A 72,089-nucleotide genomic window follows, 5' to 3' on the forward strand; every position below is an offset into this window, starting at 1 on the left:
TTTAAATTCAGAAGGGATGTTTACGAAAAAAAACCATTGACACCTTTCTGTTTTCTCAATGAAGTTCAATTCAGCATTGAAAAAAGGCGCAAGTTTAAGTTTGTTCTACCTGAGCGAGTTCATCTCTGGTCCCGGCCCCCTGGCCGCATCCTCAGAGTGTGTGAAGACCAGCTGGCGGGTGTCTTCTCTGACATCTTAAACCTATCCCTGTCCCAGGCTGCCCAGCTGCATTAATAAGGAGACCACCATCGTCCCAGTGCCCAAGAAAAACAAGGTGACATGCCCAAATGACTATCGCTCGTTGCGCTGACATCGGTCATCATGAAGTGCTTCAAGAGTCTGGTCATGGCCCACATCAAGGCCAGCATGCCAGGAACACTGGACCCACTCCAATTTGCCTACCGCTCCAACAGATCCACTTAAGATACCATTTCCATTGCTATTCACACAGCCACAAAAAATTTGGACAAGAAGAACACCTATGTGAGAATGCTGTTAATTGACTACAGTTAAGCATTCAACACTATTGTTCCTTCCAAGCTTGAAACCAAGAGCCGTGGGTCTGGACACCACTCTCTGCAACTGGATCCGAGACTTCCTGATGGGCAGACTACAGACTGTGAGGGTTGGCAACAACACCTCCTCCACACTGACTCTTAACACAGGGGACCCCTAGGAAGGAGGTCTGTGAACTGGCATTGTCGTGTCATGACAACAACCTCTCCCTCATTGTCAACAAAACAAAGGAGTTTGTCACACCCTGATCTGTTTCACCTGTCTTTGTGCTTGTCTCCACCCCCCTCCATCTTCCTCATTATCCCCTGTGTATTTATACCTGTGTTCTCCGTTTGTCTGTTGCCAGTTCTTCTTGTCTTGTCAGGTCTTACCTGCGTGTTTTCCCGTCTCCCTGCTTTCTCAAGTTCTGTTTCCTAGTTACCCTGGTTCTGACCATTCTGCCTGCCCTGACCCCAAGCCTGCCTGCCGTTCTGTACCTGCCTGACTCTGACCCATTTACGAACCTCTGCCTGTCCTGACCCCAAGCCTGCCTGCCTGCTGTTCTGTATCTTATTAACTCTGCCCTGGATTACGTACCTCTGCCTGCCTTTGACCTGTCTTTTGCTTGCCCCCTGTTTGGGTCAATAAACATCTGTGACTCTAGCTGTCTGCATCTGGGTCTTATCCTCAGTTCTGATAGAGTTGATTTTTGACTTTGGGAAGTGGAGGAGGGAACATGTACCAATCCACATCAATGGGACTGTAGTAGAGAGAGTCACAAGTTTTACGTTCCTTGGCGTCCACATCACTGAGGGCTTGTCATGGACCAAAAACACCAACACTTTAAAAAATATTTGTAAACATATTTTCCCCTAACCCTACCACCCCTCCCCTAATTCGAGTAAACTAATGGACAACAAACTCAGGCTTCTATTCCAACGTATACATACTAAACACATTTTACAGACACAGTATATTTTACAATAGTTAACTTTTATTTGTTTTTAGTCCCATCCTTCAGCAACCTTCCACCCCTCCCATCTACCTCTGAAGACCATCCAGTTGAGATTTTTATTTGCCATATATTTTTCAACTTGTGCTGTTTCACAAAAGTTTTGAACCTATATACATTTTATGGACACAGTATATTTGACATTAGTTATCTTGAATATTTTTAGTCCCACCCTTCAGCTCCACTCAAACCCTCCCATCTATCTCTGAACACCGTCCAGTTTTGATATCATTTGCCATACTGTATTGTATATTTTTCAACTGTGCTGTGATGTTTCACAAAAATTCTGAACCTTTCTGTTCTCATAGTTTCTACAGATTGTAAATTAAAGATAAACATTCATTTGTTGCAATTCTTCAGCCATTCCTGACCTGCTACCAAAAACAAGCTACATATGGACAGCACCAAAACAAATGATCTAATGATTCTGTCTCTTTGCAGCAAAATCTGCAGAGCTGGGATGGTTGTATCCCCAATATATATAACATTGTATTGGTTGTAAGAATTTTGTGTAACAATTCAAATTGAAGAGTGTATCAGTTCATAAACCACGTGCCATGGAATCGGTACATAGAATATCTCTTCCCAACATTTTGCAATCTATATGGCACAGCTGTACTTGTTTTTGGTCATTAAATGGAACTGGTATAGTTTTTTATTTATCAACATTTTCTTTAACCAATTTGCGTCTTTAATGCAGGGCCGACAGACAAGTTCTTTACTTTCTCCCCCTTCTACTTGCCTCTTCCATTTTTGCTGTAATGCTGCAATTAGTTGGTTTTAATTTTTAGTAGAGCAGACATTTCCATATATTTTTGTTAGCTGCATGTGTGACATAACTCCACCAGTCCTATTTATGATATCATTGACAAGATTATACTGTTCTTAAGATTTTTTTTTATCTGTTAGTATATTTGAGTTTAACCATAATATTTGTTGTAATATTTATTTTGTATTTCCTAGTGGCTTAAACTGAAATTGCAACCAACTTTCTATGCTTGTAACAATAGCTATATTTTGGAGATTATTTCATTTTCAAATAACCGAAAGTGAAAGGTTGTAATCTGAATAAAGGGAAAAAGGCCATTCTTGAACATCAGGTGAGACATTCTTACTAATCTGCTAGATAACCAGTGCGTATTTTTTGTATGTTTTGCTCATATAATTTAAATAACAAGTCGCGAAGTGTAGGCAAGGCCATAAGCAAATAGGTAAACTGGGATATGACTAAAGAGCTAATCAGGGTCATTTTCACAAATAGACAGAAACCTAGGTCAGAATGCTGTTCATTGACTATAGCTCAGACTTCAACACCATAGTACCCTCCAAGCTCATCATTAAGCTTGTGGCCCTGGGTTTGAACCCTGCCCTTTGCAACTGGGTCCTGGACTTCCTGACGGGCTGCCCCCAGGTGGGGAAGGTAGGAAACAACACCTCCACTTCGCTGATCCTCAACAAAGGGGCCCCACAAGGGTGCGTGCTCAGCCCCCTCTTGTACTCCCTGTTCACAGATGACTGCGTGGCCACGCACACCTCCAACTCAATCATCAAGTTTGCAGACAACACAACAGTAGTAGGCCTGATTACCAACAATTGCGCACAGCCTACAGGAAGGAGGTGAGGGCCTGGCGGAGAGGTGCCAGGAAAATAACCTCTCCCTCAACGTCAACAAAAGGAAGGAGCTGATCGTGGACAAAATGAAGGAGCTGATCGAAGGCTGAGGGAGCACTCCCCTATCCACACTGACGGGGCTGCAGTAGAGAAGGTGGAAAGCTTCAAGGTCCTTGGTGTACACATCACTGACAATCTGAAAGTCCCCGGGGGCACACTGCCTGCCCTCCAGGACACCTACAGCACCCGATGTCATAGCAAGGCCAAAAATATCATCAAGGACATCAACCACCCAAGCCACGGCCTGTTCACCCCACTTTCATCCAGAAGGCACGGTCAGACTGTTAACCTGTTAGGGCTAGGGGGCAGTATTTACACGGCCAGATAAAAAACGTACCCAATTTAATCTGGTTACTACTCCTGCCCAGTAACTAGAATATGCATATAATTATTGGCTTTGGATAGAAAACACCCTAAAGTTTCTAAAACTGTTTGAATGGTGTCTGTGAGTATAACAGAACTCATATGGCAGGCAAAAACCTGAGAAGGTTTCATGCAGGAAGTGGCCTGTCTGACAAGGAGTCGTTCTTCTTGTCTCTGTTTATTGAAGAGTGGGGATCTTAGCTGTAACGTGACACTTCCTACGGCTTCCATAGGCTCTCAGAGCCCGGGAAAAAGCTGAACGATGACGAGGCAGCCCCAGGCTGAAACACATAATCGCCTTTGCCAAGTGGCCGATAAGAGGACAAAGGAATTAGGCGCGTGCCCGAGTCGACCCTGTGCTGTATTTTCTTTCGGCTGTTTACCTAATTGCAGATTCCCGGTCGGAATATTATCGCTTTTTTACGAGAAAAATGGCATAAAAATTGATTTTAAACAGCGGTTGACATGCTTCGAAGTACGGTAATGAAATATTTAGAAATCTTTTGTCACGAAATGCGCCGTGCGCGTGACCCTTATTTACCATTGGGATAGTGTCTTGAACGCACGAACAAAACGCCGCTGATGGAACATAACTATGGATTATTTTGGACCAAACCTACATTTGTTATTGAAGTAGAAGTCCTGGGAGTGCATTCTGACGAAGAACAGGAAAGGTAATCAAACTTTTCTAATAGTAAATCTGACTTTGGTGAGTGCTAAACTTGCTGGGTGTCTAAATAGCTAGCCCTGTGATGCCGGGCTATCTACTTAGAATATTGCAAAATGTGCTTTCACCGAAAAGCTATTTTAAAATCGGACATGTCGAGTGCATAGAGGAGTTCTGTATCTATAATTCTTAAAATAATTGTTATGCTTTTTGTGAACGTTTATCGTGAGTAATTTAGTAAATTGTTAGTAAATTCATCGGAAGTTTGCGGGGGGTATGCTAGTTCTGAACGTCACATGCTAATGTAAAAAGCTGGTTTTTGATATAAATATGAACTTGATTGAACAAAACATGCATGTATTGTATAACATAATGTCCTAGGTGTGTCATCTGATGAAGATCATCAAAGGTTAGTGCTGCATTTAGCTGTCTTCTGGGTTTTTGTGACATTATATGCTAGCTTGAAAAATGGGTGTCTGATTATTTCTGGCTGGGTACTCTGCTGACATAATCTAATGTTTTGCTTTTGTTGTAAAGCCTTTTTGAAATCGGACAGTGTGGTTAGATAAAGGAGAGTCTTGTCTTTAAATAGCTGTAAAATAGTCATATGTTTGAGAAATTGAAGTAATAGCATTTCTAAGGTATTTGAAAATCGCGCCACAGGATTCAACTGGCTGTTACGTAGGTGGGACGATTTGGTGCCACCTGCCCTAGAGAGGTTAAATAGCCATCACTAGCTGGCTACCACCCGGTTACTCAACCCTGCACCTTAGAGGCTGCTGCTCGATATACATACACATGGAATCACTGGCCACTTTAATAATGGAAACACTAGTCACTTTAATAATATTTACATACTGCTTTACTCATCACATATGTATATACTGTAATCTATTCTACTGTATTTTAATCAATGCCACTCCGACATTGCTCGTCCTAATATTTATATATTTCTTTATTACATTATTTTACTTTTAGATTTGTGTATTGTTGTGAAATGTTAGATACTACTGCACTGTTGGATCTAGGAACACAAGCATTTTGCTACACCCGCAATAACATCTGCTAAATATGTGTATGTGACCAGTAACGTCTTATTTTATTTTATTTATTTTCCTTTCCATGGTAGTAAGATCTTATCTATTTTTGCTAACTTTCTATAAAAAGTTATTGTAGTGAGATAATGTCTTTCTTTCGGTATATGAATACCTAGTATGTCCACTTCAGCGTCAAACCATTTTATTGGTAAACTACACGGTAATGTAAAAAAAAGTTTTTGGGGATCCAATACATAACAGTACACTTATCATAATTTGGTTGTATTCCAGAGATATTAAAACAATTATCTGGATCCTGTATGATGCTGGAGGGATGTAAATTGTGGATTTAAAAGAAAACATGAATCATAAGCGTAAAATGACACCTTTGATTTTAAGCCCTGGACTTCTAGACCAGTATTATCAATATTATTGTTCAATGTAATTTTAATAGCCAACCTTTCGATGGCCTTAATAAATAGATATGCTGATAATGGACAACCTTGTTTTTCTCCACATGACACTTTAATACTCTGAGATATAGCCATATTTACTATTTTACACCTAGAGTTACAATACATAACTTTAACCCATTGTTTTAGAGATTCTCCACTCTTGTCATGAAGGCGCAACAGCGTCAGTGCAGTCTTTGATATTATTGACCATAATCTGTTGTTGAGAAAACGTATGTGTTATGGCTTTTCAACATCTGCCATATAGTGGATTCAGAGCTATCTATCTAATATATTTTCCTTAATGGAAGCTTCGCTAATGTCAAACAAGTAAAGTGTGGTGTACCGCAGGCCATCTACCAATGACCTGCCACTGGCATTAAATAAAGCATGTGTGTTCATGTATGCTGATGATTCAAACCATATACACATCAGCAACCACAGCTAATGAAGTCACTTAATCTTTTGGCTAAGAGTTGAGGAAAGACTGACTTTATAAGAAACATTAATGTGTTGGAAAATCAAAATTGTTTGCATAGTCAACATACACACAGCACTGACACACACTTACCCCACCATACATGCCACCAGGGGACTTTTCACAGTCCCCATGTCCAGTACAGAGCCATGAGTTTATGGAACTCTTTTTCATCTTATATAGTGTAAATGAACAGCAAACATGGTTTCATAAAACAAATAAAGCAACACCTGACGGCACAACTCCTCTCCCCCATGTGACCTACTTGTTGCGTGTATGTACTGACATGTATGTGGAACTGATTGATGTACACACACACTGACTACATGTTAATGTTTTTAAATGTATGTACAGTGGCTTGCGAACGTATTCACCCCCCTTGGCATTTTTCCTATTTTGTTGCCTTACACCCTGGAATTAGAATTTGTATCATTTGATTTACACAACATGCCTACCACTTTGAAGATGCAAAATATTTTTTCTTGTGAAACAAACAAGAAATAAAGACAAAAAAACTGAAAACTTGAGTGTGTATAACTATTCACCCCCCAAAGTCAATACTTTGTAGAGCCATCTTTTGCAGTAATTACAGCTGCAAGTCTCTTGTGGTATGTCTCTATAAGCTTGGCACATCTAGCCACTGGGATTTTTGTCCATTCTTCAAGGCAAAACTGCTCCAGCTCCTTCAAATTGGATGGGTTCTGTTGGTGTACAACAATCTTTAAGTCACACCACAGATTCTCAATTGGTTTGATGTCTGGGCTTTGACTAGGCCATTCCAAGACATTTAAATGTTTCCCCTTAAACCACTCAAGTGTTCCTTTAGCAGTATGCTTAGCGTCATTGTCCTGCTGGAAGGTGAACCTCCGTCCCAGTCTCAAATCTCTGGAAGACTGAAACAGGTTTCTCTCAATAATTTCCCTGTATTTAGCACCATCCATCATTCATTCAATTCTGACCAGTTTCCCAATACCTGCTGATGAAAAACATCCCCACAGCATGATGCTGCCACCACCATGCTTCACTGTGGGGATGGTGTTGCACCAGACGTAGCGTTTTCCTTGATGGCCAAAAAGCTCAATTTTAGTCTAATCTGACGGGAGTACCTTCTTCCATATGTTTGGGGAGTCTCCCACATGCCTTTTTGCGAACACCAAATGTGTTTGCTTATTTTTTTCTTTAAGCAATGGCTTTTTTCTGGCCACACTTCCGTAAAACCCAGCTCTGTGGAGTGGTTCTGTAGACAGATACTCCAATCTCTGCTGTGCTTTGAAGCTCCTTCAGGGTTATCTTTGGTCTCTCTGCTGCCCCTCTGACTAATGCCCTCCTTTCCTGGTCCGTGAGTTTTGGTGGGCGGCCCTCTCTTGGCAGGTTTGTTGTGGTGCCATATTCTTTCCATTTTTTAATAATGGATTTAATGGTGCTCTGTGGGATGTTCAAAGTTTCTAATATTTTTTATAACCCAACCCTGATCTGTACTTCCCCATAACTTTGTCCCTGACCTGTTTGGAGAGCTCGTTGGTCTTCATGGTGCCGCTTGCTTGGTGGTGCCCCTTGTTTAGTGGTGTTGCAGACTCTGGGGCCTTTCAGAACAGGTGTATATATACTGAGATCATGTGACAGATCATGTGACACTTAGATTGCACACATGTGGACTTTATTTAACTAATTGTGTGACTTCTGAAGGTAATTGGTTGCACCAGATCTTATTTAGGAGTTTCATAGAAAAGGGGGTGAATACATACGCACGCACCACTTTTCAGTGGTGTACTTTTTTTCATTTCACTTCACCAATTTGGACTGTTATGTGTATGTGCATTACATGAAATCCAAATAAAAGCTATTTAAAATAAAGGTTGTAGGGCAACAAAATAGGAAAATACGCCAAGGGGGATGAATACTTTTGCAAGGCGCTGTAAAATGTAGAGTCTTCTGTCTGTAATGTCTTTTTCGTTATATGTCGGACCAGACCCCAGTAAGCCTAGCTGTCGGCTAATGGGGATCCTAATAAATCAAATCAAATCTACTTCCTAAGGAGACTGAAGAAATGTGTCATGCCGCTCCGGGTCCTCTCCAAATACCACCGCTGCACCATTCTGAGCGTCCTGACCGGTTGCATCATGGCCTGGTACGGGAATTGCTTCATCCACGACCGCAAGGCCCTCTAGCAGGTGGTGAAAATGGCCCAGCACATCACTGTGACAGTGCTTTCACCCATCCAGGACATCTACTCGAAATGGTGCCTGAGGAGGGCACGCAGCATCATCAAGGTCCCCACACAACCCAGCCACGAGCTGTTCTTTCTCTTACCATCGGGCAGGCGGTATCGGAGCATGAGTTTCTATCTACAAGCTATCAGGCTGCTGAACACTTCAAATGGACTGACCACTTGCTCTGATTCTCTGCATCTTAGCACACATCACAACTGTTGCTACCAGACTCACACTTGCCCCCATCACCCCTTCCTCAATACACGTGTAAATATTGTACTATAAATATTGTACTATATAGATATGTTGACTTTATGTTCGTATTCTTATTTTTTTACTATTTCTTAATGTTGTTGCCTTGTCGAGAATGAACCTGCTGCAAGTAAGCATTTTGTTAGACGATGTATACCATGAGTATACTGTACATATGACTAATAAAAGCAGCACAGTGCCACTTGAAAACAACAAAACTTGTGTCCTCATCCAGACCATACTCACACACTGAGTGGAACAGCTGAGGAATGTAATAAAGCAGAGGAGGATCATGCAGTTAGTGGTCGGATTGGATGAATGTTTGTGTGTCTGTTTGTCAGGGAAGCTGTGTCTCTCTCTCTCACACACACACACACACAAACACACACACACACACACACACACACACACACACACACACACACACACACACACACACACACACACACATCCATGAATTGAAGAGGGCAGTCCATAAGTACAGATAAAGGATATCAAGGATCTGGAAGGATTCTGTATGGAGGAATGGTCTAAGACACCTACCAATATGTTCTACAACTCATAAAACATTTTAGAAAAAGGCTTGTTATCCTTGCAAGGTGAGGTATTGAAAGGTATTGAAAAAAGGGGTGTCAATCATTTTGAACCCTACCTTTTTGAGAGAAAAAAGTATTACTTGCAAACAAAATCTTTCTCTGAGCGATTGTATTAGTATAAAATTATATCATTTCCCTATTTTTTTAGTATACAATATACACTGAACAAAAAACTCATTCTGATTGGCTGGGCCTGACTCCCCAGTGGCTCGGCCATCCATGGCTGCGCCACTACCCAGTCGTGAAATCCATAGATTAGGGCCTAATGAATTGATTTCAATTGACTGACTTCCTTATATGAACTGTAACTCAGCAAAATCTTTGAAATTGTTGCATGTTGCATTTATATTTTTGTTCAGTATAGCTCAGTATTTGAATTATTTACTTTAAACAGTAATTTTTCCTCATCTTTATCAAGGGTGTCAGTCATTTCGGACCCCACTGTATACACACACCAGCCAAGTTGCTCAAGATCCAAGGCAAAATTGGACGTCCGTCCAGGTACCCAGGACATCGGGAGATGATTTCAAAACCAGCCTCTAGGGGCAATGGTGAGTGAATCACAGAGGTGCTGGGGGCTGCCTTAATCGACATCAGATGTATCAGCCATAGTTATTGTGGGGGTTAACTGCCTTGCTGGCTCATGATTCAAACAATCAACCTTCAAGTTAATGTCCCAACGCTCTAACTCTTAGGCTACCTGCCGCCTGGAAGTAGATAAAGGGCTTCATTGACAAAATCCTGAAGTATCCCTTTAACCCTTACGTAACGTAACAGTTGCGTTGTTTTGGTTTAACCCTATCCCAAACCTTAACCCTTACCTTAAACATTTGGAATTAATGCTAAACTTAACCTTCTAAATTTGAAGTTTTTGGACAAACGTCAGATTCTGAAGTGAGACTGTGAGAGCTTGTTGCACTTATAGAAAGAAAGTCAGAGGCAGGGTTGTTACACAGGTGTAGGTTAGGCAACACACCTGGTGGAGATGTGGGTTGAGATGATTCTTGCAAGGATGCAACACAGCATCTCATGACAGTCATCATGGTTCTGAGACAATGAGACAGGCTCATTCACAGACGTCTCCCTCTCCTCCCTCTCGCTCTCTCCCAGATGGAGGGATCAGATCAGAGGTATAGTGAAGCTCCAGGCTGCAGATGGTCTGGTCTCCAGGCAGCTTCCTGATCCCCCAGAGAACGGAACACAGACATACATACAGACAGACAAAGCAGGTATATGTGTAATGTAGGAATATGAGCAGAGAAGAACAGAGAGAGAGAGAGAGAGAGAGAAAGAGAGGGAGGGAAAGAGCGCTAGAGAGAGAGACAGAGGGAGAGAAGAGAGAGAGAGAGAGAGAGTGCAAGAGAGAGCTAGAGAGAGAGAAAGAGATGGCGGTATGTGTGTGTATAAATCACTCATAGAGCAGACACATACTGTATTTCTCTGGGTGTTTGTTAATGAGGCCCAAACACAGGTGAAGGCCTCACATTCCACCAGCCAGGCTCCTGACAGATATACAGAGGAAGAGAGGGGGAGAGATGGAGAGTGAGAGAGAGGGGTGGATTGGGGGTAGAGAGAGAGTGGGGGGATATGGGGTTGAGAGAGAGGAGGAGAGGCCGTTGAGAGAAAGAGGGCTGAGAAAGGAGGAGAGAGGGGGACTAGAGAGGGAGGGAAAGAGACTGGGTTTGGGGGAGAAAGAGAGTTCTAAATACAGATGTAGTATCTTAATTTGATCACTCTTTTGTTGATGATAATTTCCTGCAAAGGCTTCTAAAGTTTGTAATTCACTCTTTGAAATTTTAGACTTGATTTGCCCTAATGAAAAATGTATCATCCCCTACAAAACGTCCATTATTTATAATCCACTTAACAATTCCTATTTCCTGTTGCTGCAGGACTATATTCCAACTGTAACAAACTGGCTCAAATTAAGATCCTACATCTGTAGGATCATGCTAACCCTTCCCTCCTTTTTCCAGCTGTTAAAAACAGATGAAGGGAGCCCCTCTCTTCTCCCTCTCCTCCTCTGCCCCCCTATGGGATAGAAAGCTCTGAGTGGCAGATGGGTGGAATGTATAATGCAGAGACTTAACAGGGGGGGGTGTATGTGAGTGTGTGTGTGTGTGTGTGTGTGTGTGTGTGTGTGTGTGTGTGTGTGTGTGTGGGTATGTGTGTGTAGTTCCATAGGGAGTAGGCAGGAGAGTCATTATAGATCTAATAGTTGTGTTTTAGACTCAGTGCCGTGCAGCTTTTTTGAAGAGCAGAAGCCAAACGAGCTGTGAAGCATTTCATTACCCACAGCGTGTGTGTGTGTGCGTGTGTGTGTGTGGGTCTTCACAATAGGCAACAGATCAAAGTACTGTATGCCAGTCTCCAACCAATAGCACTACAGTCTGCAGACACAAAGATAGACAGCTTCTATTGCTAGAATATCACTAATGAATATTACACATTGGATTACGTACATTTTATATCTCATGTGGATGTTAAATCTTTTAAAATCAGTGTAATTACGTGTCATTATGCGTTATAATTGGAATCTGAGCTATGATGTGTGTATGTTTAACAAAGCATATCTAATAGAAAACAAACAGACAGACTGGATCTAGCTCAGACAGAACTCCATAGTACAGATAGACAGAATGGGTGTACACACTCATATTCTTAGCTATGAGATGGGGACATAGACAACACACAGAGAGGGGGATAGTAGCAGTCCACACATCCCATCTGAATGAGAAATCAATCATGAGAAGGGAAGCATTGAGAGGAGAGGAGAAAGTCGAGTCCCAGGGGAATTCATTAACATACACTGAGTGTACAAAACATTCCATGACATAGATTGATCTGGGGAATCCAGGTGAAAGCTATGATTCCTTATTGATGTCACTTGTTAACTCCACTTCAATCAGTGTAGATGAAGGGGAGGAGATTTTTTGTTGTTGTTGCCATGAGACAATTGAGACATGGATTGTGTATGTGTGCCATTCAGAGGGTGAATGGGCAAGACAAAATATTTAAGTGCCTTTGAACGGGGTATGGTAGTAGGTGTCAGACACGCCGGTTTGTGTCTGGGGGGGGGGGGTGCATGCCAGCAAAGAAAATACACAACACAACACTAAACAATACATTCATTGCACTATAACGTGACAAACGGTGCCCACAAACTGTTAGGGCCTACATAAAGCTGTCCCCACAGCAGTCCCAACATCTTACCACTGCTACACCTGGCTATCAGCGGAGCCTTGTCTGGCAGCGAAACAGTTCATTCAGCCTCATTTGTTATTTATAACCTGCCTTTAAAAAAACATAGCTGATATGGCTGACTTGCTTAAACAAATGTGGTTTCTAATGACAAATGAGATGTACAAACTATGGCATAAGGGGATGTCAAGCAGATAAGAGGCAATCCGTAATTTCCATTAAGACATTAATGAGCGAGCTTGGATGGATGTAGTCATTATAACTATTTGTTTAGTACTTTTGAAATGTACAGCAACAGAATTCAGAACATGGGCCATTCTTACAGTATTCTCCCTGTACATCAAGTCAGAACCGTAGGATAAATAAAGGGGGAATATAAGCAGACATTGAAAGCTCTTACAATATTCGATGATTACATTTCTCGAAAACAGGTTACAGGCTACATGTGCACCACCAAGTCAGAACAATAGGCGAAATTAAGAGGGGTAAATATAGCAAATTATTAGGGTGAGACAAATGGACTACTAACATCTTACTACACAACATACACGTAGTATTACTTTCTTAGCTACAGTATACATATCTCCCTGGCATATTGCATCATTTATGTAGCACCATACAATACATTTTTTGAAGGTGGCGCGGCGGGCCTTCATGGGAAAATTTTGTCATCAAAGTCTGGCATTCTCTGGATTTATGGTGCTTTCAAAACAACTAGGAACTCTGAAAAAAATAAGGTCAAATCATGATGATGTCATTGCTCTTCAGGTCGTAGCTCTAGAAAGAGGCCGGATTTAGAATTCCGAGTTGGATGACCGTTCAAAACATATTTTCCCAGTCCGAGCTCATTTATTCCCGACTTCCCTGTTGTCTTGAACTCACTGAAGTCAAATTTTCACAGTTCTGAGTTAACAGTTGTTTTGAGCGTGGCACAAATCATGCTTCATTGACAGCATGGCCAATGTTGAATGTTTATAATTTTAAACTTGGAAATTAGCCACTTCATCCCAGATTTGGGACCATACAGCCACTCCACTGAATAGCAGGCTAGTGATTGCTTTGCGATGCTTGTAGTTAGCCACTGTCACTGATTCATTCCAAACCACTCATTGTTGAATTTGCGATTACCAACTTGTTGTGTAATGTTTATGGCCGATGAGCACCGACTTGATTCATGATGATGACTGCTAGCTAAAAATTGAAAGTATGATGTTGACATGATCAGTCCAATCAAAGCTACTGTACATATAACGTGATTTGACGTCCTTCCTAATGTAACTCTACGGCAGCACCCAAGGGGCTAGAATTTTCTAGCTCTACCCTTAGACTTGGTGGTGACATGGTGTCCAAATGAGTGACAGAACACTCAGCCAATCATGGCGCAACACTCCGTATTTCCTGCTGGCTTGCCCCACCACAATAGAAAGCACTGAGCTAGGCTGAAACCCCTGCATTTTGGAGCCTTACTCAAGGAAACAATAAAGAGACCATGTTTGTATGCGGCTTTATTAACTCAATGTTATATTTTTTTTACCCTGTTTGCAAACTGACATGTGACATGTATTAATGTCAAAATAACATGCAAAATAGGCAAGTCCCTCCAAAAATATATTTGCTCCACCTGCCCTGAATGACGGGTCGCCACTGATAGTTTCCCATGTGTATCAAGAATGGTCCACAACCCAAAGGACATCCAGCCAACTTGACACAACTGTGGGAAGCATTGGAGTCAACATGGGCCAGCATCCCTGTGGGAGTCTTTGGACACCTTGTGGAGTCCACGCCTGAGGAACTGAAGGGGTGTAAACTAATAATTAGGAAGTGTTTAGGGCAAGATGATGAAAACAGTGTAAATCAGCACACAGCATACTGTAGCTCCAGTGTGTGTGTGTCCCCCACAGAAGAGCAGTGTGTTATAGCATGCCGCAAGTGTACTATGTCTTTCATCTTCTGACAGGTGAGACAGACTGAGGCATCGTGGGTGTTGGAGTCCCACTGGGATCCAAACAGCTTTGTTATGGAGACTAGTTCCGAGGAGAATATTACACCACAACTCTTATTGTTAGACCCCTTGTCACACACCTTCACAGCATCACAGTTCCATTGTTGATGTCTGATCCTGATCCTGCATATGAAACATGTTTTGCAAAAAATCGAATTCCCCCCAACTCTATTGTCTCTTTAATGAGTCCCCCCCACTCTCTCTCTCTCTCTCTCTCTCTTTCGCTGAGAAGCAAATTTTCTTTGTGTCGCATTAGTGAAGAAAACATCCTCAGCACTGCTGCTGATGAAATAATGTGAAATACACACTAAAGTGTGTGTGTGTGTGTGTGTGTGTGTGTGTGTGTGTGTGTGTGTGTGTGTGTGTGTGTGTGTGTGTGTGTGTGTGTGTGTGTGTGTGTGTGTGTGTGTGTGTGTGTGTGTGTGTGTGTGTGTGGAAAAACCATGTCTCAGTTCCCAGATCTCCCCACAGCTGTTCTTCCTGACTCTACTGTACTGCTCCCTGGACACCAAACACATACACAAACAGCCTGGTCTCAGTGAGATGCTTTAGTCAGACATGGAAAGTTGTGTTTCCCATCGGCTACAGACAGACAGACAGTCAGGTTGAGCTACTCATTAAAAGACATGCATTACAGTATACGTTATCATCGCTCCAATGTGAATGTTTCTGTGTGTATCTCACTCCCCCCCTCTCTAACTCCCTCTATCTCTCTGCCTCTCTGTTTCTCCCGTTCTCTCCCTCAGAGGGACTCAGCTGTGGAGTCATTATTATTCAAGCAGATTTCTGTGACAACCAGACTTCAGTGAATCCCTTGACCTCCAAATACACACGTACACACACCCACACACACCTAAACACACACTCACTCACGCACGCACATACACACACACGCGCATGCACACACATGCTGACACTAAAATAACATGCTGAATAATTCAGACAGATATATTTTTAATCAATGTGTCAATTCACATCAATGCTGCCACACTGAGACACAGACACACAGCGAGGGAATCATGTGGAAATAGGGTCATAGGACTAATAGCCTTTCTATTCATTTCTATCTATCAATCATAAAAAACGTTAAACAATACCAGTCATACAATCTCAGTCAACAAGATCACCACATGTCCCTGATAGTCTGTTTGTAATAACTGTAATGTTGTCTATCTCTGCAGCGGACCAAAGAGTCAAACCAACATCAAAGGCCTGCCAGTTTAGGAATATAGGGTGGAAACTCCTCTGCCCACACTTATACCACTCAAAAGCCTTCAAATAAGTACACAAATGTACTCTTCAGGAGAAAGACCAGAGAATTGATACTGGAGGAAAAAAGCTCAGAGAGAAAGCGAGACAGAGAGTGTAGAATGATCATCTCATTAAATCATGTCACAAATTAAATGCTCGTTTGGCCTGAAACCTTAACGAACTCTCAGTGGAACTGTGCTAATGAGAACATTCATATTTCACAGCTTCACTCTCCCTCTTAATCACATAACACCCTGTAGCCATATACAGTCCCTTCAGAAAGTATTCAGATCCCTAGACTTTTTCAAGTTAGGTTACAGCCTTATTTTAAAATGTATTAAATTAGCTTTTTTTTCCTCATCAATCTAAACACAATATCCCATAATCACAAAGCAAAAACAGTTTTTTAGATTTTTTTGCTAATTTAATAAACATAAAAACTGAAATATCACAATTACATAAGTATTCAGACCCTTTACCCTTTGGCAGCGATTACAGCCTTGAGTCTTCTTGGGTATGACGCTACAAGCTTGGCACACCTGTATTTGGGGAGTTTCTCCCATTCTTCTCTGCAGATCCTCTCAAGCTCTGTCAGGTTGGATAGGGAGCGTTGCTGCACAACTATTTTCCAGTCTCTCCAGAGATGTTCAATCAGGTTCAAGTCCGGGCTCTGGCTGGGCCACTCAAGGACATTCAGAGACTTGTCCTGAAGCCACTCCTGCATTGTCTTGGCTGTGTGCTTAGGGTCGTTGTCCTGAGGTCTTGAGCGCTCTGGAGCAGGTTTCCATCAAGGAGCTCTCTGTACTTTGCTCCTCGATCCTGACTAGTCTCCCAGTCCCTCTCGCTGAAAAGCATCACCACAGCATGATGCTGCCACCACCATGCTTCACCATAGGGATGGTGCCAGGTTTCCTCCAGACGTGCCGCTTGGCATTCAGGCCAAAGAGTTCAATCTTGGTTTCATCAGACCAGAGAATCTTGTTTCTCATGGTCTAAGAGTCTTTCGGTGCCTTTTGGCAAACTCCAAGCGTGCTGTCATGTGGCTTTTACTGAGGAGTGGCTTCTGTCTGGCCACTCTACCATAAAGGCCTGATTGGTGAAGTGCTGGTTGTCCTTCTAGAAGGTTCTCCCATCTCTACAGAGGAACTCTAGAGCTTTGTCAAAGTGACCATCGGGTTCTTGGTTACCTCCCTGACCAAGACCCTTTCCCCCGATTTCTCAGTTTGGCCGGGCGGCCAGCTCTAAGAATGATGGTATGATGGTACCTTTCCCCAGGGCTCCTGAGTGGTGCAGTGGTCTAAGATACTGCATCTCAGCACAAGAGGCGTCACTGCAGTACCTCGCTTGAATCCAGGCTGCATCACATCCGGCCTTTATTGGGAGTCCCATAGGGCGGCGCACAATTGGCCCAGCGTCGTTCGGGTTTGGCCGGGGTAGGCCGTCATTGTAAATAAGAATTTGTTCTTAACTGACTTTCATAGTTAAATAAAGGTTAAATAAAAAATGTAAATCCTTTGACCTCATGGCTTGGTTTTTGCACTGTCAACTGTGGGACCTTATATAGAAAGGTGTGTGCCTTTCCAACTCATGTCCAATCATTTGTATTTACCACATGTGGACTGCAATCAAGTTGTAGAACATCTCAAGGATGATTAATTGAAACAGGATGCACCTGAGCTAAATTTCGAGCCTCATAGCAAAGGGTCTGAATACCTGTAAATAAGTTATTTCTGTTTTTTATTTTTAATACATTTGCAAAAAAAATGTAAATCTGTTTTTGCTCTGTCATTATGGGGTATTGTCTACCGAGGATTTTTTTAGTTGTTTAATCCTGTAACATAGATGCTGGGAGTCGCTGGGAGGAGACGCTGGGAGGTGTGCGTAATGATGATTCCCAGGACCAGTGGCTAATAAACCGGCGACGTCGAACGCCGGAGGGGAGGGGCGGGAGTAGACGTGGCAGTACCCCCCCCCCACCCCCACCCCCCGACGCGCGGCTCCAGCCGCAAGACGACGCCGGCCAGAGGGATGGCCCCAAGGACGAGGATCGGGGATATGACGGCATAGGCGGGACCTCCCTCGACGTCCAGGGGGGGTGGAGGGGTGTCGTGATGGACAGCATCAGCCAGGAGACCAGGAACCACCGGCCTGAGAAGGGAGACATGAAAAGAAGGTGAGATACGGTAATCACTGGGAAGCTGTAACCTATAAGTCACCTCATTGACACTTTGGAGAATCTTGAACAGCCCCACAAACCAGGGGCTCAGCTTCTTGCAGGGCAGGCGGAGTGGGAGGTTCCTGGTAGATAGCCAGATGCAATCCCCAGGATGGAACACTGGAGTCTCACTGTGGTGGCGGTCTGCCTGGACCTTCTGACGGTGGACTGCGCTCTGAAGTCTGACGTGAGCCTCGCTCCACACTTCTTCTGCGCACCTGAACCACTCATCAACCGCAGGAGCATCGGTCTGGCCCGAGATCCATCGAAACCCAGAACACACTGGAAGGGAGTCATCCCGGTGGAGGAGTGACGTAACGAATTCTGGGCGTACTCCGCCCATGGAAGGAATCGGGCCCATTCTCCCTGCAAGTCCTGGCATTGACTCCTCAGGAACCTCCCCAGCTCCTGGTTCATCCTCTCCACCTGCCCATTGGACTGAGGCCTATACCCGGAAGTGAGGCTGACTGTGACTACGAGCTTCTCCATAAAGGCTCTCCATACCCGTGATGTGAATTGGGGCCCATGGTCGGAGATAATGTCCTCCGGAAGGCCATAATGTCAGAAGACCTGCTGGAATAGTGCCTCAGCGACCTGGAGAGCAGTAGGGAGACCAGAGAGAAGAATAAAATGACAGGATTTAGAAAATCTATCCAAAACCACCAGAATGGTGGTGAAACCTTCAGAGGAGGGGAGATCTGTAACAAAGCCAGATGAGACCAGGGACGCTGAGGCACGGGAAGGGGAATGAGATTCCCTGCTGGAGCGTGCCAGGGGGACTTAGTTTGAGCACACACAGAACAGGAGTTGACGTAACGAGTAACATCCGGCGCCAAGGTGGGCCACCAATACTTCTCGGAGAGTGATTGTATAGTACGGGTGATCCCAGAATGTCCAACGACGACAGCTGTGTGTGCCCAGGCGCTCCCTTATCCCTGTGGGAATGTAGATGTGCTCAGGAGGACAGGTAGTGGGAGCGGGTTCCCTCTCCAGAGCCTGGCGAATGTTCACACCTACGTCCCAGACTACAGGGGCAACAGCATGAGAGGGAACAGGAAAACAGGTCCGAGGATGATCTTGTGAACTGGTGCACTGGTGATGAAGAAGGGGATATTGGCGTGAGGGTGAGTTGTGTGGTGATGTGGTGTCGAGAAGCAGGTGCAGGTGGTAAGTTTATGTAGAATTCAGTTTGTGTGTGTGTGTGTGTGTGTGTGTGTGTGTAGCTCAGCGTTCTGCTCTCTTTTACGACCCTCACACCCAAACACAAACCTAGGCCCCCAAATGGTAACCCTCCTCTCTCTCTCGCTCTCTTCCCTTTTCCTCTCCCCCATTTCTCCATTCCCCCTCCAGCCATGCACCTGGGTACAGCTCATCCTGTCTATCACACACACAACATAGTAACTGTCAGTAGGTGACCACAGCTGTGTGAGTGTACAGTGTTTAGCTTCCTAGCATACAGACACACAGAGGCATGAGCTGAGACACCCAGGAAGACCAATATATGCTGTTCAATGATACTCCACTCAGATTGCAGCTGGGACCGCGTGTGTGCATCTGTGACAGTGTGTGTGTGTGTGTGTGTGTGTGTGTGTGTGCACCCCGCATAGAGCTCTCTCAACCATTCCACTGTGAAAAACTTGCCTGACTTATTGTGTTTGTCTAAGTGTGTGCATCCACTCACACACACCCCTGATCCACACACATGCCTGATCCACACACACCCCTGATCCACAAACACCCAAACTATAACATATACGGGACAGAGAGATAGACAGGAGAGAGAGGGAGAAAGGTTTCTTGTGGAGAGATAGAAAGAGGAGCTTCCTTCCTTTTTGTTTTGGTGGTGGTGATAGATCAGATTTAATATCGCAGATAGGTTGTGGCTTCCATCAATGTAATTGTCTGCATTATTTCCAATCCTCCATATACATTTTTTGTAAATATATATATCATATATATTTTTACATGTATTTCCATGTATTATTTTCCCTTAACACTGCCACCCCTCCCCTAATTGAAGTAAAGTAATGGACAACAATACTTAGGCTTCTACTTCCAGCTTATACATAATAAACACATTTTACGGACACAGTATATACACAGTCATCCTTTGTTTTGTTTTCAGTCCCATCCTTCAGCTCCACTCGGGAGCTTCATTTGTTTGATGCTCTTTCTTCAGGGTTTCTGTGACAGTTGAAGTCACCCGTTCGAGAGAAAGAGAAACATGAAAACGACAGTTCTCTCTCTCTCTCTCTCTCTCTCTCTCTCTGTCAAATCTTCAGATCTGTGTTTAGACAGGAGAGGGTCCTGCAGGAGGAAGATAGATGTTCTGAGTTGAGCTTGATCTAAAGGAACACTGGGGCAGAGGTCACTGCCCCAGACAGCACTCATCACACACACACACAACACATACACACACACACACGCACACACACACACACACAATCACTACAGAAACAACGGGACAAAACCCATTTCCTTCATATCAGTGGGCCTTCATCATATTACTGTCTGGCTGTTTTATGTCAATGCTAAATAATACTGTGATCAAATATTGAGTGGTGTACATAAGTACAATGTCACAGGTTCCAACGAGAGTGGCGCCCCTCCTCGGTCGGGCGGCGCTCGGCGGTCGTCGTCGCCGGCCTATTAGCTGCCACCGATCATTGTTTCTGTGTCGTTTAGTTTTGTCTGTCTGTTCCGCACCTGTTTTGTGTATGTCATTAGTGGGGACTTATTTAATGTGTGTTTTTCAGTTGGGATTTTGTGCGGGATTGTTTATTGTCTACATTGTGTTACCGACAGTTTTGTCGAGCGATTTACCGGCTGCGCTCCTTGCGCATTGTAATTATAGTTTGTGTTTTATGGGCGCAGTTCAAAATACTGGAACTTTGTATAGCGCCCTGTGTTTTTCGGCGTTTGTGTGTGTCAGTTATATTAAAAGACACTCACCTCCAGCACCTCTGTCTCCTGCATTTGATTCCGCCTATCCGCCAGTCCAAATCAGTCGTGACAGAATCCCGCACCTGAAAACTGATGGAGTCAGCAGGAGCAGAAGCGCCATCCATGGCTGAGCAGGTCTCCCAGCATGCCGGCCTCCTCCACCGCCTAGGCTCGGCCATGGATCAGGTGTTGGCCCGGTTGGAGAGATGGGAGAGAAGTGCCTCCCCAGCAGGACCAGTTCCGGTCCCTCACCCTGCGCCCCTACCTACATCCACTGAAGCGGGTGCCAGCGGGATCCGGATTTCACCTCCCAGGGAGTTCGATGGGACGGCCGCTGGGTGCAAGGGGTTCCTCCTCCAACTGGAACTGTACCTGGCGACCGTCCGCCCACCTCCCTCCGACGAAGAGAGGGTGAGCGTCCTCGTCTCGTGTCTCACGGGTCGAGCCCTGGAATGGGCCAATGCGGTCTGGGATGGTCCAGACTCGGCCCGGGGTGACTACCCTGAGTTCACCCGCCGCTTCCGGGCGGTTTTCGATCATCCCCCGGAGGGCAGGGCGGCGGGTGAGCTCCTATTCCATTTGAGACAGGAGACGAGGACCGCTCAGGATTTCGCGTTGGAATTCCGGACTCTCGCCGCTGGATCGGGGTGGAACGAGCGGGCCCTAATAGACCACTATAGGTGCAGCCTTCGTGAGGACGTCCGCCGGGAGCTGGCATGTAGGGACAACACCTCCACTCTGGACCAACTGGTGGATTTGTCCATTAGATTGGACAACCTGCTGGCTGCCCGGGGACGTTCCAGTCGGGGCCTGTTCGTTCCACCTACCAGTCCTCCCGCTCCACAGCCCATGGAGATAGGGGGGGCTGCACCGAGGAGGACCGGAGGTGGGGGTCTCTCCTGCACCCGATGTGGACGCAGAGGACACACTGTGGACCGGTGCTGGAGAGGTCCCTCCGGGAGTTCGGAGGGCAGGCAGAGCACTGCTTCGGCCCCCCAGGTGAGTCCGCACCAACCACACCCAGAGCCCCCTGTCGACCACTTGTACACCTCCGTTTGTTTTCCTAATTTTTCCCCTCACTTCCAGTATAAGGCGCTAGTCGATTCAGGCGCAGCTGGGAGTTTTATGGACCATGGGTTAGCTGAGAGGTTAGGGATTCCCCGGGTTCAGCTGGACCACCCCTTCCCTGTGCACGCCCTAGATAGTCGACCGCTAGGGTCAGGCCAAGTAGGGGAGGTCACCGTGCCACTGGTTATGCAGACGTGGGGGGGTCATGTGGAGCGTATCAGCCTGTTCATCATTGACTCCCCAGCGTTCCCAGTGGTACTGGGAATCCCCTGGCTAGCCACACACAACCCCCAGATTTCGTGGAGACAGAGGGCTCTTACGGGGTGGTCGAGGGAGTGCTCAGGTAGGTGCATAGGAGTTTCCATCGGTGCGACTACGGTGGAGAGTCCAGACCAAGTCTCCACCGTGCACATTCCCTCAGAGTATGCCGATTTGGCTATCGCCTTCAGTAAGACGAAGGCGACTCTATTACCACCCCATCGACGAGGGGATTGTGCGATAAACCTCCAGGCCGACGCGACCCTTCCGAGGAGTCACGTGTATCCTCTGTCTCAGGAGGAGACAGTGGCTATGGATACATACGTCACTGAGTCCTTGAGACAGGGATACATTCGGCCCTCTAAATCCCCCGTCTCCTCGAGCTTCTTTTTCGTGAAGAAGAAGGAGGGAGGTCTGCGCCCGTGCATTGACTATAGAGGTCTAAATGCTATCACAGTGGGTTTCAGTTACCCGCTACCTCTCATTGCTACGGCAGTGGAGTCATTTCACGGGGCGCGCTTCTTCACGAAATTGGATCTCAGGAGTGCGTATAACTTGGTGCGTATCCGAGATGGAGACGAGTGGAAAACCGCATTTAGTACCACATCGGGCCATTATGAGTACCTCGTCATGCCGTATGGGTTAAAGAATGCTCCCGCTGTTTTCCAATCCTTTGTGGACGAGGTCCTTAGGGACATGCTCGGGCAGGGTGTGGTGGTGTACATCGATGACATCCTGATCTGCTCCGCCACACGCGCCGAGCATGTGTCCCTGGTGCGTAGAGTGCTTGGGCGGCTGCTGGAGCATAACCTATACGTCAAGGCTGAGAAATGTGAGTTCTTCAAAAGAGCCGTCTCATTTCTAGGATATCGCATTTCCACCTCGGGGGTGGAGGTGGAGTGTGACCGCGTGACGGCTGTGCGTAATTGGCCAACCCCAGCCACTGTGAAGGAGGTGCAGCGGTTCTTGGGGTTCGCTAATTATTATCGGAGGTTTATCCGGGGTTTTGGCCAGGTGGCAGCTCCCATTACCTCACTGATGAAAGGGGGGCCGGTGCGGCTACGATGGTCAGCAGAGGCGGACAGAGCCTTCCATCGTCTGAAGGTTCTGTTCACCAATGCACCTGTCCTGGCGCATCCGGACCCCTCTTTGCCATTTATAGTGGAGGTGGACGCGTCCGAGGCTGGGGTAGGAGCTGTGCTTTCGCAGCGTTCGGGCGTTCCACCGAAGCTCCGCCCATGCGCGTTCTTTTCTAAGAAGCTGAGCCCGGCGGAGCGCAATTATGATGTGGGGGACCGGGAGCTGTTAGCCGTGGTCAGGGCTTTGACGGTGTGGAGACATTGGCTTGAGGGGGCACGTCACCCTTTTCTCATCTGGACCGACCACCGTAACCTGGAGTATATTCGGGCAGCGAGGAGGCTTAATCCCCGTCAGGCAAGGTGGGCCATGTTTTTCACGAGGTTTAACTTCACTCTCTCGTACATTCCAGGTTCCCGGAACCGGAAGGCTGACGCACTGTCGCGTCTCTACGACACCGAGGAGCGGACCATCGATCCTACTCCCATACTTCCCGCCTCCTGTCTGGTGGCACCGGTGGTATGGGAGGTGGATGCGGACATCGAGCGGGCGGGTCGGTCAGAACCTACTCCACCGCAGTGTCCCGTGGGCCTGAAATACGTTCCGCTTGGTGTTCGCGATCGCCTGATCCGATGGTCCCATACTCTACCCTCCTCGGGTCATCCTGGGGTGGAACGGACAGTGCGGGGCCTGAAGGGGAGGTACTGGTGGCCCACCTTGGCTGAGGATGTCCGGCGTTATGTCTCGTCCTGTTCAGTATGCGCTCAGTGTAAGGCTCCTAGGCACCTACCTCGAGGGAAATTACAGCCCCTCCCTGTTCCACAGCGGCCATGGACTCACCTCTCGGTGGATTTCCTTACGGATCTCCCGCCGTCTCAGGGGAACACGGCGATCCTGGTCGTTGTGGACAGGTTCTCTAAGTCCTGCCGTCTGCTCCCTTTGCCCGGTCTTCCTACGGCCCTGCAGACCGCGGAGGCCCTGTTCACTCACGTCTTCCGGCACTATGGGGTGCCCGAGGACATCGTATCTGATCGGGGTCCCCAGTTTACATCCAGGGTATGGAAATCGTTTATGGAGAGGCTGGGGGTCTCGGTCAGCCTGACCTCGGGGTTCCACCCCGAGAGTAATGGGCAGGTAGAGCGCATCAACCAGGATGTGGGCAGGTTCCTGCGGTCGTATTGCCAGGACCGGCCAGGGGAGTGGGCGCAGTTCGTGCCATGGGCTGAGATGGCCCAGAACTCTCAGCGCCACTCCTCCACTAATCTGTCACCCTTCCAGGTGGTGCTGGGTTATCAGCCGGTCCTGGTGCCATGGCAACAGAGCCAGACAGAGGCTCCTGCGGTGGAGGCATGGGTGAAGCGCTCTCAGGAGACCTGGAGCACGGTCCAGGAATGTTTAAGGAGGGCGAGCGAACGGCACAAGAAGAGCGCTGACCGCCACCGCAGTGACGCCCCCGTGTTTAACCCGGGGGATAGAGTCTGGCTCTCGACCCGGAACCTGCCTCTCCGCCTGCCCTGCCGGAAGCTGGGTCCGCGGTTTGTGGGGCCGTTCAAAGTCCTGAGGAGGATAAACGAGGTGTGTTACAGGTTACAACTTCCTTCGTATTACCGTATTAACCCCTCGTTTCATGTGTCTCTCCTCAGGCCGGTGGTAGCTGGTCCGCTGCAGGACAGTGAGGTGCTGGAGGCCCCCCCGCCCCCCCTGGACATCGGGGGGAGCCCGGCGTACACAGTCCGAGCCATCCTGGACTCCCGACGTCGGGTAGGGGGCCTGCAGTACCTCGTGGACTGGGAGGGGTACGGTCCGGAGGAGAGGTGCTGGGTTCCGGCGGCGGACGTTCTGGACCCCTCTATGCTGCTGGACTTCCACCGTCGCCGACCGGATCGGCCGGCGCCTCGCCCTCCGGGCCGTCCCCGAGGCCGGCGTCGGCGCGCGGCTGGAGCCGCGCGTCAGGGGAGGGGTACTGTCACAGGTTCCAACGAGAGTGGCGCCCCTCCTCGGTCGGGCGGCGCTCGGCGGTCGTCGTCGCCGGCCTATTAGCTGCCACCGATCATTGTTTCTGTGTCGTTTAGTTTTGTCTGTCTGTTCCGCACCTGTTTTGTGTATGTCATTAGTGGGGACTTATTTAATGTGTGTTTTTCAGTTGGGATTTTGTGCGGGATTGTTTATTGTCTACATTGTGTTACCGACAGTTTTGTCGAGCGATTTACCGGCTGCGCTCCTTGCGCATTGTAATTATAGTTTGTGTTTTATGGGCGCAGTTCAAAATACTGGAACTTTGTATAGCGCCCTGTGTTTTTCGGCGTTTGTGTGTGTCAGTTATATTAAAAGACACTCACCTCCAGCACCTCTGTCTCCTGCATTTGATTCCGCCTATCCGCCAGTCCAAATCAGTCGTGACATACAAAGTAAAAATACTTTAAAGTACTACTTAAGTTGTTTTTGGGGGTATCTGTAATTTATTTTACTATTTATATTTTTTACAAGGTTTACTTTTACTTCAATACATTCCTAAAGAAAATAATGTACCTTTTACTCCATACATTTTCCCTGACACCCAAAAGTACTCGTTACATTTTGAATGCTTAGCAGGACAGAAAATGGTCCAATTCACACACATCCCTGGTCATCCCCACTGCCTCTGATCTGGCAGACTCACTAAACACAAATGCTTTGTTTGTAAATTATGTCTGAGTGTTGGAGTGGCTATCCGTAAATGTAAAAAACAAGACAATTGTGCCATCTCGTTTTCTTAATAATATAAGGATTTTTTTTATTATTCATACTTTTACATTTACTTTTGATACTTAAATATATTTAAAACCAAATACTTTTACTCAAGTAGGGTTTTACTGGGTGACTTTCACCTTTACTTGAGTAATTTTCTATTAAGGTATCTTTACTTTTACTCAAGTATGGCAATTGGGTACTTTTTCCACCACTGGAGAGCAGTGCAATGTGAGCTGGTAAAATATTGTTATTATTACTATTCCACTTGCTTATTGTATTTCATCCAGATTAACAAAACCAAGCAGCGGCCCTGTAATAACAGTTGCATAATAATAGTGTACTGGCTGGAGTTATGCAAATATTCAGCTTGCCCAGTCTGCAGGACACACTGTTTTTGTGTTTGCGTGTTTGTGTGTGATAATGCAGTGAGTTGTGTGTGAGGGGTGAACAAACTGCTGACTGCTTCAGCCTCTGTGTCGTCTATCATATTTATGACATCAACATCATAAGCACAGTATTGTGTAGGCTAGTGTACATCCCTGACACGCCTGTGTCAGGAGTCATGTTCAGGGGTCAGAGGTTATAATGTCAATACAAGTCAGCAGAGATTCTGTCTATGAAGCACCATGTGCTTTTAGTTATACTTGTCTCCAATGTAGAGGTCGATCTCTTATAACTCCTGATTTAAAGGGGACATGTTGGTGGATGCTACTGTAAGGTATATACTGTAGATGTAGTGGAGTTCAAGGTAGAGCCAGCGATGTACGAGGCAAACAGCGATACTAAGAGCCCTGAAGAGCGAGGCTAAACTTTTTAGCTGTTTTGGTTCCCATGAGGGTGTGTATCTGGGTCAGAACTACACCACTGGTTCAGACAGAAGTCTGCTCAATCCATTTCCCCCTTGCAGAGAGCTGAGTGTGTGCTGGGGTCACCGTTAGGGGAGCTTTGCGGGCTGCCCCACCTTGTCCTCTGGTTCACCCTCTCTCTCTCTCTCTCTTTCTCACACACACACACACACACACACACACACACACACACACACACACATACACACACACACACACACACACACGCACACACACGCACACACACAAGGTCTTGAGGGTCTCTGAGAGTTCATAGTGTAGTGAATAATAAAAGCGTCTACTCAGGACTGAGCTGTCTGCTGTAAAAATGGAAGGTCTGTGACACGAATATCATTTACCTGTCTCTCTCTCTCTCTCTCTCTCTCTCTCTCTCTCTCTCTCTCTCTGTATGTGTGTGTATATATATATATATATATATGAATTATTCACTGTTTACTGATGAGGAAGCATTTACGCTCCCAGGAGTGGTCTCAACTCTCTCTCGCTCTTTTACGACACCCACTCCATCTCTTTATCTCTCCTCCGTCTCTCTCTCTTTCTCTCGCTCTCTCTCTCTCGTGTACCAATATTGAATTTTAAAAGCCTGTTATATTAAATTAAGTGCCATTTAATATAGACCACATTGAGAATTCAATAAATCAGATTTTTTATATGAATAAAGACTTGCTAAAGTGTCAAAATTCTGCATTTCGACATGTCCCTCCGTGCACCCTATGTGATTTCTATGAAGATTGTAGCCCACTAATAGTCAAATCATAGTGTAAAAGCAGGTGAGCTGGTTCTACTCATTTTGGCCATTTTTCGGATGTTTTCTGGTGGAAAACTGAACGGGAGGTTCATAACACGTCAACCCTGTTACACATAGATAGACAGGCTACAAAGGTTTTAACAATTCAAATTTAACAAACTTCCATCCCCCCTGGCACAAGGGGATTCATGGCTGATTTAATCGTCAACCCTGTTACGGTCCACCCTGTTACGGTCCACCCTGTTACTTTATGATGCACTTAATAGGCACGTACTATAGTGATTTTTGTATGTGCTCCTTATGACAGAATGTTAAAATGAGGTGAAATCAAACTTTTTTTTACACTTCTCGAAAGACACCGAAATGGTAGAACAACCCATGTAGTATCTCATATTGTATGCTATTTTGTGATTATGCTCAAATCTGCTGTAGTGTCCAAAAAGACAATCATTCATAAAGGTGAAATGGGATTATAATTTTGACCCACATAATCATTCAATCATATGCCCGTCCATCCATATTTTTACTTACTTATATGTAGTAATGTAATCGACATACAGTATATATATATATATATATATATATATATATATATATATATATATATATATATATATAGAGAGAGAGAGAGAGAGAGAGAGAGAGAGAGAGAGAGAGAGAGAGAGAGAGAGAGAGAGAGAGAGGAGAGAGAGAGAGAGAGAGAGAGAGAGAGAGAGAGAGAGAGAGAGAGAACTAGAGAGAGAAAGAGACAGAGAGAGAAAGACAGAGAGAGAGAGAGAGAGAGAGAGAGGGAGAAAAAGAGATAGAGAGACAAAGAGGAACAAAGAGAGAGAGAGAGAGAGAGAGAGAGATAGAGAGACAAAGACAGAGAGAGAGAGAGAGAGAGAGAGAGAGAGAGAGAGAGAGAGAGAGAGAGAGAGAGAGAGAGAGAGAGAGAGAGAGAGAGAGAGAGAGAGAGAGAGAAAGAGATAGAGAGACAAAGATAAACAAAGAGACAGAGCGAGAGAGAGAGACATAGAGACAGAGGAAGGGGCTAGCAGCTGCAGGGGCCTCATACAAATGCACATGTATTAACCTCTCCTGAACATCAAACAGCACCTCACACACACATGCGTGGACTCGGCAATACACACCCACACATAACAAACACACAGACAGACACACTAGGGTTCTCAGCATGAGGGTAAGTGTGTGTGTAGCTGGCTGTTTCTAGCTGAATGAACACTAACCTAACCTGAACTAACCTCAGAATACTGGGATGATCAGACATACAGCCATGGTCAATTGTCAGCTCACAGTGATCTAAAAGCTGAAGTGGTAACTCCACTTCTTCAACACAGATCTACACAGCTGTCACTGAGCAATGTTCTCAGACAACCACAGAATATCTAGAATATGCATCTCTTTGGTCTGGTGTTTAAAGAATACATCTGAAGGTATAATCCAAGTTTCAAATTCATATTTTCTTCTAAATTAGTAGAACATTGAGTAAAACACACAGTGCGCTAGCACGCACACTGCACACGCACATACCAATCTAAACACACACACACCAATCTAAACCCTATTACCATGAGGAGTGATCCACACCTGGGTCCACACTCCTACATCTAATTGATCCACAGAGAGAGGGCTAAGCTGTTCACACACACACACCACGCGTTGAGTCTGCCAATCAGAGTGGCTCTCCTCCAGGCGATGTGCAGCACTCCATCCCTTTCTTCCCTCTCTTTATCTCTCCCTTCATCATTCACTTTATCCCTTGCTTTCTGCTCCATCGGCCCCAATTACCACAGCCAGGGAGCCCTAACCCACACACTCCACCTTAACACACACACTCCACACTAAAACTACCCAAACTCACAGATGTAGTTAACAGCGGAGATCATTCCATCATTGTGTGTGTGTGTGTGTGTGTGTGTGTGTGTGTGTGTGTGTGTGCATGTGCGTGTGTGTATCTGTGTGTGTGTGTGTGTGTGTGTGTGTGTGTGTGTGTGTGTGTGTGTGTGTGTGTGTGTGTGTGTGTGTGTGTGTGTGTGTGTGTGTGTGTGTGTGTGAGAGAGAGAGACACAGCTTCCCTGACAAACCCACGTGTGTGTGTTGGGTGGTTTCCATCCGGAGCAGGCAAAGCGCTGCTTATTAAACAAAGCCTAACTAAAGCTGCCTAATCCTTTCCCACAGCCATCCCAGACCATTCACACACACAAATACACACACACAAACCGCATGTTTAGTGAAGCTTTGGGCACATCAGTAAATTCTGGCTGCAGTCTTGTGCCTGGCAGCACCCAGACATAGCTAAGCCATGGAGAGGGGAGGTAAGGATAGATGGCACAGAGATCAGGGGGGGGTGGCATGGTAGAGTCGGCCAGGGATGGTAGAGTCAGCCAGGGATGGTAGAGTCAGCCAGGGATGGTAGAGTCATTCAGGGATGGTAGAGTCAGGCAGGGATGGTTGAGTCGGGCAGGCATGGTAGAGTCAGCCAGGGATGGTAGAGTCAGCCAGGGATGGTAGAGTCAGCCAGGGATGGTAGAGTCATTCAGGGATGGTAGAGTCAGCCAGGGATGGTAGAGTCAGCCAGGGATGGTAGAGTCATTCAGGGATGGTAGAGTCAGGCAGGGATGGTTGAGTCGGGCAGGCATGGTAGAGTCGGCCAGGGATGGTAGAGTCAGCCAGGGATGGTAGAGTCAGGCAGGGATGGTAGAGTCGGCCAGGGATGGTAGAGTCAGCCAGGGATGGTTGAGTCAGCCAGGGATGGTAGAGTCAGGCAGGGATGGTTGAGTCAGGCAGGGATGGTTGAGTCAGGCAGGGATGGTTGAGTCAGGCAGGGATGGTAGAGTCAGGCAGGGATGGTAGAGTCGGCCAGGGATGGTTGAGTCAGCCAGGGATGGTAGAGTCAGCCAGGGATGGTAGAGTCAGCCAGGGATGGTAGAGTCAGGCAGGGATGGTAGAGTCGGCCAGGGATGGTTGAGACAGGCAGGGATGGTAGAGTCAGGCAGGGATGGTTGAGTCAGCCAGGGATGGTTGAGTCGGGCAGGGATGGTAGAGTCAGGCAGGGATGGTAGAGTCAGCCAGGGATGGTAGAGTCAGCCAGGGATGGTAGAGTCAGCCAGGGATGGTTGAGTCAGGCAGGGATGGTAGAGTCAGGCAGGGATGGTAGAGTCAGGCAGGGATGGTAGAGTCAGGCAGGGATGGTAGAGTCAGCCAGGGATGGTAGAGTCAGCCAGGGATGGTTGAGTCAGGCAGGGATGGTAGAGTCAGGCAGGGATGGTAGAGTCAGCCAGGGATGGTTGAGTCAGCCAGGGATGGTAGAGTCAGCCAGGGATGGTTGAGTCAGCCAGGGATGGAAGAGTCAGCCAGGGATGGTAGAGTCAGCCAGGGATGGTAGAGTCAGCCAGGGATGGTTGAGTCAGGCAGGGATGGTAGAGTCAGGCAGGGATGGTAGAGTCGGCCAGGGATGGTTGAGTCAGCCAGGGATGGTAGAGTCAGGCAGGGATGGTAGAGTCAGCCAGGGATGGTTGAGTCAGCCAGGGATGGTAGAGTCAGGCAGGGATGGTAGAGTCAGGCAGGGATGGTAGAGTCAGCCAGGGATGGTAGAGTCAGGCAGGGATGGTAGAGTCAGGCAGGGATGGTAGAGTCAGCCAGGGATGGTTGAGTCAGCCAGGGATGGTTTGATTTGATTTATTAGGATCCCCATTAGCCGACGCCAATGGCGACACTAAGTCTTACTGGGGTCCGTCATATAACGAAAAAGACATTGCAGACAAAAGATTTAAAAACATTAACATGTAGTGTGTGTGTGTGTGTGTGTGTGTGTGTGTGTGTGTGTGTGTGTGTGTGTGTGTGTGTGTGTGTGTGTGTGTGTGTGTGTGTGTGTGTGTGCGCATATCTATCAGTTACACATACAGTTGAAGTCGGAAGTTTCCATACACTTAGGCTGGAGTCATTAAAACTAGTTTTTCAACCACTCCACAAATTTCTTGTTAACAAACTATAGTTTTGGCATGTCAGTTAGGACATCTACTGTGTGCATGACACAAGTAATTTTTCCAACAAACAATAGTACGCAAGTATAAAAACCATGGGACCACGCAGCCATCATAACGCTCAGGAAGGAAACGCGTTCTGTCTCCTAGAGATGAACATACTTTGAACGCAAATCAATCCCAGAAAAACAGCAAAGGACCTTGTGAAGATGCTGGAGGAAACAGGTACAAAAGTATCTATATCCACAGTAAAACGAGTCCTATATCGACATAACCTGAAAGTCTGCTCAGCAAGGAAGAAGCCACTGCTCCAAAACCGCCATAAAAAAGCCAGACTACGGTTTGCAACTGCACATGGGAACAAAGATCGTACTTTTTGGAGAAATGTCCTCTGGTTTGATGAAACAAAAATAGAACTGTTTGGCCATAATGATCATTGTTATATTTGGAGGAAAAAGGGGGAGGCTTGCAAGCCGAAGAACACCATCCCAACCATGAAGCACGGGGGTGGCAGCATCATGTTGTGGGGGTGCTTTGCTGCAGGAGGGACTGGTGCACTTCACAAAATATATGCCATCATAAGGAAGAAAAATTATATGGATATATTGAAGCAACATCTCAAGACATCAGTCAGGAAGTTAAAGCTTGGTCGCAAATGGGTCTTCCAAATGGACAATGACCCCAAGCATACTCCCAAAGTTGTGGCAAAATGGCTTAAGGACAACAAAGTCAAGGTATTGGAGTGGCCATCACAAAGCCCTGACCTCAATCCTATCGAAAATGTGTGGGCCCTGACCCAACTTATTGTGGGAAGCTTGTGGAAGGCTACCTGAAATGTTTGACCCAAGTTAAACAATTTAAAGGCAATGCTACCAAATACTAATTGAGTGTATGTAAACTTCTGACCCACTGGGAATGTGATAAAATAAATAAAAGCTGAAATAAATCATTCTCTCTACTATTATTCTGACATTTCACATTCGTAAAATAAATTGGTGATCCTAACTGACCTAAGACAGGGAATTTTTACTAAGATTAAATGTCAGGAATTGTGAAAAACTGAGTGTAAATGTATTTGGCTAAGGTGTATGTAAACTTCCGACTTCAACTGTACAGTACATGTCAGTACATACAGTCGTGGCCAAAGGTTTTGAGAATGACACAAGTATTAATTTCCACAAAGTTTGCTGCTTCAGTGTCTTTAGATATTTTTGTCAGATGTTACTATGGAATACTGAAGAATAATCACAAGCATTTCATAATTGTCAAAGGCTTTTATTGGCAATTACATGAAGTTGATGCAAAGAGTCAATATTTGCAGTGTTGACCCTTCTTTTTCAAGACCTCTGCAATCCGCCTTGGCATGCTGTCAATTAACTTCTGGGCCACATCCTGACTGATGGCAGCCCATTCTTGCATAATCAATGCTTGGAGTTTGTCAGAATTTGTGGGTTTTTGTTTGTCCACCCGCGTCTTGAGGATTGACCAAATCAAATCAAATCAAATGTATTTATAAAGCCCTTCTTACATCAGCTGATATCTCAAAGTGCTGTACAGAAACCCAGCCTAAAACCCCAAACAGCAAGCAATGCAGGTGTAGAAGCACGGTGGCTAGGAAAAACTCCCTAGAAAGGCCAGAACCTAGGAAGAAACCTAGAGAGGAACCAGGCTACGAGGGGTGGCCAGTCCTCTTCTGGCTGTGCCGGGTGGTGAATATAACAGAACATGGCCAAGATGTTCAAATGTTCATAGATGACCAGCAGGGTCAAATAATAATAATCACAGTGGTTGTCGAGGGTGCAACACGTCAGCACCTCAGGAGTAAATGTCAGTTGGCTTTTCATAGCCGATCATTCAGAGTATCTCTACCGCTCCTGCTGTCTCTAGAGAGTAGAAAACAGCAGGTCTGGGACAGGTAGCACGTCCAGTGAACAGGTCAGGATTCCATAGCCGCAGGCAGAACAGTTGAAACTGGAGCAGCAGCATGGCCAGGTGGATTGGGGACAGCAAGGAGTCATCAGGCCAGGTAGTCCTGAGGCATGGTCCTAGGGCTCAAGTCCTCCGAGAGAGAGAAAGAAAGAAAGAGAGAATTAGAGAGAGCATACTTAAATTCACACAGGACACCGGATAAGACAGGAGAAATACTCCAGATATAATAGACTGACCCTAGCCCCCTGACACACAATAGTCCCCATTACATGTTTTAAAAAAAGTAGAGAAAAAAGAAAAGAAAAGTGGTGTGTGCGTGCGTATGTATTCACCCCCTTTGCTATGAAGCCCCTAAATAAGATCTGGTGCAACCAATTACCTTCAGAAGTCACATAATTAGTTAAATGAAGTCCACATGTGTGCAATCTAAGTGTCACATGATCTCAGTACATATACACCTGTTCTGAAAGACCCCAGAGTCTGCAACACCACTTAGCAAGGGACACCTCCAAGCTTGCGGCACCATGAAGACCAAGGAGCTCTCCAAACAGGTCAGGGACAAAGTTGCGGAGAAGTACAGATCAGGGTTGGGTTATAAAAAAATATCTGAAACTTTGAACATCCAACGGAGCACCATTAAATCCGTTATTAAAACATGGAAAGAATATGGCACCACAACAAACCTGCCAAGAGATGGCCGCCTACCAAAACTCACGGACCAGGCAAGGAGGGCATTAATCAGAGAGGCAACAAAGAGACCAAAGATAACCCTGAAGGAGATGCAAAGCTCCACAGCGGAGATTGGAGTATCTGTCCATAGGACCACCTTAAGCCGTACACTCCACAGAGCTGGGCTTTACGGAAGAGTGTCCAGAAAAAAATAAGCAAACATGTTTGGTGTTAACCAAAAGGCATGTGGGAGACTCCCCAAACACATGGAAGAAGGTACTCTGGTCAGATGAGACTAAAATTGAGCTTTTTGGCCATCAAGGAAAACGCTATGTCTGACACAAACCCAACACCTCTCATCACCCCGAGAACATCGGCAGGGACTGGGAAACTGATCAGAATTGAAGGAATGATGGATGGCGCTAAATACAAGGAAATACTTGAGGGAAACCTGATTTGAGACTGGGACGGAGGTTCACCTTCCAGCAGGACAATGACCCCAGGCATACTGCTAAAGCAACACTTGAATGGTTTAAGGGGGCACATATTCATGTCTTGGAATGGCCTAGTCAATGCCCAGACCAAAATCCAATTGAGAATCTGTGGTATGACTTAAAGATTGCTGTACACCAACAGAATCCATCCAACATGAAGGAGCTGGAACAGTTTTGCCTTGAAGAATGGGCAAATGACAGGGCAGCTCTAACCAACATCTCCAATCTCAACTCAATGTTTGTACTCCAGGTTAGCTGACTCCTGACTCCAGTTAGCTTTTGGAGAAGTCATTAGCCTAGGGGTTCACATACTTTTTCCAACCTACACTGTGAATGTTTAAATTATGTATTCAATATAGACAAGAAAAATACAATAATTTGTGTGTTATTAATTTAAGCAGACTATCACGTCCTAGCAGTATAAGGGTTAATTAGTATTGTAGTTTGGTCAGGACGTGACAGAGGGTATTTGTTTTATGTGGTTCAGGGTGGTGTGTTTGTTTAAAGGGTGTTTGATGTAGTATTTCCGGGGTTGTGGTTTATAGTCTATGTTTATGTATTTCTATGTGTAGTCTGGTGAGAGTGTTTCTATGTTGTGTTGATTGGGGTTGGGACTCTCAGTTGAAGGCAGGTGTTGTCTATCTGCCTTTGATTGAGAGTCCCATATATTGGGGTGTGTTTGTGATTCGTGGGTGATTGTTCTGTGTTGAGCTTAGGCTTTGCCAGACTGTTTGTTGTCGTTCGATCGTTTCTCGTGTTTGTTATTTTTGTATTCATTTTTTGAAGTTAATAAATCATCAAAATGAGCATACACGTACCTGCTGCGTATTGGTCTACCTTTTCAGATGACGATTTCGCATTATCGTCAGAAGACGAAGACGACAACCGTGACAGAATCACCCACCACTCAAGGACCAAGCAGCAGAGGAAGGAGCAGACGGCGTTCGAGTTGGACTGGCGGGAGAAGTGGACTTGGGAGGAAGTTCTGGACGGGGCCGGACCTTGGCACCAGGCTGGGGAGTATCGCCGCCCGCAGTGGGAAATTGAGGCAGCCAAGGCAGAGAGGCGGTGGTACGAGGCCAGAGACGCGCTGAGGGAGAAGCACGAGAGGCACCCCCAATAATTTTTTTTGGGGGGGCACACGGGTAGTTTGGCTAGGCGAAGGAAGAGCCGGAAGCCAGCTACCCGTGGTTATATGGAGGAGCGTATGGGGTGGAGAGCGCTATGTTTCGCTGAGAAGCGCACTCTCACCCATACGCACGCACAGTCCGGTGCGAGTTATTCCAGCCCCTCGCAGGTGCCGTGCTAGAGCGGGCATCCAGCCTGGTAGGAGGAGGCCTGCGCAGCGCATCTGGTCGCCGGTACGCCTCCGAAGACCAGGCTACCCAACTCCCGCTCTACGCACGGCTACCATCAGGCCCCTGCACAGCCCAGTCTGCTCTGTACGAGCACTCCGCTCGTGCAGGGCTACTAGTTCCATCCAGCCAAGGCGGGTTGTGCAGGAGGTAAGATCTAGACCGGCTGTGCGCCTCCATAGCCCTGGGTTTCCAGCTCCGGTCTCTCGTGCGGACCCGGAAGTGCGTCAACCCAGTCCGACTCGTCCTGTTCCCGCTCCCCGCACTAGCCTGCAAGTGCGTAAACCCAGCCTCGCCAGTCAACAGTCGTCAGAGCTTCCCGCCAGTCAACAGTCGTCGGAGCTTCCCGCCAGTCAACAGTCGTCGGAGCTTCCCGCCAGTCAACAGTCGTCGGAGCTTCCCGCCAGTCAACAGTCGTCGGAGCTGCCCGCCAGTCAACAGTCGCCGGAGTGGTCAGACTGCGCTGAACTGCCGGAGTGGTCAGACTGCGCTGAACTGCCGGAGTGGCCAGACTGCCCTGAACTGCCGGAGTGGCCAGACTGCCCTGAACTGCCGGAGTGGCCAGACTGCCCCGAGTGGCCAGACTGCCCCGAGTGGCCAGACTGCCCCGAGTGGCCAGACTGCCCAGACTGCCCCGAGTTGCCAGACTGCCCAGACTGCCCCGAGTTGCCAGACTGCCCAGACTGCCCCGAGTTGCCAGACTGCCCAGACTGCCCCGAGTTGCCAGACTGCCCAGACTGCCCCGAGTTGCCAGACTGCCCAGACTGCCCCGAGTTGCCAGACTGCCCAGACTGCCCCGAGTTGCCAGACTGCCCAGACTGCCCCGAGTTGCCAGACTGCCCCGAGTTGCCAGACTGCCCAGACTGCCCCGAGTTGCCAGACTGCCCAGACTGCCCCGAGTTGCCAGACTGCCCAGACTGCCCCGAGCTGCCAGACTGCCCAGACTGCCCCGAGTTCCCAGACTGCCCCGAGTTGCCAGACTGCCCCGACTGCCCCGAACTGCCAGAGTGGCCCGACTGCCGGGAAAGACCTGAACCGGAGCCACCTCCTGATATAGGTGGGTTGGGGAGGGGGGGGTGTAGCACAGTGCCGTCGTTGACGGCAGCCACCCTCCCTCCCTTTAGTAGAGGGGAATTTTTGTTTTGTTGTTTGGGGTTGTTGTTTTTGTTTTTTGTTTTAAAGGTGCTTCCGGGGTTAGCACCTTTAAGGGGGGGGGTACTGTCACGTCCTAGCCAGTATAAGGGTTCATTAGTATTGTAGTTTGGTCAGGACGTGACAGAGCGTATTTGTTTTATGTGGTTCAGGGTGGTGTGTTTGTTTAAAGGGTGTTTGATGTAGTATTTCCGGGGTTGTGGTTTATAGTCTATGTTTATGTATTTCTATGTGTAGTCTGGTGAGAGTGTTTCTATGTTGTGTTGATTGGGGTTGGGACTCTCAGTTGAAGGCAGGTGTTGTCTATCTGCCTTTGATTGAGAGTCCCATATATTGGGGTGTGTTTGTGTTTGTGATTCGTGGGTGATTGTTCTGTGTTGAGCTTAGGCTTTGCCAGACTGTTGTCGTTCGATCGTTTCTCGTGTTTGTTATTTTTGTATTCATGTTTTGAAGTTAATAAATCATCAAAATGAGCATACACGTACCTGCTGCGTATTGGTCTACCTTTTCAGATGACGATTTCGCATTATCGTCAGAAAATGAAGACGACAATCGTGACACAGACTGTGTTTGTCTGTTGTTGTGACTTAGATCATTTGAAAGGGTTCACATACTTTTTCTTGCCGCTGTAGGTCCCATGGGGGAGAGGCGAGGTATAGTCAGCCAGGGATGTTAAAGTCAGGCAGGGATGGTAGAGTCAGGGGGAGCACAGGTCTTCTCAGGTATCTGTTCAGGAAGGTTGGTAGACTGAGAACCCATCTGGGACTAGAGATAACCCACCAGAACCAACAGCTTCCTACTGCAGCCATACTGTATAATCATTGTTGTGTGTGTGTGTGCAACACTGACAGAGTGTGTGAATGAAACAGTGAGTGTACACATCGCTGTTTGTCAATCTATTTGCACTGATATTTTTGGCGCTGGTTTGTGTGTGTTGAGCTCAAAAACAATAACCAAATGTTCCTATCGTTAAAACCACTCACTGAACAAGGTGCATCTGCACATTTCAACTAGCTCTCACAATCTCACGTCAGAATTAGACGTTCATCCATGTTTTTCAAATGTCAAATTTTGAAGTTGTTGCAAACGTCAAATTTCGCAGTGTTTAAGGTTAAGTTAGGCATTAACTCCAAATGTTTAAGGTTAAGTTTAGACATTAACTCCGAAATCTTGGATAAGGTCAGGGTTAAAGTGGAACTGTCAGCGTTTTAACTGCTTTGCAGATATGCAACCAACAGACAATCATAATATCAGTCAAAAAGATAAAATTCCCAGTTTATGCTACAAAACCAACATCATAAGAGGTTTTAAAAACAGGTTATATTTGACTCAACATTCCATGACATACACTAAGGCATTGTTGGCAGATTAGATGGATGTAGTTAATTCACCAATACATTTTTTGGTAGTCCAAAAATGTTGCTATCAGATTGTAAATCACAGCTGGCCTGGTACATCATTTGCTGCCTCCATTCTGGATGCACTGTTTCAGATTCAATGACTCAATATTCTGGACAAAAACTGACGAATGTCACAAAAGCTGGGAATGTCAATAAAATCAAACTATCAAGGGCAATGATCACAAGTCAGTCATAACGTGGCTAATAGGCTAGCATATCTATTTATGTAGCTAGCTAGCTATGCTGAACTCGAACGACTGTTACCCAGTTAGCATATCACTTGCGTTTGCAAATTCTGAGTGCAGAATAACTGATGAATTTACAAACGCGCAACACCCGATGAATATGACTGGTGTCAGTAAACCTAGGCAAAAAAAGTCATAGTTAGTCACGAACATTCTAGATAACAAGGAAAACTGCCTAACGAGCTCTGCTAGGGCAAGTAAAATCATCAGAGTGAGGTGTTCTTTCATTTGTGTCTAGAACTACTGTGCTAAAATTCCCCATCGTTTATCAGAGCAATTTTGTCTGCCAACTAGCTGGAGAAGTTTCAGGGTTTATCTAATGTTTCGTTAGATTATAGCTCATCTTGCTGTGGCTAGCATTAGTTGTTGATCTTGTTGTTGATGATGTTTATAACTGAAGGAGAGAGAGCCTACCTTTTCATGGATGTTTGATCAGTAGGAATGTAATGTTTCCAAATGTAAGAGGACTCCCATGGTATTTAAATATTTGCAGAAATCCATTCAGGTGTATTTTTGTGGCTTTTGGCGAATGTGTTCTAATGATCTAAAGTCGTGCTGTTGCAACTGCCTGTAAACACACAGTCTCCAGTTCGAAGTGAATGATGGCAGACCCGTGTGGCAAATGGCTTGTTTGTATAAAGGCCTACTGTAGCTCTGATTGGCTATGGTGCACCGGTTTGCATAGACACAAGTCCTGGATGAGAAATAGGTTTTTAGCTACAATCTATCTGCAATATTTCGCTGATCTACCCACTAAAAAAATAATTATATATTTTTTGTATATATACATGTATATATGTATATATCTATACATATGTTTTTATTAGGTATTTATTTATTGAAGTGTCAATTAATTGTCCAAACGCCAGGCCGCTTTCCCACTCTATATTGGTATACATTGTTCACAAATGCCTTAGTATACGTAATTCCAAAACATTCTAAGAATATGTTTTTTGGTGTGTAATATTCTTCCTGGGGGTGTACAGTATATGAACATCTTTTAAAAAGATTTCATGTTGCTAAAATGCTATCAGTTCCATTTTAAGGTTTGGGATTCAAACAAAGGCTTTTAATCCCAGAAACTTCCTATCACTGGATTTGAAGTTGCAGCTTTAGGAATCAGATGCAGATGTTTACGTTCCTCCATGTTTCTCAGACATAACATTTCAACGTTTTTGCGAACGTCAAATTTGGGAGTGTTTAAGGTTACGTTTAACATTACAAAGATCTGTGCATTTTCCACCCAGCGTTTACATGAGGACAATGGGGTCCGATGAGTGTTAACTAAAACAGGCCAGTTGAGATAATTGCCTTAAAATGTGTCTGCTCTGTGAAGCCGTCACTTATGTAGATTATATCCCTTGAGTGTTCAAATGTATTAACACTCCCCGTCAAGCATGCACGCACACTCACACTCACGCACGCACACAGACACACACCCCTTACCATTTATCTGTGAAGGGTGTTCTGATGAGGGGGTTATGTGTGAATAGCTGGTTCAGACATGCATGCCCAACATTTTCATCACAATGAAGGACCCTCAGCATGTACACAGCTGTCACCCGCACACCACACACAGCACGGACACACACGCAGCATGGACACACACACACAACATGGACACACTCACACACACATAGCATGGGCACAGTACGGATACAGCTGTCCCCTCAGCATCTAAGAGGCCCTTATTCACACACTCAGCACGTGTGTATTCGTATATGTGTGTGTCTGTGTGCATGCGTGTGTGCACATGTGCATGCGTGACCTAGAGGAATATTGCCACAAGCACTGCTTTGTCTCAAGACAAAGAAGGGGTCGGGAACGTCGGTAGTCTCAGACTTCACAAAATACTCACCCACACACACACAAACACACACACAGACACACAGACACACACGCTCCTCCTGGCCTACTACAGATGTAAATACCAGTCAAGGGTTTGAATCCCAGTGACAGAGAGACTCATCTGGATGGGAGGAGCCTCATTAAAAAGACACAAACACAAAAACGCTGCCTGCGGATACAACATCACACTCACAGAGTTTCCCTACAGTCATGTAGAGAGAGTATTGTATATAGTATATTGTATATAGACTTTTTGTTTTCTTTTTTTCTACTGTATTATTGACTGTATGTTTTGTTTATTCCATGTGTAACTCTGTGTTGTTGTATGTGTCGAATTGCTATGCTTTATCTTGGCCAGGTCGCAGTTGCAAATGAGAACTTGTTCTCAACTAGCCTACCTGGTTAAATAAAGGTGAAATTGAAAAAAAAAATGTAAAGCCCCTCTCTAACCATGTCCTCATATGTCAGGGTATAAAATCATTCTAAATCATTTCAGCTCACACTTATAAACACACTGCAACCTTGGGGAGGCGTAGAACACTGGAGTCAGCAATGCAACACACACAAGCACACACACACACACACAAACACACACACACACACACACACACACACACACACACACACACACACACACACACACACACACACACACACACACACACACACACACACACACACCACACACACAGCCTTCCTCTCCAGCCACATGGTAACCTGACCTCTCCCCTCTCTTTTCCTCCCTCTCTCTCCTCCTCCTCCTCCTCCTCCTCTCCTCTCCTGCTCGTCAGAGCAGTGCCGTTTCTGACAACATTAAACATCTAAATGGAATGGAGCTCCCTACCTCACCCCATCCACTCACTACTTTTGACACAAATATAGATTGGATCTGATTTGATCTGATTTATACCGATATCGGTGCAAGGTGCAGCAGTGAACAGAGTCCTGGGGCAGACCCCTTGTCTCTCCCTGCTCCACTCTATCTCCCCCCACACCCCACCCCTCCCCCAGCTGTAATCCTGGTTGGAGCCATGTTCCATGTTGTTATGGGGTCTAATCCTGTCTGTGTATACTGCACTGTGTGAACTCATGGTACAGGGAAGCGTATGAGAGGAAAAACACTGGAGACAAAGATTACAGAGAGACCCTACGCCTCTCTTCCTCCCTCCTCCTCTCTTCCCTCACTCTCTCCATCTTCCCCCATCCCCCCATCCATCCACACAGGGCTGTGCATCAAGGTCGTGCCGTGTTACAGATGAAGCACTGCCCCCCTCCGCATGCACACACACACACACACACACACACACACACACACACACACACACACACACACACACACACACACACACACACACACACACACACACGCAGGCACGCACACAAACACACAAACACTCAGACATACATTCTTGGCTGCTGTTACATCATTAATATGAGCCACCGTGCACAGTGACATCATTAATGTGAGCCAGGGTCTTGGGAGCACCTTTAATGGCTCTTTAAATATGAAAGGCTGACAGAGTTGCCACGCAGAAGGGTGTGTGAGGTAGAACGTGTCTCACACAAACACAAACACAAGCACACACACACACCCTGCTGCTTGGCCACTCTGTCAGCCTGTCATATTTAAAGAGAGAGAGACACGAAAGAAACTTGCTTTCTCAGCCGGCTCTTCATGTCAACAAGATCTCACAGTTTTACCAATATTGATTCTGACGTTTATCCATGTTTTCAAAACATCACATTACAAAGTGTTTTTAACACCCTGGGATCGGCTCCTGTTCAGCATCGTTTCGTTTCTCCAAACATCACATTTTGAAGTTGCTCATTAAGGCTTAAGGTTTTTGATAGGGTTAATACATTAAGTTAAGGCATTCATTTCGAATGGTTTAGGTAAGGGTTAAAGGACCCCCCAGAGTAAGTTGCCGCCACTATTTCGGCATAATTTCCTGTCCTAGAGAGGAAATGCATGTTTAGGTTCCAACGCAGAAGAATAGCGAAGGCTACTAATTAATATTCACAAATTGGGTGTGGGATTTTCCACTTGGAGTTGATAAACATCAACAAATAGGGCACTGGTAGCTGTCAGTGTAGTTAGCTAGCATGCTAACCTTATCTAGCTAACTAGCTAGCTATCTTGCTATCCTCATCTAGCTAGCTAATGTTATCTGTTGCGGGGTTTCTTTAACTACACCACATTCATAAGAGTAGCCAGCTGGCTCTATGGCTGGTTCTGGAGCTGGATTTGTCATAAGCATTGATTTAGGGAAAATGATGTCTCCAAAATGTTGGCATTTTCCAAAAATTGCGACCGAGAATCCGCCATACAAATAGTAAGAAAGAATAAGATGAAGCTCCGGTTACATGGATAACTATTGAAAGATAGTGGATATGCGTTTTACTACATTGTAATGGACACCAACCTTTGGTAAGTAGGCTGCTGGCAGGCTGCTGGCAGGCTTCGGTTGCGGTAGAGCAAAGCCAGGTCAGCCCGTGCTCATCGTTCTCACAGGGGAAGTGAAATGATAGGCTCCAATGACTTTGCTCATGATCATGTATGCTGTAAATTACATGTTACTATAAGTTCCTTCAATTTTCTTTCGTGGGTGTCTTTTCATTATCTGGATATTATCTTCTGGTTTCTAGCTAACGTTTCACCAATCAAAGCAGTGGAGTTAGTAGTCAAGCAAAACTTTACTGGTTAACTGTTCATCTTGGGGTGACGGGGGGAGCAGGTTTTCAAAATGCTATCGTGTCACGCAATTATAGCATTTATAAAATGGTCATATATATTTTTTATACAGATTAGCTCAAAAATAAATGAACATTTTGAAACGATCCAATGAATTTTTATAATTTTCAGTGGAAAAAAAGTGGAGGTACAAAAACACAAGTTTGCACTCTAATTTAATTTTCTCCATGTCTCAGGCGGCCAAGTGGACACAACTCTGTTTGTCTCATCTCAGTCGCGAAGCAGAATAACTTTGCAGCTGTTTCTGATTAATAAACAATGCCATACTAGTGGGTGGTAACATTCAAATAAAACCCAGCCCTGAAACGAAACGTACACTGAAAATATTATGTATAGCATAGGAAAAGACACTACATTCACACAGATTTGCAGAAAGTGGACAGTTCAGATTTGTCACTTCAAGCCCAAATATATCATACTTTGACTAAAACGATGGCTTATTGACATAAGTTGTTGTGCAGCATTATGGGTATGCTGTGGCCATCGTCTTTCAGCTAAAAAAAAGTGGATTTCTACTGGCGTGAGCGTTTGGGATTAAAAAAAAACGTGTGTCTACCAGTGGGATTGAACACATGACCTTCGGATCCAGAGTCATGGGATTACCCCAAGCCTACTTAACCCAAGTATACTTGACGGTAATAGCGCTCACTGTTTCCCCTAGTGGCCAGTTTTGAAGGCATTTCCCGACGTCCTCAGGACATGGACAGACGTCCAATTTTGAAGTCAATCTTGAGCGATCTGCTTGCTACATGCAGTGATGTGAAGATGAGACTGAATGTGTTTGTGTGCGTCAATTCACACACACACACACACACACACACACACACACACACACACACACACACACACACACACACACACACACACACACACACACACACACACACACACTCCACCCCTCTCGTTTCTTGGCTAATGGTCGGTAGGGAGCTGATGATGGATTCTGAATAACTAGGGAGGTAATTGCTCAGAGTGAGAGTGGAAGATCAATTGCTGAGTCTGTGTGTGTGTGTGTGTGTGTGTGTATGTGCATGTGTGCGTGTGTGTGTATATATGTGTATGCCTGTGTCAGAGTACTGTTGCTCAGGTACTGGAAATGTCAACCAGAGGCCATACCCCAGCATGACACATAAACACACCCAAAGAAACAGAACTACTAGCTCTCTGTGAGAATACTGCACTGCGGATTTGATTATATTGCGCGCTAACTAGAACAGCCGTGTGTGTGTGTGTGTGTGTGTGTGTGTGTGTGTGTGTGTGTGTGTGTGTGTGTGTGTGTGTGTGTGTGTGTGTGTGTGTGTGTGTGTGTGTGTGTGTGCGTGTGTGGCAGATCAGACAGCACCTGCATTAGGCAGAGGGATCACTTCATTTTTAACAATGTGAGATGTTTCTAACAATGTGTGTGCACACACTCACACACATCTAACAATAGCATGATCAGAGCTGTCTCCTGCTCTGCCACTGTCAGAGAAAAGAACAGTCCCCCCTTCCCTTCCCCTCTCCTCTTCCTCCCCTCCCACCTGCCTTCCTCTTTACCATCCTCTCTATCTGCCTCCCTCCCTCCCCACCCTCTTCTCTATCTCCCTCCCTCTCTCTTCTCTTCCCCCTCAGACAAAGGTGAGCAGAGGACACCTCAGACAGTGCAGATCAAACCAGAGCCCAGAGCATGCATATCATTATTGACACTCACACAGTCGAACTCTGACATATGATAAGAGTCACGCACACCTCCACTGGCAGCCAGACAATGAGCTCCAGTCACTATCTTCATCACCTTCATCTCTTCCTCCCATATCTGCTTGGACAACAGAAACAGACAATCCTCACAGATGGGTGTTGTGACAGAGAACAGCTCAGGAGAAGAGAGAGGCAGATTTGTGAAGACTGGAGCAGGCAAGAAAAAGAGAGAGAGAGAGAGAGAGAGAGAGAGCGGGAGAGGAAGGAAGAGAGGGAGATAGCTAAAAAAATTATGAGGGGGGAAAAAGAGAGAGAGAGTGAGAGAGAGAGAGAAGGGGGCCGCTGGTTAAAGTGGATATGTTAAAGAAGATATCTCCATATGAATGCACCTCTGGGCCACTCTAAACACTTCACGTGCACAGGATGTTCAACCCCCATGGGGCCCATTTTGACGTTGAGTCACTCATGTACCATATGAACACACATAAGACATGACAAAATGTGTAAAATTGCAGGAAATTAGCATTAAAAGTGCAAAATGTTCACTCCGCCCCATGGCAAAATGTGTAGAATTGCAGGAAATTAGCTTTAAACTGCTAAATGTTTTCTCCATCAACAAGAGGAATGTTAACAGTTTGAACAGTTTGGGGTAGCATTGGTTGTGAGGTGGGGGCTTGTTACATTTAGATAAACGGCAATATCCATCCGAACCTTTGTCACCTAGGAGATTTGTGTGACCGGACCTTCTCAAGTAGTTGAGTACCACTGGCATAGATAGAGATACAATGGCAAAACTGCATCCCAGGCCTCTATTGGAAATGTTGATAGGTTCTCAATCTGCTTTGAAAGGGTGTGTGTCCAAATGTTATTATATGAATGTGCTGTTCCTGTTTTCTCTTCATAGACAGATGAGTGAGAACAACAGAACAGACAGTAACCCAGTTACCCTCCAAACACACAGGATATGACCTGAACTACACCATCTGGGATAGCAGAGAGAGAAAGAGGCAGAGAGAGAGAGAGATGGAGGCAGAGAGAGAGGGGAAAGGGGGAGTGAAGGAGGGGGAAGAGAGAGAAAGAGAGAGAGAGGTGCTGCTCATGTGTAATTCATGAGAGAGCAGATCATAAAGGCTCTTTTTAACATGATGAAAGAGAGAAGAGCAAGATAAAGCATGAGGAAAGAGGCGCATTCTGAAAGAGTGACTTCACATGTTTTTTTGTTATACATTTCTCTTTCTTCGTCTTGGTTTATTTCTGTTGTTTTCACTCTGAGGCTTTCAGGAGGAAGAAAGGAGCTGCCCCAGAAAACAGGAGGTAGAGAGATAGAGAGAGACAGAGAAAGAGAGCGAGAGAGAGAGAATGTAGGGGAGAGGAGGATGGGAGTAGAGAGGAGAGGGAGAGGGGAGGGGGAGCCAGACTGGGAAAATGAAATGAAAATGTACTACAACTCATAATGGAAAGGACATAGGCAGAAAGGAAGGGAGGAAAAGAGTAAAGGAAGCATAGAAACAAAATGCTCTTTTTGTGTTCCTGTTCCTATATACTAATGTAACTTCCTCTGAGCTGTGGAAGGCAGGCTGCTGCCATTTGCCTGACCATCCAGACCATGTGGTACAAAGCCAGTTATGTACCTAACACTACACTCCATAGCCTACATACACCACAGTTCATACACAAACACTATTTAGTTTTATTAATTTATATGAAAAACATATTTCCAAAATCATTCTCAGCTAGAAAAATAGAAAGAACACAGCTAAAACCAAACCAGTTCATGTTTGTTAAGAGCTACAGTACGGAACCACTTCACCACTACAACATAAGAACTGAGGCATTGAGGCACAAACATCTGGAGCGCAGAGTGTGTGTGTGAGGTCAACCCCATAAAAATACACAGATAGGTGCTGGTTACTTCAGACACACACAGACACACACACTCTCTCTGTCATGCGTGGCTGGAGCAGTGTGAGGTAATGTATCTAGACGTGGACTCTGTCTGACTCCACAGCTCACAGCCTCTAAGTACCTCTCCTCACAGCACCTAGAGAGACCCATACCCTCTCTCCTTCATTACCGCTCATCTCCCTCCCTCTCTTTTGGATCCCTTTCTCTCCTCCCTAAACACTTTCTCTAAAGTGTCCAGTGTTTTACCTCCATAAGGGGTAGTGAACAAGTGCACACTCCAGAGATAAGGGAAGAGAATTGGAACCCACCGAGCTCTGCCAGGGCGGTCTGGACAGGCCCTTACTGCTCCTCTCTGACCTCTGATTGGCAGGCCTTTGGGTGACCCTGGCTGCTGGGAAACGGAGAGCTCACAGACATCGAATGTCACACTAGTAAGACCTGCGCTCTCATTGGACTCTGTCAGGAGTATTTTGATTGGACAGGGCTGATTGGGCATTGGACAGGGCTCTCTGAGGAAAGTTGTGATTGGGTAAGGTTGACAGAGGGGATTTTGGGACTGCATCACCACTAATAGACTGGGCAAGCGCTGGTATTCAATTTGTGACTTGTTTTGGTAATCAATGGCTGTGTCGGAGGGGGATTGGTTTCATCTCTTTTCTGAGTGTAGATAACCAGCTTCCCAGGCTCCATCTCAGTGTGCTTCATTCTATAGCTAGAGGACTCCTGATATCTCCAGGTGTGATAAGTATACTTTATTTGTTTTTATCTGTTGTTGTCTAGTACCATCTACTTTAAGTGCTGCCTGTATTTCCAGTGGCCTACTTGTTGTGTGAACTGCTGACTGCTCATAATTTGTAGATAGTTGTTAAGACATCAATCAGGATCAAGGGGCAGGGCAATTTGGGAATTGGAGGGGGAGTGGTTTCACCTCTGCTAGGCAATTAGCAATTAGTGTTGGTTCTTCAGTCTCCCCTGGTTTCTCAGCGGCAGCTGTAAGCGGCGGTCATGTCAGTAGCGTTTTTTTCCCCCGCAAAACAAAGACCGTCGCCGAAACAAAGACGGTTCTACGGAGTTGTTCAGCGGAGTTGTTCAGCGGAGTTGTTCAGCGGAGTTGTTCAGCGGAGTTGTTCAGCGGAGTTGTTCAGCGGAGTTGTTCAGCGGAGTTGTTCGAGGAAAGAAAGAGAAGTAGGGCTCCACTCTCTCACTTGAATATCTTACCTAGTTGTTTAACAGATGATCTCATTTTGGTCTTTTGTAGCTTTGTCAACTATGTGTGTGTCTTCTAGACCTGTTTGCACCTCTCCCTGTAGGCTTTACAGATGCTCCCCACCCCTTGGCTGCAACCCTTCTAATTTAGTGTACCCTGCACGCACAACCCATGTGGAATTCCGGGTCCCTGGCAGCATTTGGAACTGCCGATCTGCGGTCAAGAATGCTGAGTTCATTTCAGCCTATGCTACCCTTCAGTCCCTTGACTTTTTGGCCCTGACGGAGACATGGATCACCCCAGAGAACACCGCTACTCCAGCTGCTCTTTCTTCAACTGACTATGTTTTCTCTCGTAGTCCAAGAGCATCTGGTCGTTGCGGTGGTGGCACAGGTCTACTCATTTCTCCTAAGTGGAGATTCTCTTTTCTCCCTCTCACCTGTCCATCTCCAAAAGTTGAATTCCATGCTGTCACTGTCACTTGTCTACTTAAGCTTAACAATGTTGTCATCTATCACCCACCAGGTGCGCTTGGAGAGCTCCTCAATGAGCTTGACACCTTGATAAGCTCATTTCATGATGATGGCTCACCACTCTTCGTACTTTGCGACTTCAACCTCCCGATGTCTGCCTTCGATTCATTTCTTTCCAACTCTCTCTTTCTCCTCGACTCTTTTGATCTCACCCTTTCCAAATCTCCTCCAACTCACAAGGCAGGCAATACTCTTGACCTCATATTTTCTAGAGGCTGCTTGCCTACTAATCTCACTGCAACCCCCCTCCAGGTCTCTGATCACTACTTTGCTTCCTGTCTCCCTTTCCTCCGACCCTAACCACTCAGCCCTAACCAGATGGTCATGCGCCGTCGCAATCTTCACTCTCTCCTTCTGCTAAATCCTTCTCCCTCCTGTCTCCTGATTCTGCTTCTTCGACCCGACTCTCCTCCCTTTCCGCATCTTATGACTCACAATGTCCCCTTTCCTACCAACCGGCTGGGCCCTCCCCTTCTGCTCGGTGGTTGAGTGACTCATTGTGAGCTTACAAAATAGGGCTGCAGGCAGCTGAGTGAAAATGGAGGAAATCTAAACTTCCGGAGGACCTATCATCCTTTCACTCCCTCCTCTCTACCTTCTCTTCCTCTGTATCTGCTGCTAAAGCCACATTCTACCACTCTAAATTTCAAGCTTCTGCCTCTAACCCTAGGAAACTCCTTCCTTAATCCCCCAACCCCTCCATCTCTGCGGACGACTTTGTCAACCACTTTGAAAAAAAGGTTGACAACATCCCTCTGTCAAAATGGCCCGATTTGCTCCCCGCAAGAACAACACTCGACTCATCTGACGTCAAAACTATAGACCTGTATCCGTTTTTCTTTCCAAAACACTTGAGCGTGCTGTCTCCGGTCAACTTTCTTGTTATCTCTTTCAGAATGATCTTCTTGACCCACACCAGTCAGGCTTCAAGACGGGTCACTCAACTGAGACTGCTCTTCTCTGTGTCACGGAGGCTATCCACACTGCCAAAGCTGACTCTCTCTCCTCTGTTCTCATCCTCCTAGATCTATCCGCTGCCTTCAACACTGTGAATCATCAGATCCTCCTCTCCACCCTCTCAGGACTGGGCATCTCAGGCTCTGCACCCTCTTGGATTGCCTCCTACCTGGCAGGCCGCTCCGACCAGGTGACGTGGAGAGGATCTGTGTCTGCACCATGTACTCTCACTACTAGTGTCCCCCAGGGCTCGGTTCTAGCCCCTCTTCTCTCTATACACCAAGTCACTCGGCTCCATCATATCCTCACATGGTCTCTCCTATCATTGCTATGTGGATGACACTCAACTACTTTTCTCCTTCCCCTCTTCTGACACCCAGGTGGCGACACACATCTCTGCGTACCTGGCAGATATCTCAACCTGGATGTCGGCCAACCAACTCAAGCTCAACCTCGGCAAGACGGAACTGCTCTTCCTCCCAGGGAAGGCCTGCCTACTCAAATACCTCACAGTTGACAACTCCACAGTGTCGCCCTCCCAGTGTGCAAAGAACCTTGGTGTGACCCTGGACAACACCCTGTCATTCTATGCAAACATCAAAGCAGTGATCCGCTCCACGTTCATGCTCTACAACATCCGTAGAGTACGACCCTACCTCACACAGGAAGTGGCGCAGGTGCTAATCTAGGCGCCTCTCCCATCTGGACTACTGCAACTCAATGTTGGCTGGGCACCCTGCTTGTGCGATCAAACCCCTGCAACTTATCCAGAATGCTGCAACCCGCCTGGTTTTCAACCTTCCCAAGTTCTCTCATGTCACCCTGCTGCTCTGCACACTCCACTGGCTTCCAGTCGAAGCTCACATCCAATACAAGACCATAGTGCTTACCTGCAGAACAGCAAGTTGAACTGCCACTCCCTACCGTTATGATATGCTCAAACCCAACACCCTGACCCGTGCACTCCGTTCTGCCACCTCTGGTCTCTTGGCCCTCCCAGCCCTACGGAAGGGCAGCTCCGACTCAGCCCAGTCCAAGCTCTTCTCTGTCCTGACACCCCAATGGTGGAACCAGCTTCCCCCTGAAACTAGGGCAGCAGAGTCCCTGCCCACCTTCTGAAACAACTGAACCCCTACCTCTTCAAACAGTATCTTAAATAATTATCCTCCTCATCTTGACCTCCCCGCACTTGCACTTGACTCCCACTTCTAGCTCTGACTCTACTAATAGCTACATTATTGAGGAAAAATGTTCTTTCTATGCCTGTGATGTGGTTTCCCACCTAGCTATCTTAAGATGAATGCACTAACTTTAAGTCGCTCTGGATAAGAGTGTCTGCTACATGACTAAAATGTAAATGTAAACACAGCTCTCTCTCTCTCACACACACACACACACAGTGATGTTACATTGTAGTGGAGCTGTTGTGATTGGTTGGCCTACAGAGAAAACAGCCCTCTTTTGAACTGAAGCTCCACCTCCACAACCTCTAACTGACACACACAGAGACAAAAATGTACCCCTGTGTGTGTGTGTGTGTACGTACCTGTAGCCCTGCCATACACTGTGTGTGTGTGTGAGGGCCTGTGCAGCGCTTGCAGCTCTCTGTTGGGCTCCGCTTTACATACTGGGGAGCAGGCACAGAATATCCTCCACTTCAAACTCTGTACACACACTGCACCTGAAACAAATCCCCATCTGTGTGTGCCTGTGCGTGTGTACGTGTGTGTTTGTGCGCATGCGCACGTGTGTGGGTTTGACAGTGTGTAGTAACAGAGTAAAAAGGTTTTCTTGGAGAGAAGTCAGGTCATTAAAGCAGCAGAGTGGATCAGGGATATTTATTCTACAGAAACGAGAGTGTTGGAGATTAATGATGAGCTCTTCATCTGGGTTTCTGTTTCACTCCCTGAGAGAGTTGCAGAGTAGGGGGATAAGAGGGCAAGATAGTGTGAGAGAGCAGGTGGGCCCAGCTGCTATTGAGAAAGGAAGAGAGAAGAGGTTGTCTGTCTGTCACTAAGCCCTTCCTGTTTGTAACCCCTGGGCTGTGGGCGGAGACGGGAAACAGACACACTGGGTGGAATATTTACAACGTTCCCTTAGATGTTCATCTCACAGTCACACAGTCATGTGTGTTTCTCAGTGTTCATTTTATCAGCAGCCGATGTCTAATGTGTAAGTGAGTGTGACTATGAAACCGTGGCTCAGCTCATAAGCAGTCTAGTCTCTATGGTTCTGGCACAGATGGGTGGACACCTGCTCCACATGGCACAACATCACTCACAACATAGTAAGGCAAGACAAGTACACACATACACACACAGACAAGTACACATGTACACACACACACCCACACGGCTAGTACCAGACCTGGGCACAGCATGAAGGGAAATCCCCCTGGGAGAAAGGAAAGATCGGAGGAAGAAGAGAGGGGGAAACCGAGAGAGAGACCAGAGAGAGAGACCAAAGAGAGAAGTTGTGTGTGTGTGTGCCCCATTATTGGCGAGGACAGTCTCACCTTTACTGTTAAGGCAAGGCTGCAAGTTCTACCAAAACAATACAACTTAGCACTCTAGTACCCTGCATACCATGATCCCTTCTGTGCTTTTACACCCTGACTTAAATGTAATGGAGTCTGTTGCACAAGTTGTTAATGGTTGCCGTACATACAAATACTTGTACATTGCAAGACATGACCGTCTTGTCGACGTGGTAGCCTACTGAGTTGAGACACGTGGTCTCACCAACAGCACACATCCAAACATGCACTTGTCAGAGGAACCTGGTTTGACGTTGACGATAATGTGTTTTCTTGTATGCCATATAAGCCAGATATTGTTGTTGTGGGGGAGGGGCTGTTGTTGCCAGAGGAAGGGGCTGTTGTTGCCAGAGGGAGGGGCTGTTGTTGCCAGAGGGAGGGGCTGTTGTTGCCAGAGGGAGGGGCTGTTGTTGCCAGAGGGAGGGGCTGTTGTTGCCAGAGGAAGGGGCTGTTGTTGCCAGAGGAAGGGGCTGTTGTTGCCAGAGGAAGGGGCTGTTGCTGCCAGAGGAAGGGGCTGTTGTTGCCAGAGGAAGGGGCTGTTGTTGCCAGAGGAAGGGGCTGTTGCTGCCAGAGGAAGGGACTGTTACTGCCAGAGGAAGGGGCTGTTGCTGCCAGAGGAAGGGGCTGTTGCTGCCAGAGGAAGGGGCTGTTGCTGCCAGAGGAAGGGGCTGTTGCTGCCAGAGGAAGGGACTGTTGCTGCCAGAGGAAGGGGCTGTTGCTGCCAGAGGAAGGGGCTGCTGTTGCCAGAGGAAGGGGCTGTTGTTGCCAGAGGAAGGGGCTGTTGCTGCCAGAGGGAGGGGCTGTTGCTGCCAGAGGGAGGGGCTGTTGCTGCCAGAGGAAGGGGCTGTTGCTGCCAGAGGGAGGGGCTGTTGTTGGCAGAGGAAGGGGCTGTTGCTGCCAGAGGAAGGGGCTGTTGCTGCCAGAGGAAGGGGCTGTTGTTGCCAGAGGAAGGGGCTGTTGTTGCCAGAGGAAGGGGCTGTTGTTGCCAGAGGAAGGGGCTGTTGTTGCCAGAGGAAGGCGCTGTTGCTGCCAGAGGGAGGGGCTGTTGTTGCCAGAGGAAGGGGTTGTTGTTGCCAGAGGAAGGGGCTGTTGTTGCCAGAGGGAGGGGCTGTTGCTGCCAGAGGAAGGGGCTGTTGCTGCCAGAGGAAGGGGCTGTTGCTGCCAGAGGAAGGGGCTGTTGCTGCCAGAGGAAGGGGCTGTTGCTGCCAGAGGAAGGGGCTGTTGCTGCCAGAGGAAGGGGCTGTTGCTGCCAGAGGAACTGGCTGTTGCTGCCAAAGGGAGGGGCTGTTGCTGCCAGAGGGAGGGGCTGTTGTTGCCAGAGGAAGGGGCTGTTGCTGCCAGAGGAAGGGGCTGTTGCTGCCAGAGGAAGGGGCTGTTGCTGCCAGAGGAAGGGGCTGTTGCTGCCAGAGGAAGGGGCTGTTGCTGCCAGAGGAAGGGGCTGTTGCTGCCAGAGGAAGGGGCTGCTCATTTGACTGCTACATGGAGCAGACCTGCTTAAATACCAGCCCCCCGTGTCACACCTGAACAGCCTCAGGTAGCAGTGCAAGCTTGCTCTGCTGATATATGGAGATGAGTACACACTGATATCCATGTTCACTAGCTGACAGTACCTGGCCTTCAGATAGCAGGCCTACATAAGACGAAGGCGAAGCAGCTAGCGAGGTACTACTCCGTGTCTACAGTCATGGACAGCCTTGCTGAGTGGAGGAGGTGCTATCTGTTTCCTTAGGTGTCCAGAGATCCCTGTCCTGAAATGTGTGTGTGTGTGTGTGTGTGTGTGTGTGTGTGTGTGTGTGTGTGTGTGTGTGTGTGTGTGTGTGTGTGTGTGTGTGTGTGTGTGTGTGTGTGTGTGTGCGTGCGTGCGCACCTGGTGTGTGTATGGTCCTATGAGGCTGAGTGGCATTAGGTCTGTACAGCAGGACTCCAGAGCAGACAGACAGCCGTCTGAGTGAATACACACGCGTATCTATGATGGGATGGAGAAGGATCAGTATACTGGTTACTGGAATGACCTAAGAATGACCAGACCAGGTTGTTTTAAGATAAGGCAGTACACATTGAGGACAGAGAGAGAAAGGAGGCGCTCGTTCACCACGCGGGTGGCAGTGGTTACTGCTTGGGTCTTTGCTAGGGTAGTATCCAGGGTGGTTTCTAGGGCCCAGGATGTGTACAACTGTGTGTTTGAGTCCCTGCAGGTGTCTAAACAGCTGGCTGAGACCACACTCTGTAAACAAATTGAAGTAGCTGAACTCCTAGGAGTAACACTGGATGGTCTGTTATCATGGTCAAGTCATATTGACAAAGTCGTCGTGAAGATGAGGTATGTCTGTTCTAAAAAGATGCTCTGCGTTTTTGATTCAAAGATCCACTGTACTAGTTGTTCAGGCTTTGAACTTGTTTCTACCATGTTTGTGCTGCTGCCATGTTGTGTTGCTACCGTGTTGTTGTCATGTTGTGTTGCTACCATGCTGTGTTGTCACCATGCTGTGTTGTCATGTGTTGCTGCCATGCTGTGTTGTTGTCTTAGGTCTCTCTTTATGTAGTGTTGTATGTTTTGTCCTACATTTAAACATTTTATCCCATCCCCATCCCCGCAGGAGGCCTTTTGCCTCTTGGTAGGCCGTCATTGTAAATTAGAATTTGTTCTTAATTGACTTGCCTAGTTAAATTAAGGTTGAATAAATACAATGAACAAAAATATAGACGCAACATGCAACAATTTCAAAGACTTTACTGTGTTACAGTTCATAGAAGGAAATCAGTCAATTGAAATAAACTAATTAGGCCCTAATCTATGGATTCCACATGACTGGGCAGGGGCGCAGCCATGGGTGGGCCTGGGAGGGCGTAGGCCCACCCACTGGGGAGCCAGGCTCAGCCAATCAGAATGAGTTTTTTTTCCCACAAAAAGGCTTTATTACAGACAGAAATACTCCTCAGCACCCCTCCCCCCTCCCTCCGATGTAGAGGTCCTGGGCTGGCGTGGTTACACGTGGTTTGTGAAGCCCCCCCCTCCTTAAAATAGCTCTTGAGATGCCAAAGGAGAAATGCTCACTTTCTACTGACTCTGAAAAACACCAAAAGAAAGATGCCCAGGGTCCCTGCTCATCTGCTTGAACGTGCCTTAGGCATGCTGCAAGGAGGCATGAGGACTGCAGATGTGGCCAGGGCAATAAATTGCAATGTCCGTACTGTGAGACGCCTAAGACAGCGCTTCAGGGAGACAGGACGGACAGCTGATCGTCTTCGCAGTGGCAGACCACGTGTAACCTGCACAGGATCGGTACATCTGAACATCACACCTGCGGGACAGGTACAGGATGGCAACAACAACTGCCCGAGTTACACCAGGAACGCACAATCCCTCCATCAGTGCTCAGACTGTCCGCAATAGGTTGAGAGAGGCTGGACTGAGGGCTTGTAGGCCTGTTGTAAGGCAGGTCCTCACCAGACATCACCGGTAACAACGTCGCCTATGGGCACAAACCCACCGTCACTGGACCATACAGGACTGGCAAAAAGTGCTCTTCACTGACGAGTCGTGGTTTTTTCTCAACAGGGGTGATGGTTGGATTCGTGTTTATCGTCAAAGGAATGAGCGTTACACTGAAGCCTGTACTCTGGAGAGGGATCGATTTGGAGGTGGAGGGTCCGTCATGGTCTGGGGCGGTGTGTCACAGCGTCATCGGACTGAGCTTGTTGTCATTGCAGACAATCTCAACGCTGTGCGTTACAGGGAAGATATCCTCCTCCCTCATGTGGCACCCTTCCTGCAGGCTCATCCTGACATGACCCTCCAGCATGACAATGCCACCAGCCATACTGCTCATTCTGTGTGTGATTTCCTGCAAGAAAGGAATGTCAGTGTTCTACCATGGCCAGCGAAGAGCATGGCTCTCAATCCCATTGAGCACGTCTGGGACCTGTTGGATCGGAGGGTGAGGGTTAGGGCCATTCCCCCCAGAAATGTCTGGGAACTTGCAGGTGCCTTGGTGGAAGAGCGGGGTAACATCTTACAGCAAGAACTGGCAAATCTGGTGCAGTCCATGAGGAGGAGATGCACTGCAGTACTTAATGGTGGCCACACCAGATACTGACTGTTACTTTTGATTTTGACCCCCCCTTTGTTCAGGGACACATTATTCAATTTCTGTTAGTCACATGTCTGTGGAACTTGTTCAGTTTATGTCTCAGTTGTTGATTCTTGTCATGTTCATACCATTATTTACATGTTAAGTTTGCTGAAAATAAACGCCGTTGACAGTGAGAGGACATTTCTTTTTTTGCTGAGTTTACATGCTGTGTTAATATTTTTGTTCAGTATAAAATAAAAATACAATTGTCCCATCTTGATTATTGTGCGGTAAATAGTCAGGTGCAGCAAAGAAAGACCTAGAAAAGCGGTCCCGTGTGGCTCAGTTGGTAGAGCATGGTGTTTGCAACGCCAAGGTTGTGAGTTCGATTCCCACGGGGACCAGTACGGAGAAAAAAATGCACGAAATGTATGTATGAATTGTATGCATTCACTACTGTAAGTCGCTCTGGATAAGAGCGTCTGCAAAATGACTAAAATGTAAAAAGCTGCAGCTGGCTCAAAACAAAACAGGATGCATTGTCCTTAACTGCACACACAGAACTAACATCAACAACACACATGATAGTTTTCACTGTTGAGGAGAAATATACTACTTCTCTTCTAGTCTTTTTAAGAAGCTTGCATGTATTAAAAATGCCGAACCACTTGTATAATATATTTTCATACACTTCAAACAGATACAGTGCCTTGCAAAAGTATTCACCCCTTTGGTGTTTTTCCTATTTTGTTGCGTTACAACCTGTAATTTCAATTTTTATTTGGATTTCGTGTAATGGACATACACAAAATAGTCCAAATTGGTGAAGTGAAATTAAAAAAATTACTTGTTTCAAAAAATTCAACAACAAAAAAAAACGCTGAAAAGTGGTGCGTGCATATGTATTCACGATCTGTCACATGATCTGTCACATGTTCTCAGTATATATACACCTGTTCTGAAAGGCCCCAGAGTCTGCAACACCACTAAGCAAGGGGCACCTCCAAGCTAGCGGCACCATGAAAACCAAGGAGCTCTCCAAACAGGTCAGGGACAAAGTTGTGTAGAAGTACAGATCAGGGTTGGGTTATAAAAAACTATCTGAAACTTTGAACATCCAACGGAGCACCATTAAATCCATTATTAAAAAATGGAAAGAATATGGCACGACAACAAACCTGCCACGAGAGGGCCGCCCACTGAAACTCACAGACTAGGCAAGGAGGGCATTAATCAGAGAGGCAACAAAGAGAACAATCACAGCGCCTTTCCTCTTTCTAGAAACATCTTGCATCACAGCACCTTTCCTCTTTCTATAAACATCTTGTATAACAGAGCCTCTCCTCTTTCTATAAACATCTTGTATAACAGCGCCTCTCCTCTTTCTAGAAACATCTTTCATCACAGCACCTTTCCTCTTTCTATAAACATCTTGTATAACAGCGCCTCTCCTCTTTCTAGAAACATCTTGCATCACAGCGCCTTTCCTCTTTCTAGAAACATCTTGTATAACAGCACCTCTCTTTCTATAAACATCTTGTATAACAGCACCTTTCCTCTTTCTAGAAACATCTTGCATCACAGCACCTTTCCTCTTTCTATAAACATCTTGTATAACAGAGCCTCTCATCTTTCTATAAACATCTTGTATAACAGCGCCTCTCCTCTTTCTAGAAACATCTTGCATCACAGCGCCTTTCCTCTTTCTAGAAATATCTTGTATAACAGCACCTGTCTTTCTATAAACATCTTGTATCACAGCGCCTTTCCTCTTTCTATAAACATCTTGCATCACAGCGCCTCTCCTCTTTCTAGAAACATCTTGTATCACAGCGCCTCTCCTCTTTCTAGAAACATCTTGTATAACAGCGCCTCTCCTCTTTCTATAAACATCTTGTATCACAGCACCTCTCCTCTTTCTATAAACATCTTGTATAACAGCGCCGCTCCTCTTTCTATAAACATCTTGTATCACAGCACCTCTCCTCTTTCTATAAACATCTTGTATCACAGCACCTTTCCTCTTTCTATAAAAATCTTGCATCACAGCACCTCTTCTCTTTCTATAAACATCTTGTATCACAGCACCTTTCCTCTTTCTATAAACATCTTGTATCACAGCACCTTTCCTCTTTCTATAAACATCTTGTATCACAGCACCTCTCCTCTTTCTATAAACATCTTGTATAACAGCGCCTCTCCTCTTTCTATAAACATCTTGTATCACAGCGCCTTTCCTCTTTCTATAAACATCTTGCATCACAGCGCCTCTCCTCTTTCTAGAAACATCTTGTATAACAGCACCTCTCCTCTTTCTATAAACATCTTGTATCACAGCGCCTCTCCTCTTTCTAGAAACATCTTGCATCACAGCGCCTCTCCTCTTTCTATAAACATCTTGTATCACAGCGCCTTTCCTCTTTCTATAAACATCTTGCATCACAGCGCCTCTCCTCTTTCTAGAAACATCTTGTATCACAGCGCCTCTCCTCTTTCTATAAACATCTTGTATCACAGCGCCTTTCCTCTTTCTATAAACATCTTGTATCACAGCGCCTTTCCTCTTTCTATAAACATCTTGTATCACAGCGCCTTTCCTCTTTCTATAAACATCTTGTATCACAGCGCCTCTCCTCTTTCTAGAAACATCTTGTATAACAGCACCTCTCCTCTTTCTATAAACATCTTGCATCACAGCGCCTCTCCTCTTTCTATAAACATCTTGTATAAGAGCGCCTTTCCTCTTTCTATAAACATCTTGTATAACAGCGCCTTTCCTCTTTCTATAAACATCTTGTATCACAGCGCCTTTCCTCTTTCTATAAACATCTTGTATCACAGCGCCTTTCCTCTTTCTATAAACATCTTGTATCACAGCGCCTTTCCTCTTTCTATAAACATCTTGCATCACAGCGCCTTTCCTCTTTCTATAAACATCTTGTATAACAGCGCCTTTCCTCTTTCTATAAACATCTTGTATAACAGCACCTCTCCTCTTTCTATAAACATCTTGCATCACAGCGCTTCTCCTCTTTCTATAAACATCTTGTATCACAGCGCCTTTCCTCTTTCTATAAACATCTTGCATCACAGCACCTCTCCTCTTTCTATAAACATCTTGCATCACAGCGCCTCTCCTCTTTCTATAAACATCTTGCATCACAGCGCCTTTCCTCTTTCTATAAACATCTTGCATCACAGCACCTCTCCTCTTTCTATAAACATCTTGTATAACAGCGCCTTTCCTCTTTCTATAAACATCTTGTATCACAGCGCCTTTCCTCTTTCTATAAACATCTTGCATCACAGCGCCTCTCCTCTTTCTATAAACATCTTGTATAACAGCGCCTCTCCTCTTTCTATAAACATCTTGTATAACAGCACCTCTCCTCTTTCTATAAACATCTTGTATAACAGCGCCTCTCCTCTTTCTATAAACATCTTGTATAACAGCACCTCTCCTCTTTCTATAAACATCTTGTATAACAGCACCTCTCCTCTTTCTATAAACATCTTGTATAACAGCACCTCTCCTCTTTCTATAAACATCTTGTATAACAGCGCCTCTCCTCTTTCTAGAAACATCTTGTATCACAGCGCCTTTCCTCTTTCTATAAACATCTTGTATCACAGCGCCTTTCCTCTTTCTAGAAACATCTTGCATCACAGCGCCTTTCCTCTTTCTAGAAACATCTTGTATAACAGCACCTCTCTTTCTATAAACATCTTGTATAACAGCACCTTTCCTCTTTCTAGAAACATCTTGCATCACAGCACCTTTCCTCTTTCTATAAACATCTTGTATAACAGAGCCTCTCATCTTTCTATAAACATCTTGTATAACAGCGCCTCTCCTCTTTCTAGAAACATCTTGCATCACAGCGCCTTTCCTCTTTCTAGAAATATCTTGTATAACAGCACCTGTCTTTCTATAAACATCTTGTATCACAGCGCCTTTCCTCTTTCTATAAACATCTTGCATCACAGCGCCTCTCCTCTTTCTAGAAACATCTTGTATCACAGCGCCTCTCCTCTTTCTAGAAACATCTTGTATAACAGCGCCTCTCCTCTTTCTATAAACATCTTGTATCACAGCACCTCTCCTCTTTCTATAAACATCTTGTATAACAGCGCCGCTCCTCTTTCTATAAACATCTTGTATCACAGCACCTCTCCTCTTTCTATAAACATCTTGTATCACAGCACCTTTCCTCTTTCTATAAAAATCTTGCATCACAGCACCTCTTCTCTTTCTATAAACATCTTGTATCACAGCACCTTTCCTCTTTCTATAAACATCTTGTATCACAGCACCTTTCCTCTTTCTATAAACATCTTGTATCACAGCACCTCTCCTCTTTCTATAAACATCTTGTATAACAGCGCCTCTCCTCTTTCTATAAACATCTTGTATCACAGCGCCTTTCCTCTTTCTATAAACATCTTGCATCACAGCGCCTCTCCTCTTTCTAGAAACATCTTGTATAACAGCACCTCTCCTCTTTCTATAAACATCTTGTATCACAGCGCCTCTCCTCTTTCTAGAAACATCTTGCATCACAGCGCCTCTCCTCTTTCTATAAACATCTTGTATCACAGCGCCTTTCCTCTTTCTATAAACATCTTGCATCACAGCGCCTCTCCTCTTTCTAGAAACATCTTGTATCACAGCGCCTCTCCTCTTTCTATAAACATCTTGTATCACAGCGCCTTTCCTCTTTCTATAAACATCTTGTATCACAGCGCCTTTCCTCTTTCTATAAACATCTTGTATCACAGCGCCTTTCCTCTTTCTATAAACATCTTGTATCACAGCGCCTCTCCTCTTTCTAGAAACATCTTGTATAACAGCACCTCTCCTCTTTCTATAAACATCTTGCATCACAGCGCCTCTCCTCTTTCTATAAACATCTTGTATAAGAGCGCCTTTCCTCTTTCTATAAACATCTTGTATAACAGCGCCTTTCCTCTTTCTATAAACATCTTGTATCACAGCGCCTTTCCTCTTTCTATAAACATCTTGTATCACAGCGCCTTTCCTCTTTCTATAAACATCTTGTATCACAGCGCCTTTCCTCTTTCTATAAACATCTTGCATCACAGCGCCTTTCCTCTTTCTATAAACATCTTGTATAACAGCGCCTTTCCTCTTTCTATAAACATCTTGTATAACAGCACCTCTCCTCTTTCTATAAACATCTTGCATCACAGCGCCTCTCCTCTTTCTATAAACATCTTGGTTCACAGCGCCTTTCCTCTTTCTATAAACATCTTGCATCACAGCACCTCTCCTCTTTCTATAAACATCTTGCATCACAGCGCCTCTCCTCTTTCTATAAACATCTTGCATCACAGCGCCTTTCCTCTTTCTATAAACATCTTGCATCACAGCACCTCTCCTCTTTCTATAAACATCTTGTATAACAGCGCCTTTCCTCTTTCTATAAACATCTTGTATCACAGCGCCTTTCCTCTTTCTATAAACATCTTGCATCACAGCGCCTCTCCTCTTTCTATAAACATCTTGTATAACAGCGCCTCTCCTCTTTCTATAAACATCTTGTATAACAGCACCTCTCCTCTTTCTATAAACATCTTGTATAACAGCGCCTCTCCTCTTTCTATAAACATCTTGTATAACAGCACCTCTCCTCTTTCTATAAACATCTTGTATAACAGCACCTCTCCTCTTTCTATAAACATCTTGTATAACAGCACCTCTCCTCTTTCTATAAACATCTTGTATAACAGCGCCTCTCCTCTTACTAGAAACATCTTGTATCACAGCGCCTTTCCTCTTTCTATAAACATCTTGTATCACAGCGCCTTTCCTCTTTCTATAAACATCTTGTATAACAGCGCCTTTCCTCTTTCTATAAACATCTTGCATCACAGCACCTTTCCTCTTTCTAAAAACATCTTGTATAACAGTACCTCTCCTCTTTCTATAAACATCTTGTATCACAGCGCCTTTCCTCTTTCTATAAACATCTTGTATAACAGCGCCTCTCCTCTTTCTATAAACATCTTGCATCACAGCACCTTTCCTCTTTCTATAAATATCTTGTATAACAGCACCTGTCTTTCTATAAACATCTTGTATCACAGCGCCTTTCCTCTTTCTATAAACATCTTGTATAACAGCGCCTTTCCTCTTTCTATAAACATCTTGTATAACAGCGCCTTTCCTCTTTCTATAAACATCTTGCATCACAGCACCTTTCCTCTTTCTATAAACATCTTGTATCACAGCGCCTTTCCTCTTTCTAGAAACATCTTGCATCACAGCGCCTTTCCTCTTTCTAGAAACATCTTGTTTAACAGCACCTCTCCTCTTTCTATAAACATCTTGCATCACAGCGCCTCTCCTCTTTCTAGAAACATCTTGCATCACAGCACCTCTCCTCTTTCTATAAACATCTTGTATAACAGAGCCTCTCCTCTTTCTATAAACATCTTGTATAACAGAGCCTCTCCTCTTTCTATAAACATCTTGCATCACAGCGCCTCTCCTCTTTCTATAAACATCTTGCATCACAGCGCCTCTTCTCTTTCTATAAACATCTTGCATCACAGCGCCTCTCCTCTTTCTATAAACATCTTGCATCACAGCGCCTCTTCTCTTTCTATAAACATCTTGCATCACAGCGCCTCTCCTCTTTCTATAAACATCTTGTATCACAGCGCCTCTCCTCTTTCTAGAAACAACTTGTATCACAGCGCCTTTCCTCTATCTATAAACATCTTGTATAACAGCGCCTCTCCTCTTTCTATAAACATCTTGCATCACAGCGCCACTCCTCTTTCTAGAAACATCTTGTATCACAGCGCCTCTCCTCTTTCTAGAAACATCTTGTATCACAGCGCCTTGCCTCTATCTATAAACATCTTGTATAACAGCGCCTCTCCTCTTTCTAGAAACATCTTGTATCACAGCGCCTCTCCTCTTTCTAGAAACATCTTGCATCACAGCGCCTTTCCTCTTTCTATAAACATCTTGTATCACAGCGCCTCTCCTCTTTCTATAAACATCTTGTATAACAGCGCCTTTCCTCTTTCTATAAACATCTTGTATAACAGCGCCTCTCCTCTTTCTATAAACATCTTGTATCACAGCGCCTTTCCTCTTTCTAGAAACATCTTGTATCACAGCACCTCTCCTCTTTCTATAAACATCTTGTATAACAGAGCCTCTCCTCTTTCTATAAACATCTTGTATAACAGCACCTCTCCTCTTTCTATAAACATCTTGTATCACAGCGCCTTTCCTCTTTCTATAAACATCTTGTATCACAGCGCCTCTCCTCTTTCTATAAACATCTTGTATCACAGAGCCTCTCCTCTTTCTATAAACATCTTGTATAACAGCACCTCTCCTCTTTCTATAAACATCTTGTATCACAGCGCCTTTCCTCTTTCTATAAACATCTTGCATCACAGCGCCTCTCCTCTTTCTAGAAACATCTTGTATAACAGCACCTCTCCTCTTTCTATAAACATCTTGTATCACAGCGCCTTTCCTCTTTCTATAAACATCTTGTATAACAGCGCCTCTCCTCTTTCTATAAACATCTTGCATCACAGCGCCTCTCCTCTTTCTATAAACATCTTGCATCACAGCGCCTCTCCTCTTTCTAGAAACATCTTGTATAACAGCGCCTCTCCTCTTTCTATAAACATCTTGTATCACAGCGCCTCTCCTCTTTCTATAAACATCTTGTATAACAGCGCCTCTCCTCTTTCTATAAACATCTTGTATCACAGCGCCTCTCCTCTTTCTATAAACATCTTGTATAACAGCACCTCTCCTCTTTCTATAAACATCTTGTATCACAGCGCCTCTCCTCTTTCTAAAGATCTAATTTAAATGTACTATATATAAGAATATGAATATGTATATATGAATAGTGTGTAGATAGTATTTTCGTTGTCTCTTGGTGTCTTTTCTATTTATAATACTAATTCATTTTATTTTTCATTTTGAATTTAATGTAATATCTTAGGCTGTTCTTGTCTATTACTGTTCTGTAGTTTGTCATGCTGCATGTGCAGTAGCTAACGGGGATCCTTATAAACTAAAGGAAACACGCCACATTACTCTGCAGGACAGAGACAGACAATCAGACAGCAAGATAACAGGTCTTACTAAACATGTTTACGGTAACAGGTTTAAGTTAGCAGGTTTAAGTTAGCTGGACTCGCCACATACTGCAGGTTGATGCTGTCAGTTCTGCCGTAGCAGAGGTCAAGCAAACTGATTGGCTGCTTGAGCAGACTGGGTGCGGCCAGCACCCAGGGCATAAAGAGATCCAACGCTGTGTTCACCCACCCACACGCGTGCACACACGCACACACACACACACACACGCACACACACACACACACACACACACACACACACACACACAAACACACACGCACACAGAGTGAGTGTGACATTGGCATAATATTCCCAACAGATCAAAGAAAATGGAATATATCTATAATACAAATAACAAGTGAGGCCAGAGGGTGGGAGAGAGGAAGAGCGATAAATAGAGGGAGGGAGAGAGAGAGAGAGGGGGAAAGAAAGAAAGAAAGAAAGAAAGAAAGAAAGAGAGATACAGAAACCAGGACAGTTGAGCCCAACAGGCATACAGAGAGTAAAGCCTATTAACAGGATTTAAAATGAGGCTACTAACACCTACTGCATGTCAATAAGTTGAAGCCATAGCCACAGAAGACAGCACACACACACACACACACACAAACGCACACACACAAACGCATGCACACGCTAACTAAAACATAGCCTATAGGTATATATCATGGCGCCGGAGAAAATGGCAGACTTTTTACGTGCTCCTAACCGAATGTGTTTTTTGTTAGTTTTTTTAATGTTGTTTGTAACTTGTTTTTTTTTACTTACTCTGTACATAATATTGCTGCTACCGTCTCTTATAACCGAAAATAACTTCTGGACATCGGAACAGCGATTACTCAGCATGAACTGGTAGAAGCTTTTTTTTTCCATTAATGAGTCCGTCGAGCCCAACGTGAAGGACATACTGCTTCACCGGGAACAGGCCTAAATCCCCATCATTTGCGAGAAGAGAAGACGTAGAAAAAAAGGACAGAGGTTGGGCTGCCTTCTGAGAATTCGTAGGTGATCGAATAAACCCCTACTGCCTTCCGTTCTACTAACTAACATGCAATCATTGGAAAATAAAATCGAGGACCTACGAGGAAGATTAAACTACCAACGGGACATTAAAAACTCTGATATCTTATGCTTCACGGAGTCGTGGCTGAACGACGACATTATCAACATACAGCTGGCTGGTTATACACTGTATCGGCAGGATAGAACAGCGGCGTCTGGTAAGACAAGGGGGGGGGGGGCAGACTATGTATATATGTAAACAACAGCTGGTGCACGATATCTAAGGAAGTCTCAAGGTTTTGCTCGCCTGAGGTAGAGTATCTCATGATAAGCTGTAGACCACACTATCTACCTAGATAGTTTTCATCTGTACTTTTCGTAGCTGTCTACATACCACCACAGACCGACGCTGGCATTAAGACTGCACTCAATGAGCTGTATTACGCCATAAGCAAACAGGAAAACGCTCATCCAGAGGTGGCGCTCCTAGTGGCCGGGGACTTTAATGCAAGGAAACTTTTATCAGTTTTACCAAATTTCTATCAGCATGTTAAATGTGCAACCAGAGGGGAAAAAAACTCTAGACCACCTTTACTCCACACACAGAGATAAGTGCAAAGCTCTCCCTCGCCCTCCATTTGGCAACTCTACCCATAATTCTATCCTCCTGATTCCTGCTTACAAGCAAAAATTAAAGCAGGAAGCACCAGTGACTCAATCAATATAAAAGTGGTCGGTTGAAGCAGATGCTAAGCTACAGGACTGTTTTGCTAGCACAGACTGGAATATGTTCCCGGGATTCTTCCGATGACATTGAGGAGTACACCACATCAGTCATTGGCTTCATCAATAAGTGCATCAATGAGGTCTTCCCCACAGTGACTGTACGTACATACCCCAACCAGAAGCCATGGATTACGGGCAACATCTGCACTGAGCTAAAGGCTAGAGCTGCACCTTTCAAGGAGCGGGACTCTAACCCGGAAGCATAAGAAATCCCGCGATGCCCTCCGACGAACCATCAAACAGGCAAAGCATCAATACAGGACTAAGATCGAATTGTACTACACCGGCTCCGACGCTCGTCGGATGTGGCAGGGCTTGCAAGCCATTACAGACAAAGGGAAGCACAGCCGAGAGCTGCCCAGTGACACGAGCCAACCAGACAAGCAAAACTACTTCTATCAACGCTTCGAGGCAAATACAGTTGAAGTCGGAAGTTTACATACACTTAGGTTGGAGTCGTTAAAACTTGTTTTTCAACCACTCCACAAATGTCTTGTTAACAAACTATAGTTTTGGCAAGTCGGTTAGGACATCTACTTTGTGCATGACACAAGTAATTTTTCGAACAATTGTTTACAGACAGATTTTTTCATTTATAATTCACTATATCACAAATCCAGTGGGTCAGAAGTTTACATACACTAAGTTGACTGTGCCTTTAAACAGCTTGGAAAATTCCAGAAAATGATGTCATGGCTTTAGAAGCTTCTGATATGCTAATTGACATCATTTGAGTAAATTGGATGTATTTCAAGGCCTACCTTCAAACCCAGTGCCTCTTTGCTTGACATCATGGGAAAATCAAAAGAAATCAGACAAGACCTCAGAAAAGAAATTGTAGACCTCCACAAGTCTGGTTCATCCTTGGAAGCAATTACCAAATGCCTGAAGGTACCACGTTCATCAGTACAAACAATAGTACGCAAGTATAAAACCATGGGACCACGCAGCCATCATACCGCTCAGGAAGGAGACGTGTTCTGTCTCCTAGAGATGAACATATTTTGGTCCGAAAAGTGCAAATCAATCCCAGAACAACAGCAAAGGACCTTGTGAAGATGCTGTAGGAAACAAGTACAAAAGTATCTATATCCACAGTAAAACGAGTCCTATATCAACATAACCTGAAAGGCCGCTCAGCAAGGAAGAACCCACTGCTCCAAAGCCAGCATAAAAAAGCCAGACTACGGTTTGCAACTGCACATGGGGACAAAGATCGTACTTTTTGGAGAAATGCCCTCTGGTCTGATGAAACAAAAATAGAACTGTTTGGCCATAATGACCATCGCTATGTTTGAAGAAAAAAGGGTGAGGCTTGCAAGCGGAAGAACACCATCCCAACCGTGAAGCACGGGGGTGGCAGCATCATGTTGTGTGGGTGCTTTGCTGCAGGAGGACTGGTGAACGTCACAAAATAGATGGCCTCATGAGGAAGAAAAATGATGTGGATATAGCAACATCTCAAGACATCAGTCAGGAAGTTAAAGCTTGGTCGCAAATGGGTCTTCCAAATGGACAATGACCCCAAGCATACTTCCAAAGTTGTGGAAAAATAGCTTAAGGACAACAAAGTCAATGTATTGGAGTGGCCATCACAAAACCCTGACCTCAATCCTATAGAGAATTTGTGGGCAGAACTGAAAAAGTGTGTGTGAACAAGGAGGCCTACAAACCTGACTCAGTTACACCAGCTCTGTCAGGAGGAATGGGCCAAAATTCACCCCACTTATTGTGGGAAGCTACCCAAAATGTTTGACCCAAGTTAAACAATTTAAAGGCAATTGCTAGCAAATACTAATTGAGTGTATGTACACTTCTGACCCACTGGGAATGTGCTGAAAGAAATAAAAGCTGAAATAAATCATTCTCTCTACTATTATTTTGACAGTTCACATTCTTAAAATAAATTGGTGATCCTAACTGACCTATGACAGGGAATTTTTACTAGGATTAAATGTCAGGAATTGTGACAAACTGACTTTCAATTTATTTGGCTAAGGTGTATGTAAACTTCTGACTTCAACTGTAACACTGAAGCATGCATGACAGCACCAGCTGTTCTGGAAGACCGTGTGATCACGCTCTCCGCAGCCGATGTGAGTAAGAACTTTAAACAGGTCAACATTCACAAGGCCGCAGGACCAGACGGATTGCCAGGACGTGTACTGCGAGCATGAGCTGACCAACTGGCAAGTGTCTTCACTGACATTTTCAACCTCTCCCTGTCCGAGTCTGTAATACCAACATGTTTTTAGCAGACAACCATAGTCCCTGTGCCCAAGAAAACTAAGGTAACCTCCTAAATGACTACCGACCCGTAGTACTCACGTCTGTCACCATGAAGTGCTTTGAAAGGCTGGTCATGGCTCACATCAACACCCTTATCCCAGAAACCCTAGACCCACTCCAATTTGCATTCCGCCCTAACAGATCCACAGATGATGCAATCTCTATTGCACTCCATACTGCCCTTTCCCACCTGGACAAAAGGAACACCTATGTGAGAATGTATTCATTGACTACAGTTCAGCAATCAACACCATAGTGCCCTCAAAGCTCATCAATAAGCTAAGGATCCTGGGACTAAACACCTCTCTCTGCAACTGGATCATGGACTTCCTGACGGGCCGCCCCCAGGTGGGAAGGGTAGGTAACAACACATCCGCCACGCTGATCCTCAACCCCTCAGGGGTGTGTGCTCAGTCCCCTCCTGTACTCCCTGTTCACTCATGACTGCACGGCCAGGCATGACTCCAACACCATCATTAAGTTTGCCGACGACACAACAGTGGTAGGCCTGATCACCGACAACAACGAGACAGCCTATAGGGAGGAGGTCAGAGACCTGACCGTGTGCTTCCAGGACAACAACCTCTCCCTCAACGTGATCAAGACAACGGAGATGATTGTGGACTACAGGAAAAGGAGGACCGAGCTTCAAGTTCCTTGGTGTCTACATCACCAAAAAACGAACATGATCCAAGCACAGCAAGACAGTCATGAAGAGGGCACGACAAAACCTATTCCCCGTCAGGAGACTGAAAAGATTTGGCATGGGTCCTCATATCCTCAAAAGGTTCTACAGCTACACCATCGAGAGCATCCTGACTGGTTGCATCACTGTCTGGTATGACAACTGCTCGGCCTCCGACCGCAAGGCACAACAGCGGGTAGTGCGTACGACCCAGGATATCACTGGGGCCAAGCTTGCTGCCATCCAGGATCTCTATACCAGGCGGTGTCAGAGAAAGGCCCTGAAAATTGTCAAAGACTCCAGCCACCCTAGTCATAGACTGTTGTCTTTGCTACCGCACGGCAAGCGGTACCGGAGCACCAAGTCTATGTTCAAGTACCGGTAAGTCCAAGTAAGTCTAGGTCTGTACTGGTATCCACTGTATATAGTCCCACTATTGTTATTTTACTGCTGCTCTTTAATTACTTGTTACTTTAATTTCTTATTCTTATTCATATTTTTTAAACTGCATTGTTGGTTAGGGGCTTGTAAGTAAGCATTTCACTGTAAGGTCTATTGTAATACCTGTTGTATTTGGCGCAGGTGACTAATACAATTTGACTTGATTTTAGGTGTAATTAACATTTCAAAGATGGAGAATATGCAAAAACATGGGAATCAGAGATGACATTATAAGTGCTATTACTCTATTTTTTTGTCCATCTCATTTAACCCAGTTTACTAATCACTCCACAGGAAACGTTCTCTCATTTTCTCTCAATCCTCCTCAAAAACAGACACACATGCACAGGCGCGTACACACGCATACACACATACAGACACACACATACAGACACACATACACACGATAATAGTACTTGTGCAAAACACAGGCTGTCAGAGTGTAATATCTGACCTTGGTTCCTTCTCTAATCATGTTAGCTTCATGACACACACACACACACACACACACACACACACACACATGCACACACACACACGCACGCACGCACACACACACACGCACGCGCGCACACACACACACACACACACACACACACACACACACACACACACACACACACACACACAACAGGTAACCAGAGCACAGGACCTGATATGAAAATTGTTTCTGTAAGGGTTGTCTAACTTAGATCAATTTTTCCTGACCTCCTCCCTCTCTCAGCTACATGGTTCAATGTTCAATAACAGTAAAACCAATGTGTTCTTTCATTTCAGTGTGTGTTTGCATATGTGTGTGTGTTTGTGTCTGCGTGTTCGTGTGTGTGTACTGAGCATAGCTAACACACTAGTAACCTAACATAGCAGGTGTAAAAGAAGTGCCTCAGTGGATCGGAAGAAACCGGAAGAATCGGGTTTTCAGCCTTCATCTCTTCTCTGCTTCTCACCTGAAGACCAGCTGAGGGTGACACACTAGTAGCACACTAGAAGTGACTAGATACTGCTCTCTCTTAGCCGCGTCTGGGAATAGGAAGTAATCAATCGAATGATAAGTAATCAATCACCTCATATTGACTCTAGATTAGCGCCTCATCGATCTACTCTTGTCTCTGACAAACAGTCTGAGATAAAACCTATCATGAGGACATCTCCAGCCAACACACGCACACTCATACAGTACCAGTCAAAAGTTTGGACACACCTACTCATTCAAGGGTTTTTCTTTATTTTTACTATTTTCCACATTGTAGAATAATAGTGAAGACATCAAAACTATGAAATAGCACATATGGAATCATCTAGTAAGCAAAAAAGTGTGAAACAAATCTAAATATATTTTAGATTTGAGATTCTTCAAAGTAGCCACCCTTTGCCTTAATGACAGCTTTGCACACTACATGATTCCATATGTGTTATTTCATAGTTCTGATGTCTTCACTATTATTCTACAATGTAGAAAATAGTTTAAAAAATAAATAAAAACCCTTGAGTGAGAAGGTGTGTCCAAACCTTTGACTGGTCACCCGTGATACAAGTTAGGATTGGACATCCATCCATGTCTGAGGATGTCGGGAGAGGATGTAGAAACCGGCCACTAGGGGCAACAGTGACCGCTGTTACCTTCAAGTAGGTTACGGTTTTGCTAGGGGATAGGGGATGGGTGTAAGAATCTGCCTCTGATGCAGAATGTTGCATGTTTGAATCCAGCGATAAAGTTGTTTTTGAGATTTTTGTTCTAAACCTATCCCAAATCTTAACCCTTACCTTAACCATTCGGAATTAATGCCTAAACTTAACCCTAGCCTTAAAAATTTAGAATTAATGCCTAAACTTAACCGTAAACAATTAGAAATTTGACCTTTTGAACAACTTAGAAATATGACATTTGAGAAACATGAATGAACGTCTAATTCTGACGTGAGACTGTGAGAGCACGTACATACACACGCACACACACACACACACACACACACACACACACACCTCATTCCTCCTCTCTCAGTTCCCATCCCAAATTCTCACTCCCTCTGTACCCTTCCCCTAGCCTGGTTGCCAGTCTGTTTAGCTAACATTCCACTAATTTCCGTCCATGTCATGTGCCTTTGGCATATGACACGAGTACGAGGGGTGGAATCTTAGCTACAAAGACTGTTAACCAGGCTACCCTTCCCCCTCCCTGTGTACACAACACACCACATTCACACATACCAAGAATATTTTCTCAAAACCACACAGACAAACACACACACGCATGAGTAAACACCCCTGAACTCCGTTAATGCTGTGTAGAACCCAATCAATGCTCTCTCGTATGATGAAGGCCCTGGCCTGGGGCTAGAAAGGGCAGGCGTAATGTGAGATGATAGAGTTGCAGGCAAATATACTGAAGAAAAATTTAAAACGCAACTATTTCAAAGATTTTACTGAGTTACAGTT

This window comes from Salmo trutta, chromosome 27, assembly GCF_901001165.1.
Source record: "Salmo trutta chromosome 27, fSalTru1.1, whole genome shotgun sequence".
Lineage (NCBI taxonomy): Eukaryota > Metazoa > Chordata > Actinopteri > Salmoniformes > Salmonidae > Salmo > Salmo trutta.